The sequence below is a fragment of the Chlamydotis macqueenii genome, chromosome 5, assembly GCF_036417535.1.
Source record: "Chlamydotis macqueenii isolate bChlMac1 chromosome 5, bChlMac1.mat, whole genome shotgun sequence".
NCBI lineage: Eukaryota > Metazoa > Chordata > Aves > Otidiformes > Otididae > Chlamydotis > Chlamydotis macqueenii.
This window is the reverse complement of record NC_141560.1, coordinates 28,029,461-28,101,293: the sequence shown is the minus strand read 5'-3', so window position 1 is coordinate 28,101,293 and position 71,833 is coordinate 28,029,461. Positions and strand designations below refer to the sequence as shown.

At 40.2% G+C, this 71,833-nt stretch overlaps 1 protein-coding gene across 11 annotated transcripts; it reads right to left on the bottom strand.

The window, feature by feature from the left end:
• Positions 1-16,786: 16,786 nt before the first annotated feature.
• On the bottom strand, positions 16,787-53,008 carry MBIP (MAP3K12 binding inhibitory protein 1). Of its 11 annotated transcripts, none has more exons than XM_086748263.1 (9): positions 52,847-53,008; positions 48,432-48,551; positions 46,484-46,705; positions 46,282-46,378; positions 44,762-44,827; positions 42,909-43,061; positions 40,323-40,420; positions 38,961-38,999; positions 16,787-20,664 (listed from the first exon to the last, which is right to left on the bottom strand). In XM_086748263.1, exons 1-9 carry the CDS (start codon positions 52,967-52,969, stop codon positions 20,635-20,637), a joined length of 948 nt encoding a protein of 315 aa, XP_086604389.1. In that variant the 5' UTR covers positions 52,970-53,008; the 3' UTR covers positions 16,787-20,634. The 11 variants fall into 11 exon arrangements, with proteins under 11 accessions (XP_086604389.1, XP_086604398.1, XP_086604387.1 ...); XM_086748261.1 differs by lacking the exon at positions 16,787-20,664 and adding an exon at positions 36,848-37,821; XM_086748262.1 differs by lacking the exon at positions 16,787-20,664 and adding an exon at positions 36,848-37,818.
• Positions 53,009-71,833: the final 18,825 nt, after the last annotated feature.

The window sequence follows — 71,833 nt, the reverse complement described above, 5'->3', positions numbered from 1 at the left end:
CTAAAGCTGTATCTGAGAGTTTGCACTCTTACTATTAATAAGATGTACATGTTTTTCAGTCATCAACTTAAAAGAAAAAGGTCGATTTCTGCAGATAATTTTCCTGTGTTTTGCACCATTGTCCTTCTTTTCAGAGGGAATAAATACATTTCCAATGCAGCTGGATCATTTCTACAATAGCACCTAAGAAATGGCCTCTGCCACCAGACATTTGCAGCAAAACTGTGTTATTACATTTACATCTCCAGGATGCGGTAGCCAGCAAGTTACTAGAGTTCTATTATAGTTGTGATACATGAACTGCACATTGTTATGGTAATGACATTTTTTTCCTTCCCTTTGAAGTAGCAGTGTAAATACAAAGAATATCACATTGGTCTTGGAATGATATCTCCTTTGCTTCAACTCTGTGTACCGCGCGATAATCAGAATGACGTAAGAAAAAATTAAAACACAATACAGCTCATTCAGCATTCCTGCTAGCTTAACAAAGGTCAAAACTAAGCCAAAGCATCTGCAAGCATTAACTTCAAAATATATGAAGGGAAATATAAATGATATTTTACCTCACCATCAGCCATGATGCCCAGGAAGCTGCTCTTCAGGTTTAAGGATGGCCTTGGGACAGGATCCAGATGTACACAACTGTGCTCTGAAAGCATCATGGTGGTTTACACTGGCAGTAAAAAAACAACATTGTTTCTTCATATAGTCATCATAAAATATTACAGCTGACCAGATGGTGGAGCAATTACATTTCCATAGTTCTAAATGGCTATTTAGCTTATCTACTTGTGAACTGTTAATTAAAATTGTAAAAGATACCATTCACGTTCAAAGACCAGATATAACTATATGGGACATGCTTAAACAGAGACTCAAAAATTTTATTAAACCCAAGATCCATTTCCTTCCCATGCACCCTAGTAAGAAAGAAACAAACGAAAAGTCTTTGACATTAGGACTGTGGCGTAATCAGATGAAAGGGAGGAAACTCAGGGAGCCGAGGTGTGCGGAGAGGACATGTGTGCAACCCGTCACGTTGTTTGCCGCAAATGAGCTGAACCCCTCCAGCTGCATAGGTGAACACATCGTGCACTGAAGATCACTCACACAGAGGGATGAGTGACCATGTGAACGTAACCCCCTCCTCCAGATCCAGATAACATTGACACTAACATCACCCTGTGTCATTAGGTCACATTTGTGTGGGTATTCGACTTCATTCAGCTACAACACAGACAGTTTGTGGGTTCAGCTTTATGCAATAGTTAATCGGTGTGCTATTAAATTCTATTACGAAGTGAGGATTAATTTAGCCAAACAGATGCACAGTTCAAAATACTTATCTGTTAGGGTAATGATATATTCCTATGTTGTTATAAAGTGAATTTTTGCGCCGTTGCCTTGATATGGGTATACAAGAGCTAATTCATTAACAAACAAAGGAGTCTTAGGGCTGAAGTGAATAAGGCAGGGAAGGTTTTGAGGAAGAAGCAATATCTTTTATTGTTCAATCTAACTTAAATGGAAAAATAACGGACAATACTTCTTTACGACTGACACAGATGAGAGCAGAGAGAGGTTTAATGTAGCTTAACATATTCATGTTAAACCATTCCGTTTAGTTAATTCAACTTTCCTGAGTGCCTCCGTGTAGACCAGCCCTCAGGCTTATGAAGATGGAGGTAACATGCTTGCTGCTATGTTCTGGGTGTCCTCAGCTGCCACCCAGCCTCCAGACAAAGCCATTTGACTCTCAGCTCTTCTGCGGTTTCACCCCTTTGAAAGGATAAGGCACAGGTTTCCCATCACCGCAGTGTGCTCTGTGGTACCAGAGGGCCAGGAGGATGTTCGTGCCAGCTGGCATGGTCTGTGCTGCGTCCTGTCTCACTTTTCCCAGCTCCTGGTGAATCACAATCCTGATTCTGCTGGAGAGCTGCAGCCACCTCTAACCTGTACAGGCTTCTCACTGCCCTTGGAGAAGGAAAGCACAGTCTGCTCTTATTGTCTGTGAGGTTAAAAATAAGCAAAACAAGAAAACTTAAAGAAAAAAAGCAAGGAATCGTCCACCACACGATGACTTCAGGCACCGGCAGAGCTCTGTAGTTAACATGACCTTTGTAACCTGGGTTCATTGAGAAAAAAAAAAAAGCAGATTTCAGTAACTGAAGTGGTGTTTGATGCAATTTGAAAACAATTAACATACTATATGCTTTTGTAGTTTACCTGCTGGTGCACTCAACACACATTGCTGATCATTTCTGCCCGTTTGATTTGTCATTTTTAAGTCCTCCTCTTGTTAAATGTGAAATGTTTAAGGGAGCCATGGGAGAAGTGACCCAGACACCTATACCACGGCAGCTACACCATTGCTGTTTAGGAGGAAGCAGCCAAGTCTGTAATCCACCATTTTTCTTCTTCAAAGGATTTCTGAAGTGTTTCCTATCAAAGTACCTTCTGGCAGTACCTTAAAATATACAGAATTATATGGTAGAAACAATATTCCTATCCATTATGGCAGATCTTTAACTTAAAATGCTCTCTCATAGAGACCACCCTGTAAGACTTGTCCCCTCTTTCTGACGGGAAGCTCACAGCTTTGTGCCTGCCCTCGCTCCAGACCCCCAGGCTCTGCTGCAGTGTCCCTCTCGCCAGGGAGCCGTCCTGCGCCCGGCCGGGGAGGAAATGGCAGCTAGGCTCTTCTCAGTCCACTGAGCAAGAGTACTGCTCTTTTAGAGGATGGGTGTGATACTTGACTTCCCAGGCAGTCTCTGGGGGAGTAATTAGAGGTAGATAAAATGGCAAGCGCTGAGCTAAGGCAACCTCTTTCTTTCCTTGCTGTGGTGATTTCTGAATGCAGACTGGGAGCAAGAGCTCCTTCTCACAGCTCCTGGCTCCTTAGCTAGGACCTCAATAAGGTTATTTCCTGATGATTCCACAGACTTCCTTTGTCATTTCCTGGCTTCTGTATCTCTTCCTTTTAATGTGGCGTCTGTCCTATAAGAGTATCGCAGGTAGTTTAAACTCTGCCTTGGGTGGCACTACCAGCACGTAGCAAACCAGCACCCAAGTAGATATCCAAAGTCCTAGAAAGACTTGTATATCTTGCCCTCAAGCCTGTTTTTACCTCCACGGCTTCACTCTCACATCAGTGAAAGTGAGCACATGATGTAAATTGGAAGAAGTGGATTTCTTAAAAGCATTAAAAGCCATGGGCTTTCAATGAAAAATAAGGGACAAAAGTAGAACTAGCTGCTGCCTCTTTTTTGAGCCATGTCTGTAATACTCCATTAAAGGAAAAGAGAGTTTGAGCTTCAAGAGCAGAGCTGGCTCAAGCTTTCACACCAGGGAAGACCAAGTGGTTTGGTTTCTATTTTTAAAACTTTGTTTATAGTGAAAAGCAGGTGAGTTGAGTCTAATTGTATTTTACAGAAAATGCATCTTTAAGTGGGAATGATATAAAACATGCTAATACTCTAACATCCCAAATTTAAGAGAGCTGTAATTAGCGTTGGATGGAAAGGCTTAAATGATGCAAACTGCGAGTACTGTCCTCACTTTTCTTCATCCAGAGAATCCCGAGTTACTTCACAGTGAATTATTGTAGGAAGATTTTGGTAGCCATTTTTTTTTGTTCAGCAGTGTTTGCGCTCATTCTCTGTTTAGTGAAGTAGGGCATCTGCAGGACTATGTGTGCTTTGGAGAAAACAACTCAAACCCCTGTACCAAGGGAGTCTACGGGTATGACCTTTAGCAATATGTTAATAGTCACACTTGCAGACTATTTGCAGAAATCAGTTTTCCTTTCCTTCACTTCAAAGTTGAATGCTGAATTATATGACTCTCCAATTCTTTTGACTGGTCTTTCTGTTCCCTGAAGATTGACTCATTTCCTGTATTTGAATAAGATAGTAAAAGTGGATATAAAATATTATTTTGCAATTGTAATCAGAGTAGCTCTCAGTGCAGATATTAATAGTGAATTCTAAGACTCTGCCTGATCACAGCTGAGTTTATGGTTTCATGGGCTAGATTCTGCTCTCATTTATTTCATTGTAAACCCAGAGTAACTCTTAGAAGTCAACAGACTTGCTCCAGATTTCTGCAAAGATAGTGGAGGTCTGCCTCTTGCTCTGTGTTTATTCTGTAGTGGTGAGGGTGACATCATCAATCTGGGTATGTGATTCAGGGTGCAAATTAATCAATTCAAGCAAAATTAAAAGCAGCTCATTTTCTAAACTGAAATCTCTGGTTTTTTGATTTATTCGTGCAAAGAGATCCATTACTGGATCTTCACTGCTCCTCTTGCCCAGGTAGACCCTATTTAAACTCTGTCTTCTTTTTCAGCTCTGTTCCTGCCTCTGTTTCAGCTTTTACCTGTCATTTTTTCGCTGCAGTTCATACTATGTTCTCCAGAACACTGAAGCATGAAAACTTGCAGAATTCAAAACAGAGGTACAGAAACAACAGGCAGAAATGAGGTATCTTTTATCAGTGAGGCATGTGGCTCTCAGTACTTTTAAGAAGAGGCTGTTGAGCAAGAGCTCTTTTGGAATGCAGTTTGGCTGTTAATTCTCGATTTTGCCAGCTGCTGTGTTGCCTCAGACTTTGCAGAAGTATGTGCATACCCACATGTGCGTGTTGGAAGCAGTGTGGGAGGATCTCGCTCTGAGTCTTGTTTTGCTGGTTGGAGTTCAGAAGCTGAACTGCAGAGTGCGATTCTGAAATGTGCCTCTTATTAATTCAGATCAGAAGTGTTCCTTTGGCACACCTGCCCTAAGCATACAGAGGAAAAATATCAAAACCGGTAACGCATTGGAATTTCATTATCATCCCATGCCAATTGTTTCCTCTTCTGATGCGAACATCTCTTGTGACTTCTTTATTCAGCCTACAGAAGCAAGAGAAAATACAAATCTGTCTTTGCTCACACCAAGGCAAGAAGAGGAGAGCCTACTTTGCCTGCAAGCCGGGGCAACCACTGCAGTGCACATTCTGAGTTACTCTTTGGTCTCAGAGAAGTTAGATGTTAAATACAGAGCTTCACATTTCTACATCCCGTCTCAATTCTGCAGTAACTTTCCTTGGCTACAGTGTGTGAAGTACCTTGGTGGTCTGCCTGTTTCCTAGTGTGTATGCTTTCCGTGTTTCAAAGATTGCCACTTCACCTTATAAACTGAGTTTCTAGGAGAGCCAAGGGTGAAACAAACCACAGAAAACCAATTGCTCTCTTCTGACTAGATACTTTAAAGCAAACACTTAAGTAACTTTTCTGAGCTCAGTATCTTACCCAGAAGGATCATCCTAGATGTCTCCCCACCCAAGCTGTGGAAGGCACAGGCAGGGACTGCAAGGATGAAGAACCGCCCACAGTGCTCGAAGAGCAGGTTCGAGATCATTTAAGGAACTTGAAGGTGCACAAGTCCATGGGGCCTGATGAGATCCATCCACGCGTCCTGAGGGAACTGGCGGATGAAGGGAACTTGCCAAGCCACTGGCCATCATATTTGAGAAATCGTGGCGGTCTGGTGAGGTCCCCGATGACTGGAAGAGAGGAAACATAACCCCCATTTTTAAAAAGGGGAGTAAGGAAGACCCGGGCAACTACAGGCCGGTCAGCCTCACCTCCGTGCCTGGCAAGGTCATGGAGCAGATTCTCCTGGAAACCATGCTAAGGCACATGGTGAGCAAGGAGGTGGTTGGTGACAGCCAACATGGCTTCAGCAAGGGCAGATCGTGCCTGACCAATTTGGTGGCCTTTTATGACGGGGTAACAGCATCGGTGGACAAGGGACGGGCAACGGATATCATCTACCTGGACTTGTGCAAGGCATTTGACACCGTCCCGCACGACATCCTTCTCTCTAAACTAGGGAGGCATGGGTTCGATGGATGGACCACTCGGTGGATAAGGAGTTGGCTGGATGGCCGCACTCAGAGAGTGCTGGTCAACCGCTCAATGTCCAAGTGGAGACCGGTCACCAGTGGCGTCCCTCAGGGGTCCGTGTTGGGCCCGGCCCTGTTCAACATCTTTGTTGGCGACATGGACAGTGGGATAGAGTGCACCCTAAGCAAGTTCGCCGATGACACCAAGCTGTGTGGTGCCGTTGACTCGCTGGAAGGGAGGGAGGCCATCCAGAGGGACCTTGACAGGCTGGAGAGGTGGGCCCGTGCCAACCTCATGAAGTTCAACCAGGCCAAGTGCAAGGTCCTGCATCTGGGTCGTGGCAATCCCAAGCACAAATACAGGCTGGGCGGGGATTGGATCGAGAGCAGCCCTGAGGAGAAAGACCTGGGAGTGTTGGTAGACGAGAGGTTCAACATGAGTGGGCAATGCGCCCTTGCGGCCCAGAAGGCCAACCGCATCCTGGGCTGCATCAAGAGGAGTGGGGCCAGCAGGTCGAGGGAGGTGATTCTGCCCCTCTACTCTGCCCTGGTGAGACCCCACCTGGAGTACTGCGTCCAGTTCTGGAGTCCCCAACACAAGAAGGACATGGACCAGTTGGAAAGGGTCCAGAGGAGGGCCACAAAGATGATCAGAGGGCTGGAGCACCTTTCCTATGAGGACAGGCTGAGAGAGTTGGGGCTGTTCAGCCTGGAGAAGAGGAGGCTCTGGGGAGACCTGATAGCGGTCTTCCAATACCTCAAGGGGGCCTACAGGAAAGATGGGGAGAAGCTGTTCAGTAGGGCCTGTTGTGATAGAACAAGGGGTAATGGGTTTAAATTAGAAGGAGGTAGGTTTAGATTAGATATTAGAAAAAAAATTTTTACAATGAGAGTTGTAGAGCACTGGAACAGGTTGCCCAGAGAGGTGGTGGATGCCCCATCCCTGGAATCGTTCAAGGCCAGGCTGGATGAGGCTCTGAGCAACCTGATCTAGTCAGGGATGTCCCTGCTCCTTGCAGGGGGGTTGGACTAGATGACCGTTGAAGGTCCCTTCCAACTCTAACTATTCTATGATTCTATGATTCTATGATAATACTATTGGTCTTCTTCAAGGTTCATAGGGATGCAAGAGCATTCTCCAAGCTCCTGGTGAGTCTCAGTTGTCGAAAGGAACTACATGAGTTAGAGTTTAGCTGCAGTTCAAGTTTCCTGTTTATTCCTGGACATTGCAAAACACCAGATTTTGAAGCATGAGTACAGGCTGGTTGCTCAAGCTGGGTTTTCAAGCAATGCTGTGACAGGTCTGCATGTGTTTAAGCTGGTGCTGTGCCCAGTCCCAAATCATATCAGTCCTGTGATTAAACTGACAGGGCAGATCCAGTAATTTAGGTACCAGTTGGCTGCCTAAGGTTCCGTATATTCTGCCCCTGGTGTCTGCATGCCAAATGGAGATCAGGAATCTGCAGTTTCAGAGGGAACAAGTTTTGTGGAAAATGAGAAAAACTGCTGATCAGATGGGCCAAATTTGCAAACATTGCCTACAATTAAGTTTTGGGACAGACATAGATGTGAGGAAATGGTAGAAAAGAGGTTCGTTGGACTCTAAAGTTTGTAGAGGCTCCTAACGAGGTACCAGAGAGATGGGGCTGCCTGAGTACACATAGCAGAGCAATGCCATGCCACGATCCACTGACAACTTCTGAAGGAAGGGAGAGGAAAAGCAGTCTGGTGAGAGGTCCTGAGGGAGAGTTTGCAAAGGTCAGGGAAGTTCAACTTATCGCTTGACATACATCAATCTGCATGTGTGACGTACAATCTTCAATGCCATCTCGGCTTCTCACCTGGATGTTCTGGCTCCTGGGCCTTCAAGATGATCCTGACAGCATTACTGGCAAGCAAATGCCAATGTGACTGCCTCAAATCCTTAGTCCAATGCTTGCCTTTGCAGCCCTTACAGCCACCGTTCATCTGGCTGAAGGCCCTGGTCCTCTTTAGGAGGAATTCTCCCTCAAACAATGCATATGCACGACACATGCCAAATAATAATTAACTACTTGATTACCTAAATGGGACTGTGGGAGGTAGGCACGAATGGACCTAGCTGAATGCCAGATCATTATTAAAGCTTGGTTTTAAAATGGCACCATTTCACTGTGTCATCTCTTGGCAGACTCTGCTCATTCAGAGGACCCTTGTAAGGGATCTCACTGTAGAGTGGATTACTTCATGTGAGGAGGTCTACAGGCAGAAATGTTTTATTAATGGGGTGTTTGGCTCTTTTGCATGCTCTGGGAGAGCAAGAAGGTTTCACCAGTGCTGTTCTCACTCTATGTGAGGCAGGGCAACTGGAAATGGTCCAGAGGCTACAGGACCTTGTAATCATGGCAGAGAGCAGTTAGAATGATGCTTTGCAATGCAGGTCTGAGGGATGGGGAACCTTTCTTGTCCAAAAAGAAAAGAAGATTACGTATTTCTTGGATGTCATATATGTATATCAAATAAAAAATCCAGGAGAAAAAGATGTGTGCCAAGCTATGTTTGGCACATGCAACAAAATGCATTAATAGAAATAATCTGCAATGGAGTAAGTCAGGTGCAGCTATTTCTTAAGGATATCTGTCTCCTTTGGTTTTAACTGTGAATGTAGTTATATTTCCAAATATGTACTTGCTGATGTTTTCATTTCTTCAGCACTGATGACATAAAAGATCTTTGCACTGGGTATACTGTTTGCTGAGGAAAATTCCACTTGAACTCCGGAGCAATCTGAAGAATTCTGATAGAAAGTTTGAGGGGGCAGGATTTTACTTTGCACTTTCTTTTGACTTTGCTCCCTTTGAAAACAGCCGTAAAGCTAACATTGATTTAAATGGAAGGGTAAGTCAATCAACCCTGATTGCTTTTGGAAGCCCTGCCCTGAAAATTCTGACTTCGCAAAACTTCTGATTTTATCTTTATTGCTATGTTGTGCCTTACAGTTTAAAAGGAAAGATCTACCTACTTAGATTTTCATTAGTGGGAGTTAAACTCATTTATTATAATATTTTTTAATGAGCAGTGTTATTTCCATTATATTTGTAAAGTCTGGGAAAATTAATACTTTCAAGACATTGCACCTAGGGAAAATAAAGCAAACACTCTGCTAGTGTTGAAACAACTTGTTTTAACATTCTGGAACAGGTTTTGATGATTACTTTTTATGTGCATTTTAAGAAGCAATATGTAAATAGAAGCAATATTAATCTTAAAATAAAAATTTGAACGAAATGTTTAAATTATTTAAATAAATTATTTTTACTCAGCAATATTTTTCTGCCTGAAACTTCATTTGCTATCTAACTTTAAAAATATTTACCATCTATTTGAATTCTGTTTTCGAATTTCTTGGAAAATGGAAAATGCAGTTCCTGACAGTTGTAATATGTGGGAGATGTTTCGTTTCGCATTGCAGAATGAAAAGATTGTTATATTTGCAGAGCTGTACTCTTTCTAACAGTATTTGTTATAAGATGGTAGAATACAAGGTATTTTCATCTTCTGGAAGGAGGAATGTTGCTCTTATTTTTAAGGAAGGGACATGCATTTTGGAAAAAAATAATTTGGTCTGAAAATAATTTAGCTCTTTGTGTGGGAGTTGGCAGCTGAGAAGTTTTTGGACGGATCAATGGGGAAAAACTAAGTAGAAGCCAGAGCCCTGTTGTTAAGCATTAGTGAGATTGCTACTTGAAGAAGAGCTTGTGTTTGTCTGTCTGTCCTTGAAAAGGACCCTGACATAGAAAAGATTTACAAGAAAAAATCTGGGTAATCATCTACAGTAAGAAAGTCTGTCTACAGTAAGAAAATAAAGAAGTACCATATTTTTCAGTTTATCCAGAAGAAGATGAAAAGCAGGATTGACCATGGTCTATAATTTCTACAGAGAGATGATTTCTGATAGCCCAGGGCTCTTGAACTTTGCAGACCAAGACACAAGTAGGTAGAAAATATTCAGACTAAAAATAAGGGAGTTTTATGGTGATGCTAATTAACTTTCAGAACAACTTGCCAAGAGATTGAGTGGATTCTCTGTCATTTGAAATCTCTGAATCAGGATTTAAAAAAATTTTTTTTTCTTTGCTATATGTCTTCTTGCTCGTCCCTGGAATATAGAAAACGCACAGGTATTACCACCTGGAAACCTCTGTCTTCTGCCATGCAAGGGGTTAGGATAGTCCCTTCTGGCTGTAAATCTCTGCATATACATTTTAGACAGATGTGACAAATAAAAGAGTAGAAAGAACGGGATAGAAAGGTGCAGAGGCTGATGGAAGAATTGTCTGGTTAGCACAGATATTATGTTTTAATATTCAGTCTTTGATTCATTTATTTCGGGCTTAATCTTGAAAGGCTCAGGTCTTAAAAATTAAACTAAATAAGAAGAGAATGGAGCCAGAGGGATCTGCCACGGGATGGATTTTGTACATAAGGCACAGCCAGATAGGCTGGGGGTGGAGAGGGAAGGTGGAGAATTTGTGAATTAAGAGGAGGCAGCCAACTTGCTTATCTTTACTGTTATTTTTAATCTATGGATTCCAAAGGGAGTGGATTATATTTATATAGATGTATAGAAAGAGGATTTTGCTCTAAACAGTTCGTAATACAGGTGAAAATCATGTATTGATTACTTAAAGGAAGTTAAAATAAAAGCAATTTTCCCCCCATTTCCACACATTGCAGCTTTTGGCCTATCCACTCATAGCTAAAAAAGCATTCTTTCCTAATAATCAAGCTTCAGCTGTCTGAATTTCAGGCCGAGCCTCTCATCTTGAGCTCTGCTGAAGAGCTTCTTTAATTAACCATTATACCACAGATGTTATTGATTTTTTTTTTTTTCAAATCTGGTTGAAACATCATTGTGCTGGATCGTCGCCAAGACGAAGGCCTGAATTTTTTGTGCACTGCTTTTACTCCTTCTACATACCTTATTAGTCTCCATGTCTGTTAAGTGCAACCCTTAGTATTAACTCAGAAAATACAGCATTGATTTTTTAGCCTTGCAGCCGTGATCTAAGGGCTCCTAATTTGGAATGGGGAAACCAGAATTCTGCAAGAAGCTATATTACTGTACACTTCCTACAAGTAAGACCTTTCACTCTCTTTAACTTTTTGCCAGACTTTTGATGTGGTTTAAAGTTCTTGGAATTGTTTTTTTTTTTGCAAGAAGAACAGAGCAACATGTCTAAAACATGTCTGCTTACATGTGTGTAAATAAACGTATGTTTATATATATATTTTTTTAAAATTATTAAATAAAAAGTCTGATTTGCAAAGGTGCTGTTCACCACAGTTTCTAATGATTTCAGCCGGGTTGTGGCAGCTCAGTTTCTCTGCAAACCTGTTTGCTCACCTTTAGCTGCTCGAGTGTAATTTGGGGAGCTAAATTTTGCTGCCCAGTTTTCAATGTTTTGGAAGCGTAGTTTTAAATTTGCCTATATTTTTCTCTTTCAGTCTGTCATTGGGATACTCTGGTCAGTTATTAGCATGGTGTGACATCTCTTGTAGAATTAATTCTTGAATTTAAGGATTCGGTTAAATCAAGTCTGCATTGTAGGGGATGTGGGGGGGGGTTATGCTTTAGCTTGGGGGAGAAGCTGAGTCCAAGCCTTGAGCGAATCTCAGCCTTCCTAACAGCAGAACATTCCTTTCAAAATACGTCTCCCTCTGATGATGAATTCAAGAACTAAAACGACGACAATAGGTTCTTAAATTCTGATAAGATTTCCCCAAGTTTAGCGATACGTTATTTAAACATAATTTGAAGCTTTTAAAATACTGTAATGGCACCTCTTGACCTTTCCAAAATCACATGGAGCAAGAGATGGTGAAAAATGTTTATTTACTCTGCATTAGAAGCTAAATCCCTGTTCCTCCTCAGAACCGGTAGTTCTTTTATACTGGGGAGCTCATGCATGGCACTTCCATTCTTCAAACAAGAGCTAGACAGTCCTACTTGAACGGCAGAAACAATGACCTGCAGTCTATCCTATGCCTGAGTGATAAACAACAATGCAGACCTCTTGACAAGCTCTGGCATCAAGCGTGGAGTCTTGCAGCTCAACATGTCTGCTGAACAGAAGTTAGAAAAAGAAAAGATCATCTTGTAAACAATTAATTAATGTTTGTCATGAATTATCATTTTTACTTCCTTCTCAAGAGGCTCAAAGGGAATAAAAAGGCATTTTTGCAGGTGGTGGCATTCAAAGTAAGGGCAATCAAATGTTTGAGAGCAGTGGCACAGCACTTTGAGTCTCTAAGGGTGAATGGTGCTAGGATTAGAGCACAGCAGGGGGTTGAGGGTTTCAGGTGTGAAGCTTAATGTTTGTGATCAGCAAAAAAAAAGTCTTGAATTTATCTAAACTGCTCTTCTGCTAACAGTACTTCTAGCACATAAATGTTCTGAAAGTGACAAGTGTTCTCATTGCTCTTCTAATGCAAACATGATCTGCATTTGAAAGATGCATCCCTTTTGCCTAAATTAGAATGTGCATCACAAAGAGCGTAAGATGATGACCCAAAAACAGTTCTTTACACACACACTCTCTCTCTCTCTTTCACACACACACACACACGCTTCAATTCAAGATACAGCCGCAAAAATGCAAACTTCCACTCCTTTTTCCACCGCTGCCGGAGCTGCCGCTCTGTCCGTTGTTCTGCCGGCCCCGCGGGTTGGTAATTAGGATGCGTTACCACCGGTGCCTCGCTTCTCATCCAGCATCCTCCAGGCAATGCTGCGGGTCTCCGCCGCGCTCTGCGCGAGCCGCTGGGTTGCATTTTGGCCAAGCCGGTCTCAGGGATTTTGTGCCGGTGCCATCCTCATGCATGCACACTCCTTACCTCCTCCCCCTGCTTACAGCCCCGAGCACCACAGCGAAGATAGCGTGATAGGAGCCCTAACAATAAATTTAAGCTCTTCTGAGGAAATTAACGGGTTCAGGATTTGTGTAGAATGTTTGCTATCCGTGGGGAAAGAAAAAAATGTTTTGAGTAAATAAGACTAATAAACGGATCGTACAAATTAATTTCTCTCTCCCGGGACCATCTATTTCGCCTTTTTGGAAAATATTTTTAAACATTAAATAAAATCTTAGTAAGCAGCAGGAAGAATCTGTCCCTAAGAGGAAAAGCATTGTGCAACACAGGTTATAAACAAAAGCAGCAAGGAAAAAAGCCCCTCAGATGTATGTACAAGTGTAGGAAAACCTGCATGGATTCTCTGGTTTTGCTTTAAATGTTTTCATGATACAATATGCTGTTACAATTTGGCATTTGGAGGGAGCGTGTGGCATTCTAGAATTTGAGAACTATTAAGGCAGATAGATCAGGCTGCAGACAGTAACCATAAAGGAGATATATAGATATAGATATATAAAAATGTATATCTATATATATATAAAATATTCCTACATCTTAATTGAACAATCAGAAAAGGGAGGGTTGTCTAATGATTTACTTCACAGGCCTGAGCTGGCCGTGTAAGATTGAGTGAATTACTTCAGCTTTCAGTTAATAAGCTTCTCTATTTGTAAAACAAAAATTTTAATTGATATGGAAGCCAATTATCTGAGAATTTTGACATACATTAATTTCATATGATATTATTAGATAGAAGAGGAAGAGTAGTAAAGCAAAATAGCTTCATTTTTCCCAATCTCTCAGATAAACTGATATGAGCTGACAATAATTGATTAGTATATGTTTTCATCAGCTAACGTCTGAAGTTCAAGGACTAGATTTCTATTCACCCTAAGGTCCTTTCAACTCTCTTTGGCAGAGTGTCAGGGACTCCATGACGTAGCACTTTCTCATCAGAAAAAAATCTCTGTTTGTCAAAACAAATTAGTTTTAATCCGTGCTGTGGAAATATCTGTTTCTAGGCAGTGGTGGCAGGAGCAAGCGCCTTCGCTCTAGTTCAGCCCAGGGGGATGCTCTGCAGGAGTAACCAATCTCCAGCTCAGAGCTCTCACTCCACTTGATTTAGGCAAGGGTCTGGATGTGGCCTTTCCTACTCCAGTGAGTCTTTAAACCCCTCTTTCGAGTGCCCATCAGCTGGGCTGGAGGGAGTCTGTCTCAGTCTCTCTGCTTTGAAGTTGTTCCTTTTTGGGTCACCCCTGATCCTCACTCGAGCAGGGGGCTGATCTCCACGAGTCATCCACGTATTTTTTTTTCTTGTTTGCTTGCTTTTTGCAGAAATAACTAACTAAGACCTTCCTGAATCCCAGTAAGTAATGGGGAAAGGTTTGTAGCCCCGAAAAAGTTTTCTGCCCAGCTTAGTGCAAGTCCCATGCAAAGACAATTTTGAATAGAGAACCCATGACTTGTGCCCCCACTTTAAGGACCCTTTTACACCATCAAAGTGGCTCAAGGAGTCCCAGAAATGACAGGGATCTGGTCTAAAATGTTTCTGCCTGAATTCCTGTTGCTGGCTGCTCATTAAGGTGGAGGCAGGAAATAAAAAACACCAGAAAGTGCGGTGGGACTGTTTGCTTGTTTGCTTTTCCCCTCTTTCCCACTGCCCCTCCTTGCCTAATTTCAGACGTTTCCAAGATAACTCACTGCCCCGGAGGGACCCATGTTTAGGGGGGACTGAGGCAGGACCTTTCCTCTCCGCCGGTCAGGCCCCGTGTCAAAACACTCCTGACTCCTGGGAAGTCGGTTCCACTGAATCCCAACGCTTGCCAGTGCCAGTCAGCTGCTGTTTGAACTAAGTCCTGACCGCAAAATCAAAAGTGGGTCCAAAGAAAGCTGTAAACAGTGTGCAATGAGCCATTTGAAGGCAGCTGATGCCTCATTTGGGGTGACATGTTGTGGCTGATGAGTGTGGATGATGTGGGGTTTTCGATAAGTGCCTCATCAGTATCCTCATCATGATCGTGTTGCTCAGCCACGGCGTGTGCCCTGACTTGATTGTAATTGCCTGAATCTGCTCCTGCTGCTCAGGAGCGCACAGTAATATGCAATAAAACAGCAAGAAGTGAATGTTAACCATCTGAGTTCTGACATGGCTGCTCGCAGTTCAAGTTTTCCATTAAGGACAAAAAAATCTATATAGACACACAAATATGGATATATAATTGCATGTTTAGAATAATTATTGTTTGTATAAGCAATAAAGTCATTTAATAAATAATGCATGATGGCCATATACAGATATATAAATAGATGTTTCTGTATACATCTCTCCCCTAACACCTATATATACCATATAAAAATGAACATTACATGCTCATGGTGTGTAGGTAAATAGTAGAGGGATGAAGAGCTTCAGGACTGTACTTTGATTCCAAATTTTAGGGAGGTAAGGAGAACCTGTAGTTAAATCTATGCGTAGTCTTCATAAATCTTAATAACACGTGTGCATACAGATAAGTAATTGATTTTTAGATGCTGTTAATCTACTCACATAAATGTGTGTGTGTGTGTACTTGTGCAGGTGTGTGTGGGGGGGTAAGGTACACATGCATATGTGCTTCATACCGCTAAATTAGTCTTTGGAGAGAGCACAATTGTTTTTCACAAGTTAGCCAGTTTGGATTAATTCCGTAGCATCACCATCTGGGAAAAAAAAAACAAAAACAAAACCCAAACTTTCTGAACCCTGTGCCTGCAAGTCTGACAATACAAAGTAGAAAGAACTTGTGTCCAGGGGAAACTCTTCACATCAGACACTTTCTGTAAGGTGGCAACTATTGTTACCCTATTGGGGTCCCAAAGCACGAAAGCAGTGCCGAGACATCAGGTTCATGCCCATCGGTGGCAACAGAAAGAGCAAGTTTGTTGATAGCTTCTCAAAAACCAGAATGTACTCGGAAAGTGGGCTATGCTCCTTTTTAACAAACAAGTGGCACGGATGGTGTTCTTGACTTTAAAATTACGTTGAGCTTCGGTTATAGGTCAGAAATGTAATAAACAGATTACAGTTGTATAATCGCAATCTGCAGTGTCTCAGAGTCCAATACTAACACAGCAGCTTTGGGGTTTCTTTACACAACTGGTTTTTTGGCATAATTTGGGGGACATTTAAGTAATAGAATTTACACAAGAAAACTCTGTTTGGATTCAGTTAATGCTTGATGGAATGAACACGTGCGTTTTCTTAATCTCCACTGTTATTTAAACATTTCAGTAAAAGTACACAAAAATGTTTTGAACATGTTATTTACAGCTGCTGTTGCTGCTGTTCATCATCCTGCGTGCTCTGTGCCTGCGTATGGAGGTTGCTGCTGTAAGGTAGAGGTCCTGCTACACTGAGAAAGAAAGATCAGTGCTAAAGTGAAGGCAGAGAAGAGAGAGATTGTTGTTTGCAGACCAAAATCACCAGGGCATAAGATTTTCAAAACCCTTTGAAAACAATTCTCTTTTCCCAGTTCAAGCAAAATTTGCACTGCCTTGGATATGCCCGTAATATCTTCATTATAGAAAACAGATCTGTACAGATTAAACACTCTAAGTCTGACCATTTGAGAGGTAAGACAATCATTATCATTATAAATACTTCTGTTGTCGTGTCTGATCAAGTGGATTTGCTGTTGTAGCTTAAATATATTAACTGTAACCCTTTTTAATTATGGATTTAGCACAATGCAGACAGAGTCCCTCCTAGAATCCTGCATTCACCCTGGGCCTCTCTTTATGCTCAAAATATGTAGTCAAATAGAGAGGAATTCCAAGGAGGAGAGAAAACATGACTGCGAAGTTGGAAGGATTTGTTTATGAGGGAAGATTAGAAGAATGAAACAGGGAGCTTTAGTTAAACGGGATTAAAAGCAACTAATCTGCCTAGCGTTTATAGTTTCAGTGGATGGAACTCATTGTTTGTATTAAATTAACTATGCTTCATTCTCAAAACTTGTGTATCAGATAACTCTTTATTGCTTTACTTATTAAAAAATAATTTATACTATCAACAAGTCTGATTTTTCATCGTTTTAAGAAAAGAAATACATTTGTACAGCAGAGTAAAGTTAAAACAAAGGGATGGGTTATAGCTGGGTACAAGCATACAGAGTATTCAGACAAGCAATGGCATTTCTTGACTTGGCAAATATTGATTCTAACTATCAGCAGAGGGAATTTTTTTAAAGGGAACAATAGCTGGACAAAAGCCCAGATTTTCTCTCAGTAGCACCTGCAGGTAGAGAGACAGTTTTTCACAAGGAGTGCTAGGATCTCCATTGCAAGACACACAGACTACCAGTCTGGATTAAGAACTGGGACAAAATGTAGCATTGAGAGCAACCTGACAGCCCTGAGTTATGCAGTTTTGCTCTTGAATTAAATAATTCCTGCACTTGGTATTTTTTCTTTTTTTTTTTCTTATTTTTTAAATAAATTATGCATTGCATTCACGTGCACACAAACAACTGTTAGAAGTTATCACAAGAAAAAATTAATTCTGAGTTTTGCCAGGGACTTTCTAGACATTGAGAAAGAGGCAGTTTGTGTCTTTAAAAGTTTTTATACTTTTTAAAGTTAACTCAAAAGCTACAGCTTTACACAAGCATAAATCAAAATTAATACACTGATGAATCAGGCCCCACATCTTGGACCATTCTGAGATCTAAATAGCAACCCACAGAATCTTAAATACAAGGAAGATGCAGTCTAGCGTGAACAGGCTGATTTGTTAATTTTGCAGGATTAATGTATCTTCACAATAAAAGTTTTCTTGCAAGATAAACAGTTCTTTCAGATTGCAGTTTCTACTTAAAACCCACCACAAGAAAAGCTTTTTTCTGTCTTTGAAGGTATGTGTAGCACCAGGATTCCTTTACATAAAAGAAATAAGCTACAAAGGAGAGTACAAAAAAAAAAAAAGAAAAAGAAAAAAAAAAGAAAAAAAGAAACAGGATGAAAAACTAAGATTTGGCAAAAGTCAATTGTAAAAATTATTTTTCTAGCCCTTATGTTCATAAAAAAATGCACCAGCCCAGATTTTTTAATCTGTATTGTTTAAAACTCCTATCTAGTCCTGTCTGTGCCAGCTGGGATCACCTAATTCGTGGTGTTTGGATGCCACTTCTAATCCCAACCTGGTGCTCTGAGCCCGTCCAGTCTAGAAATGTCAATGCAGAATTTCTTGATCAAATGATCAAAGAAATCCTGCCAGATCCAAGGTACACTGCAAATTCCTACCCCTCCACCCCCCAACCCTCCCTTCCTGCAATACACATGATGTTAACCCCGATTTTCCTTTCCTCTGCCCAAGCAGTGTTCCCAAGAGGGTGGAAGAAACTGTCCCGTGGGCGAGATATGCCCACCAGAGTGCCATCCCTGAAGCAAAAGACATTTTCTGAGATCTCGATTTCGCTTGAGCAAGAATAGCAATGACCAAATAAGGAGTTAATTGTCAGTAATGGGGGATTTAGGGCTGGAAGGGTAGGAAGAATGACATCAGATAGAAATAATATTTCTCAATAGTAATGTTAGAAGTAATTCACATCTCCTGGCAAGTTGAAAAGGGCATTTGACTAAGAAAGATCTTTTTATTTCTCTAAAAAAGGTGTAAATTTAGAATTAAGCTTAGAATTAAAATCTTAGTTATTCAGAATGACACCTTTTGCATGGCACATTTGCAGGTTGCAAGGAAGGATCAGTCTCGTGCAGCACCTCAGGACACCATTTGCAGAGCTTTACTTCCACTCTGGAACAATTCTGCTAAAGCTAACACACGGGAGGGTGATTTGTGACCTATTTCCTCCAAAGGAGCTTCAAGCTCTCCCCTTTTCCAGATCTTTTCCTGTTCAGATCATAAGCACACCTGAATCGGTCTCCTTGCCACCACGACGCAAGGCAGCTCTCAGAGCACCAGTGGGGTGCCAGCCCCTGCCACGGTGCCCAGCAGCTGCACTCCAGGGGAATTTTTCTCTTGCTAAATGGCAGCGAGGAAAGGGATTCTTCTCGCCTTGCCACTGCAAATGTTCTGGCTTCAGCCTGAAAGTATGTCCCAAGTATTTCCACGTTCTCAAGACAACTTCAGAGATAAGGGGTTATTTAACTCCGCCAGATCGTGGTGTTTGTTCTGCGCGGCTTATATCTGCCAAATATTTATGCGATTAACATCTGAATTCAAGCATACTTTAGTAGTACAAAGATGTGATTAGTCTCACCAGAATATGATTTTTTTAATGGACGTGGCTCCCCCTTTCCAGCAAAGATTTAATAGCTGAGTCCTGCAGGGAAGTCTCCATTTACTGAACTTTTACAGCTTTAAAAATATCCTAGGGTACCTTTCCTAGCATGCAGCGTGGCACAACACAGAATTTAAATGAAATGCTGTGCTCAGAATGAACGAAGAAAGTGCATAGTGTCAATCACTGCCCTCATCCCTTCCTTTTTTTTTTTAGCCAAAATCATATAAACGACTGGTACTGACAATGTACATGGTTCCGGTGCTTGGGAGTAGCATTTTTCCTCTTCAGCCTGAAGATCTGGAGCAGGGGACTAAGAGGCTCTGAGCACACCTTGGTGTAACTCCTCAGCCTTCTGCACTCCCCTGGAGATCCACTGGCATCTCCAGCACACAGGGGAAAGGCCTGGAGGCAGACTGACTCCCACAGCTGATTTTGAGCCTCCTCAATCCCAACACTCATGGACAGACGGGGCAGTGGCAATGGCATGGGCCCTTTGCTTCTGCCCCGCTGCATGCACCTGCAGCACCTGCCAGGGTCCAGCTCAACACGGGCAGCTCTGACCGCTACCAGGTGTTCCAAGCGACCTGGGCTGCAGGAGCCAGCCATGGGGACTTCCCGTGAACTTCTCCCAGATTGTTTTTTAACCAAATGTACTTTTTCCCCCTTCACATCATTGTCCTGAAGATCAGAAAGTGGCTCCTGAGCCACCTAGCAGAGGGTAGAGGTAAATTTTCATGTGCATTTGCAGATGGAGAAAGGTAAAAAAGAAAACAGCAGAATCATCTTAAAATCCAAACCTCACCACTTTCTGCAATTTCTTTGCACAGTTAAGTAAACTACAAAAAAATGAACAAGTTGGTTGTTATTGTGGGAAGAAAATCCAAACCAACCAGAACATACCTAACATGTTTTGTCCCTAAGGGTGCGGAGGACAGTCGGTGGTCAGCGGAATTGCCTTCCACGTGCAACTGAGGGCTCAGACTATGAATCTGATCTAAGTAACTGGGTGTGCAATAACTGCAGAATCAGCATTTTGTTTTGAAAGGACTCCTGCAAATCCTGCAGGAACATTTCAGTACTAGATGGTGTTGCTATGGGCACCAGAAGGAAGCTTAATATAAGAGAAACTGTCTTAGGAATTCATGGGGGATGGGTGTAAACAGAATACATACGTAGGAACCAGAATGTCCCTGGCACTAAAAAGCATTTTGGGGTTTTTAATGTTCTGCTAATAACATTTTAGTGTAGATCTTTCCAGAGGGAAAATAGAAGCGGTTACCTTTTTTCAAGTTGCCTAAATTGAAAGATAAGTAAATAGATAATGAAGGTATATCTGCATCCCGTGTAGCATATGCATAAGGAAGTCTGGATGCTCCATATAGACATAATTTCTCTTTAAAAACAGACATGAAAAACAGGAATGGAAAATGAGGGAAATAGAAGTACTGTGGTTGCCTCTAATGCTCAGGAATAAGGATCCCACACTGCCTTTGGGTACACTTCAAACTTCAGGCAAAAATCACATTGGCAAGGGGCAGCCAGACAGTTTAATTCATGGCTAGATTTCTCCCATTCAGGCTGTCTCTCTGCTAGTGTAGACTACCTAAGTGGACGAAAAGAAAGAAAAAAGTCACCAGTGTAGAGTAACTGCAAGTATATCTCAAGACAGACAAAGAGAATGCAAAATTAAATTCTTGATGTGAAAAGGATGGGACAATGAGCCCCTCTCCCCAAGATACCTTCAGAGAGGATTCCATTTCAGAGCTTTCTTTCTTGCTTGCTTGCTTTATTTTTCATTGATGCGTCCCAAAGAAAGCCTGAAAGCCTTTTATTATTTCTTATTTTCTTTTTCTTTTTAGTACGTGGTATAAGTTCTTTTTTTTAATATATACTATTTTCCTGCCGATGTTAAAGCAGTTCCCCTTTTTCTAGTTTGTTTCTGACACCTAGCTGTGATCAACAATGCTTCCCACTGAATCACTTCTTTTATCTATTCAGCTTCTGTTATTTCCCTTATCTCCTCTTCCCCCTTCACCAGCTTACCTCTCATTAACCCTCAGGGTTCCAAACATATTGTATCTCTCCCAAAGATACATATTTTTATTCAGACATAAGTAATTTTTGCTCGCTAGCCTCAGTTTCCATAATTCCCTAATAGAATAGCTGTGTGTATTACATACTCTTTATGGCACGGTGAACAATAAACCCAGACATTAATTTATACTTGTGCATTGTACGCTGTTCCACTTCACCTTTTCCCCCCTCTGAACTGATAGTCACATAGAAACTCGGTTTTCTCTAGCATAGGAAATATAGTTCAAGCCACATCTGAAAATCTGCTCTGCTAGCGATTTTGTTTGATCAACGAAACTATTATTTTCTAAGAGTCACTTTAACTCTTTGCAATATATTTTAAATCATGCTTTAACTTCAAAAAATAGTGGCAATGATATGTTAAGCTGCATTTCTGCTAGTATAAAATATACAGGGGGTTTCTAGGAAATAAGCTCTCTTTTATGTATATAAATATATTTATGGCTTGTTTTCAGATGTACAACCACCTTTACTTTTCTGAGGATGAAAAATATGCAAAATCCAAGAGATTTAACTCATGGGCTTTAGCTATAACTTTTGTGATTGAAACTGGTGAAAGCAGCTGAAAATATATTCAGCTATTCATGTAGACTTTCTTCCCTTTTTGCTATCCCTCCAATTAATTGCATAACCCAGCTCCAATTGTGAAGTCCTTTCCCAGCTAAAATTAATATAAACTTTTTGGAAATGCGTGGTGTGTAGCATGAGGTGAGAGTGTCTGTTCAGATGCACACAGAAAAGGCTGGTGAATAACATGCCTGTGTCAATAAGCTTACATAGGCATCTATATTTAAGAAGAAATAAGGTAATATATGGAATATTACATAAATAACTTAATAACTAGTAGTGTGTGTAAAAAGAAAATATCCTTTGGAAAACATATTTCCAGCATTAATTTCAAGCATTATTAACATTGGCTGTAAACAAAGGTTATTTAACACTCATGAAAAGTATTTGCTTTGTTCATACATTAACAGGCATGTTTATTGGAATAAAGTTTTTATGTAGTATATTAAACATGCTAAACTGTGTGAATGGATTCTTCTGTCTCAACTTAAAAATGAAAAGTTGGATGATTTGATGTTTATAAAACACAAACGAGTTTTTCTTTTTTAATTTGGGCAACATTTCTCCTGATTTTATTATGTAAATAATCGTTATCACTTGGCTGTGTAAAGTATCTTTCACCAAAAAAAAAAAACCTTAGGAAAATGAATACAGATTTCATATTTTTGAATGAAATGTTTATACTGGTTTGCAGTAAGCTTTCTCAAAGTTTAGTAAGATTCTAGCACAATTCAATGCAGTCTTTTGAGCAAAAGCAAATTACGCTCAAGGACATTCTTACAGACATTAAAAATAATTGGCGCCACTAAAAAATTCAAGTTTGTGCCAGGAGCAAAATAAATATTTAAGTTACATTGTGTGCAAGTAGTTCTTGCTAACTTAATCCTCAGAGATGCTCAGCCCTTTATAACTTAATCTCTCCTTCATTTTGCATTTATTACTTCAAAAGGTTAGTTTTCTATCACATGGGAACTTACTGCTGCATCAAAAGTTTAATTGAGCTCATTTTAAAGTATCATGGTTGTCGCTAAAAAATCACACACCCTCAGTAGGCGCATTTATAGAGAACTTACAGCTTTAAATTTCACTTAGAAAAAAAAAAAGCCTTATACTTTCCTCCAGGTTTTGAATGCAGATTTACTATAAAATAAGTGAATAATAATACCAGGTTATTTTGGAAAGTGTTCTTTCATGCAATCACTGCATTTAGCACAATCCCAAAATGGCAGCCCAACAGGTGGTCCTTTCACAGCCTTCAGCCCAAACAATTGGAACAAAAAGGACACCAAGAATCGAATGTTCTTCAGGATTTAAAAAGCTGTTCACTTCCCTTTGTTCATTTTCAGATTTAGCCATGTTCATTATTGTTGAGCCACAAATGCAGGACATTCTTTTTTGACATTTTGCCATAAATAGACACTGACTGAGGCTGACTAGCCAGCTAGCTGCTTTGTCACATGCAAGCGGAAACTACTTCTTCACAAAGAAAATGCATTCCTAGTGCCTCAATGGCCCCGGCAAGCACCGGTTGTGACATGTTGCAAATCTGGCAAAGTCTAAGTTAACAAAAGTATGGGTGACAAAGGCTGGAGTTTCTCTTCCTATATTTTCCTCCACAGTAAGTATTTAATTCTGGCCTAATGAATTTGCCTGGAAGACTGGGTGTCATGTTGACAGGCTCTTGAATGTCTGAAAATATACTTCTGCATTGTTAGTTAACTAACTGTTAGTTAACTCGTAATGATGGACTTCAGGGGCAAAATCTATGATGAAATACTTGTTTCTTGGTATTTAAAAAGTTGTGAAAGTTCCTCGTTCTGGTGATCTCAGTCTCAACACACGTAACAAAAGATAGGCCCAGTCCTAGGAGTCTTTAATGATGCAAGAAGCTGTTAGAGCCGCCCTCACTGCGCTGTGAGGAATTACTCACACAAGTAATGGGCACAGATCAAGCTTTTTTCCCTCATGTGTATGAATAAATGCGTATAACACATGTTTTGTAGAAAAGACAGAGTTAACTGTTAAAAAATAGTAACTGAATTTATCTTCAAAAATTTTAATTTACCAAGTCAAACTCTCTTCTGCTACTGTATATTTTAAATGTAGAACCCACAGCTTTTTCTTTTTTTCCCCCCCTTTTTTTTTTTTTTTGACATCTTCAGCCAAATTCAAAACTTCCACTGCTATTACCTTGGGGATTTTCCAATGCCTATGCAAGCCCAGGGCTTCTGATGCCTGCCCGGATGTGGATGAGAGCTCTGTTTGTAGGTAGTCCTGGTGTGTAAGATGAGAGTTTGGAACTAGACCCTTGTTAATCTGTTAGGTTACAACTAGACCCTGGTAACCCCTTACTTACAGCATTAAATTTTTGGTGGAAAATATAACTTTCTTCAAACTGTCTTATAGAAAGACATATTGCAGATATAAATAAAAGATTAATGGTTTTCAATTTTAAAACATCTATGTTCAGAATTGCTTATAATAGTAAAAACCATATTTTGATCACTGCTGGTAACAATTCCAGCACATGCACAAGGAAACACGTGCCCTTCAAGTCCTACTGCTGCCAAAGACAACAGCATGGTCTTGGAGAAAACAGCCTTTGGGTACAGACAGGGTCTTGCCTATTAGTAAGGTAGCAGCTAGACTTAGCATTGAATTTTTCCTCTTCAGCTCAAAAATATGAAATCAGTAATGAAAAATGCAGTATTGAATAGGTTATTGAATGAAGCGGATGTTCGGTGTTTTTTGCCATCCTGATGTTTGTTTCGTGGTTTGCCTGAGCCATTGCATGTGGAGGAACCAGCTTATAAACGAACAAAAGGGCGAAAGCCAGGACCTGCAGTTGAGAGCCTGAAGACACTTGGGCAAACTCCTTCACTGCAGTCCTCCCCCTCCAGGCTCCTGAACCTGCTGGGGTATTTTCCTTGCAAACAAATCTTCACAGAGGGCTGTGGATCCTCATGGAATTCCTCTAATGGAAGCAGCTCCTGGTTTTTTTGTAGTAGTAGTAGCAAAGATAAAATTGTTCAACTTTTTAATACACGAATTTAAAATCCATAACACTCATAGATTTCAAGGGGAGTCAGTTAGCAAAATGTTTAGGCAACCACCAGCCAAAATGATTGTTGGGTGCTAAACAATGACTATGTAAGAGGACTTTGGCTCCTTTTAACCACAAAATACACACAGGCCAAAAAAGTCAGTTTGTAAAAAAAAAGACTACAATGACACTAAAGTTCTAATCTTATCCTTATTTTTATTTTTATTCTAGTCTTATTATGATTCCAAAATTCCCTAACTGTTTTAAATCAAGATACCTTTCCTAAAGAAAAGTACTTACAGAACATTACTTATATTTTTGTAAACTCAAGTCCAAGCTTCCAGTTTAAACTCTGGGAGGAAAAAAAAAATCTGTTTGTATAGCAGTGCTGGTTGAAGGGAAGAAAAGTAGGAGCCACAGTACACAGAAGAACTTCACCAGAATAAGCCAAGCAGCACTGAAAGTCAATTAATGCGGAGGTAGAAGCAGGGAAGCATCCAGCTTTACCTCTCTCCAGACAGCAATAAGTCTTTTGCAAATTTAGGTGTCAGAAATGATTGCTTTGTTTTCGACAAGTGGCATTACTTCCTCTTATACTGGAATTAAGATTGATTGAAATTGATTCATGACTTTTCAATATTTTCTGCACCCCTTCATTCCTTTCAATTTGAAAATGGTATTTCAGTGAAATAAACACAGATAGAAACAGCATATATATGGGGTTTTGTATTCTTTTTTTTTCCTTTGAAACATCTATGTATTAAGATGAGAGAATGGTATAACTAGTGTTTTTTGAGTGGGCCGTAATTCATTTTCCATGAAACAAATGCTTTCAGAAATTATGTCTTCCTAAGGGAATGAGGCTTTAAATTTTTTTTTTTCTTTACTGATTCTTCTGGGAATAAAGGGGGAAAAGGGAATAAAATAACTATAAATTCTTAAACAGCCACACACAGAAAGGTTCAAATTAGAACAAAAGTTTTGCTATGCTGTTTGGAAGGATTTCCCATTTGAAGTCTTGGTCCTGCTTTCACACCCACCGGGGTGAAGGGCAGCGAGCCGGCAGTGGTGCCAAGCGGTGGGGCTGGCCTGGGAGCGGGGCTGAGGAGGACAGGGAGCCTGGGCCAGGCGGGCACCCGCAGGGGAAAGCAGAGCCTGGCAACAGTGCACTGATGGTTCAAGGAGCTCACGATGACATTTCATAGTGAAACCACCTGCAGCACAGCTCTGCCTGAACTTCTTTGGCTTCAGCATCTGTAAAACTGTATTTGTTTGGATTCAGCTGCAGGACCAGTTTACCGAAAGTCTTGCAGCAGCAGAATACAGTATAATTCAGGCACTTTACTCTGTAGCATTATTAAAACAAGATCCTATTGGAAAGTCTGCTTATTCTTGTCCCAGATACAATATGTGATAGCACCATTTTAAGTGCAGGACCCAAACACATCCTGAACATTTCTTGATATATCATGACAGCCGCCTTGTAGACAGACAGTCTTTATGATGCCCATTTACCTACAGGGAACTAAGGGATAAAACATGGAAAGATCAAATGCTCTGTACAAAGCTTCACCAGTAAGTTGTGGATGTGGCAGGAGCTGGTCTAGTTCTTGCTGAATATCAACAGAGAGCTGTAGCCATGAGAACATCCTTTCCCCCAGAACATAGAAATTAGTATTTAATTGGGGTGGGTTTTTTGTTGTTTTTCAGTGTTTCTACCCCCTTGTATTTCAAACCTTTGCTGACTTCTAGTTGACTATAGAACCCCACATGAAACCAAAGTGCCTTACTGTAAAACAGAGACCAGCATGTCACCCTTGTATAGACCTACTGGCAGCAGTCCAAGGACTTCCCTTATCCCAGTGGGCTTTTCCATGTGTTCAGAGCAGAGAATAACGAGAAGATCACCAAAAGTATGGCAGAAAAGAGGAGGATGAGGGTAGTGATCTGAACGAGGGAGAGCAGATGGGAAAGGTAGCAGTGATAGCCTAGCTAAATTGTCAAGAATGGGAGTGACTGAAGTAAATGCAAAGCAGCTGCAGTTACAGGGAAGATGTTGGGATATGGTAAGGAGTATTGGATGGTGAAAGGATGGCGGAGTTTCCTTCTTCCCATGAAGGTAGTAATCTTGGTGATTACTACCTGGTAAACCTGTTTTTCAAACTCTTGCCGTAGTAAATCTATTCCCTCAGAAGGAAGCAAGCCAGCAAAACTTACTGTTCTCATGCAGCAAATTCTGGGTGACTGACAAATTGAAAAGATGTAACAAATGTTTTGTAATTAATCAAATCTGTGGAGTTACAAAAATGACCATAACAATCTCCTTAAAAACTAGATTGTGAAGCCAAGTGCTTGCTTAGTTAATTCTCCAAGAGCCCTGAACCCTGGTTATAAGACACAACACTGGTATTAGCTGAGAGAAAACCAGTTCCTGAAGCCTGTAGCCATTGCAGGCAGAATTGTGCGGCTCTGCATCGTTAGGAGTCAGAAACACCTTTTGCACTGAGGTGTTCTGAGGAACTAATAGTCTGGGTTTCTTCTGCATGAAAACAGCTCTTCTCTATGCAGTTAATGACCTGATACCCTCTAGACTTCTTGGTGTCTGTGTAACCTTCAGCAGCAGCAGCCGCCTGTCAGTCACATAACCAGAATTGGTTCCTTCCTCTCCTGTCAAACTCCTTTTTCTTTGTTTTCATCTCCTCTGTGCTAACAACCCTTCTGTGTAGCATCCTGCAAGGTCAATCTCTGACACTCTCCTTTGGCCCATCTTGTATCACCCTGGTCTCTTTTCTACCTTCACAGCTATCCGTGCTGGCTAAGTGTCTTCTCTTCTGCAGCTCCACCACCTGGAACAACCTTATTTTGCCTCTTGTTGACTCTCTGTCTTGTTTCAAATTGCATTTGAAATAGCTTTTCACCTTTGCTATACCTTTTTTTCTCATTCTCTGCTGCTTGCTTGCCTTGTAATTGCATTAGAGGCACTCAGTGAAACACTTCGGCACAGCTAAAAGACAAGCCCAGATACACAAATGTTATTGTACTGTATTAAAGTGGTATTCACAGGCCAGAACAGTTAGTTGTTTAACATGTGTTATTGTTGTAAAACCAAAGCAGAGATGAAACACTCCCAGGAAGCATGGGTTTTGAACTGATGCTTCCCTCAACCTGTGCTGGTGGGTGTTACCAGTACAGTTTCTCCATGGGTAGGAAGCAATTAGCCTCTGCAACTTTTAACATACTAATTTTTAAATACTCCAGAACATCTCCAACTTTGCAGTGTTTTTTCCCCCCTTTCCTGTCTGGGACATGCAATAATGAAGAATTGTGAGTGTCTCTCTGATCCCCACAAGGTAACAATCAAGCAAGCATGAGGCTTCTTGTTGCACCTGTGACTGAAGTTACAGGCAGTAGAATCTGCTTAGCTGCGTCATCTGAACAGGCTGCCTTCCCGCAACGGTAGTTTCATCTGATTAAATAGAAAGCTCTTTCCACTCTCCTCTGCCATTTTATGATGTTTGGTGACATCAAATTCTGAAGAAAAATAATGCATACATGAAGGCAACAATCCATACACACTCTTTCCTTCACAAGTTTTGTGCAAAGGCTGCAGTTCAGAATTTGAGTGTCTTTGATACTACACACCATCTTGGCCAGAGCAGCACCTGGTTAGTAAAACTCCTTGTTAGTTTTCTCGAGAGTTATTAGTGGTGGGGGTCATGATTGATGGCAAAATGAATTCCGTGTGCTGATCAAGCAAAGCAGCCGGCATGCTTAAGCCAACATCTACGACATCATATGTACAAAAGTACTGAAGTGAAGGTGTACCTCTCACTACTGCACTAACTCAACATACATCTTGCTTTCCTGCTATTATACGTATGGGTTATATGCATGAAGCTCCAACTACATATCGCAGAGGTGGGTCTACTGGGTAATCAAGGACACTTTCTTAATTCTTTGAATGATTTGGATGATTTGGGGTCTGGGGTTGATGTCAATTCTTCTGTCTAAAAACAACTGAAGTGCAGGTTATTCAAAATACTTCCCATATACCCAGAAGACTCAGAAATTAAGCAGAGCAAGAGACAGCATTACAGACTTGCTCATGCTATGTGTTTTCACAGCAAGAGAGGAGACTCTTTGGTGGAAAACATCTAGGCAGCTTCTGTTCATTTTGACAACTCAAAGGAAAGTGGCAAAGTCTCCATCAAATGCAAAAAACCTGTGTATAAAATAATGCAGCATATGTATGTACAGCTGCATGAGAGAGACTATGTATAGACTTACTAGAATGATCATAGAACAAGCTCCAGAGGCATAGCTTTTACTCTCCAACAAGTGTTAGTAGGGGTATAATTCTAGTTTTAAGCTGAATGAGTTTATGACAATTGATTTAGCCTGGCTGTTGCTACAAAACTTCATAATAACAGAGTATATTGTAGAATTGGTAAAATAGGTCATAATTAAGTAAGAACTCTTATTATATTTATGTATAAACAACTTATTTGTATTCATAGTGGATTGTCTCCACAAATCTATTCTTGTCGCAGTGCCAAATAGAAATCTAATGTCATTGTTATGTTTAGGTGAACATCACACTCTTATATTCCCCTCTGTTTGGCCTTGAATAAAAATCAGCACAACAATAATATAAATGGTATGAACGTAGTCATGAACAGTAGCCCATCTGTACTGGACAGAATTCTACAAATCAATTAGATGGTCATAAAAAGCTAAACAGATGTGGATGAATCAACTGTGGAAATAAAATGGATTGAACTCTTACATTTATTGTTCATGTATAACCCTTTTTAATAACCAAGATGGGTAAATTACACTAATTAACCTTTAAAAATTTAGATGATTTCTAAATAATAGCTTCAGACAATGCCTGTTCTTTTCATTGTTACTTCTGAGTGTTTTGTCCATGACAAGGCAGTTTCATTAGAAGATAAACAGAGGTAGTTTTCATAGAATCAGAGAATGGTTTGGATTGGAAGAGACCTTCAAAGGTCACCTAGTCCAACCCCCTTGCAAGGAGCAGGGACTGGATCAGGTTGCTCAGAGCCTCATACAACTTGGCTTTGAATGTTTCCAGGGATGGGGCGTCAACCACCTCTCTGGGCAACCTGTTCCAGTGTTCTACCATCCTCATTTTAATTTTTTTTTTCTAATATCTAATCTAAATCTACCTCCCTCTATTTTGAAACCATTACCCCTCATCCTATTGCAAAAGGTGTTACTAAAGACTCTCTCCTCACCTTTCCTGTAAGCCCCCTTTAGGTACTGGAAGACCACTATAAGGTCTCCCCAGAGCCTCCTCTTCTCCAGGCTGAACAGCCCCAACTTTCTCAGCCTGTCCTCATAGGAAAGGTGCTCCAGCCCTCTGATCATCTTTGTGGCCCTCCTCTGGACCCTCTCCAGCTGGTCAATGTCATTTTTATGTGGGGGCTCCAGAGCTGGACGCAGTAGTCCAGGTGGGGTCTCACCAGAGCAGAGTAGAGGGGGAGAATCACCTCCCTTGACCTGCTGGCCATGCTCCTCTTGATGCAGCCCAGGATGCGGTTAAGGCCAACCACATTGCCAAGGCTGCATTGCCTGCTCGTGTTGAGTTTCTCGTCCACCAGCACTCCCAAGTCCTTCTCCTCAGGGCTGGTCTGAATCCATTCTCTGTCCAGCCTGTATTTGTGCTTGGGATTGCCACAACCCAGGTGCAGGACCTTGCACTTGGCCTGGTTGAACTTCATGAGGTTTGCCTTGGCACACCTCTCCAGCCTGTCCCTCTAGATGGCATCCCTCCCCTCCAGCATGTCAACAGCACCACACAGCTTGGTGTCGTCGGCAAACTTGCTGAGGGTGCAGGCTATCGCACTGTCCATGTCGCTGACAAAGATGTTGAACAGGGCAAGGCCAAACACGGACCCCTGAGGAATGCTACTCGTTACCGGTCTCCACTTGGACATTGAGCTGTTGACCACCACTCTTTGAGTGTGACCATCCAGCCAATTCCTTATCCACAGAGTGGTCCATCTATCAAATCCATGCCTTTCCAGTTTAGAAACAAGTATGTCATGCAAGACATTGTCAAATGCTTTGCACAAGTTCAGGTAAATTATGTGTGTTGCTTGTCCCTTGTCCACCAGTGCTGTAGCCCCCTCATAGAAGGCCACCAAATTGGTCAGGCATGATCTGCCCTTCATGAAGCCATATTGGTTGTCACCAACCACCTCCTGTTCTCCACGTGCCTTAGCATGGTTTCCAGGAGAATCTGCTCCATGACCTTGCCAGGCACAGAGGTGAGACTGACTGGCCTGTAGTTCCACGGGTCTTCCTTGTTCCCCTTTTTGAAAAGGGGGGTTATGTTACCCCTTCTGCAGTCATCAGGAACCTCACCAGATTGCCATGACTTCTCAAATACAATGGCCAGCAGCTTGGTAACTTCATCCACCAATTCCCTCAGGACCCACGGATACACTTCATCAGGTCCCATGGACTTGTGCACCTTCAGGTTCCTCAGATGTTCCCAAACCTGCTCTTCCAGTACAGTGGGCAGTTCTTCATTCTCCCAGTTCTGTGAGAGGCAGAAAAGGTCTTCACTCTGTGTAAGCACTGCTCAGCAGTAACTAAAATATATCTGTGTTATCAACCCTGTTTTCAGCACAAATCCAAAACATAGCCACATACCATCTTCTATGAAGAAAATTACCATTTTCTCAGCCAAAACCAGCACAGTTGTTTAAATGTGCTTTTTCTTTTTGCTTATTTCTCTATCATTAGACTTTCTACAGTACATACTCCCACCTCTCCCCCCATCAGGTAGCCCTTGAAGTTAGGAGAAATCAAATTAATATATCCTAGGAAACAATGACAAGAAAACTCATCTTCTGGAGAACACTTGAGTTGGGTCTCTCTGCTCTCGGGTGGGATAGATTATGTGACAAGACAGCAAATCCTATTCCTATCCATAGGAGCGTGTTATGGGGGCTACAGCAATGCTGGCAGCGAAGGCAATGTGTAGCCCAACACTTTTGGACAGGTGGACTGGATCCTCAGCAACCTGCAGGGCTGTGGACAATTTTCATCCACTTTCCGCTATGCTTTGAAGTAGCAAGCAATTGTGAGAGGATTATACAGGTTCATGTTATAGCACAGCTGAAATCAAGGTAGAGAGATTCCTACGGCTACAGAAACTTGAAGTACTTGGCCAGTCTTCAACAGGAAGGGTTAGGGGAAACACATGCTTTTACAGGGGAAGGGAAAAGGTACCTGTAAGGGAATCTTTCTGGAGACTTCTTTTTTTTTCCTCTTCAAAGCCCCCTCTCTGTGTCTTCATTGAGGAGAGGACAGTTCAGCATCTCTTACCATAGAAAATGTTTTGTATGTTCTGACTGGTGCAAATGGTTTGTAAACTCATCAATCAAAAACATCTTTTTATTCAGTATTTTGACTACTTCTCCTTCAAATAATGTATCTTTGGCATTCTGGGGTTAAAATTTCTCAGTGGTGTTGTAAAGTCTTAATTAAAACAAAAGAGATTAATTATTATATATATTTTAAAAATAAATAAAAAATCCACCACTGATCACAATACATTGGATGGAACGGTGAATGGTTTGAGTTTCCTAAATTACTGATATTACCTGCTGATATGAGGACTGTTCAAAAGGGCACTTCACTTTTGGGTTTATTTATTAAAATCCTGCACTCAACTGTAAGAAATTAGCCTCCTAGAGATGAATCGCTTCCTACTCGGGGAAGCCTGAAGCAAAGAAACTGATCATGCACACATTGCAGAACTGCACCGTAACACAAGCTCCAGCGTTTTACTACATCTCTCACACAAGCTGCTAAATAGCAATGTGAAGCATTCCTAAGGGAGACAAATGTTCTTGGTGTAAAAGTTATGAGCTTAGACATCTTCCTCAAATAATTAATGCCAAATTAATTATCATCCAAGTTGCAGAAGGCAAAAGCAGGGACTAGAAGAACGAAGAACTGCCCACTGTAGTGGAAGAGCAGGTTCGGGAACATCTGAGGAACCTGAAGGTGCACAAGTCCATGGGACCTGATGAAATGTATCCGTGGGTCCTGAGGGAATTGGTGGATGAAGTTGCCAAGCTGCTGGCCATTGTATTTGAGAAGTCATGGCAATCTGGTGAGGTTCCCGATGACTGCAAAAGGGATAACATAACCCCCCTTTTCAAAAAGGGGAACAAGGAAGACCCGTGGAACTACAGGCCAGTCAGTCTCACCTCTGTGCCTGGCAAGGTCATGGAGCAGATTCTCCTGGAAACCATGCTAAGGCACGTGGAGAACAGGAGGTGGTTGGTGACAACCAATATGGCTTCATGAAGGGCAGATCATGCCTGACCAATTTGGTGGCCTTCTATGAGGGGGCCTGTGTGAGGGATTTCAGTGATGGTCCGTGTAGGGCCACTGTGGGAAATTACAAGCTGCACACAGCTGTGAGAACGTGACCTCGGAGAGGGGAGCTAGGAGGGTTGTTATCTCAGAGAAGGGAGCTAGGAGGGTTGTTATTGAGCAGGATGTTGCTGCTATCCAGGAACCGCTGTTAGCCAGCAGGGCACGTATTTGGCAGGCCTTGCTGCATGCGCTGGCCACACGTGCACCAACACCTGGTCAGTGCTCTGCCACTGAATCTGCTGAGGGGATAAACAGAGGCAGCTCATAGCGGAAGAGAGAGAAAGAACCCAGAGCACACTCTACGAACAACAGGGGACACCCTGAAGGTGCTGTGCCTACCTCCCTTCTCTGCTCTGACCCCGCTGATAATCACCCTCCTGCTCGGCGGTGTCTCCGGCTTAGTTGGGTTGGTAAGACTCTCACAAAGGGAAAACAATACGCTGGTAACTGCTCATGCTAGGAACTGTAACTGCTTACGCTAGTAACTGCTTGTGCAAGGCTATAATAGAACAATAAATACTGTTGTGCTTTTAAATATCATGTTGGGTGAACTTTGTGCATAGGAATCCTAAGAACTGGTTACAGGGCTACAGCACTGGTGGATACGGGACGAGTAACTGACATCATCTACCCGAACTTGTGCAAAGCATTTGACAATGCCTTGCACAACATACTTGTGTCCGAACTGGAAAGACATGGATTTGATGGATGAACCACTCGGTGGATAAGGAATTGGCTGGATGGTCACACTCAAAGAGTGGTGGTCAAAGGCTCGATGTCCAAGTGGAGACCGGTAACAAGTGGTGTTCCTCAGGGGTCACTATTGGGCCTGCTGCTGTTTACCATCTTTGTCAGTGACATGGACAGTGGAACATTACTGGGGTTACATATGCTGGAGGATGGTGAACTAGATCACATAAATGATCTACAAAAATGCCTGTGTAGTTTTGTCTACTCAGTAAATTATTCTCTGGAGTGAATTTGCACATCTAAACCACTCCTTTGTCCAGTTCAGATTCAAACCCATCCTTCAGCCAAGTGAGAAACATTGCTGTAGTAAGCAGCAGCCACAGCAGTGCTGCTCACTACACAGGCTTCTCTGGATGCCAGGAGCAGCCTGAGAGGAAAACATTGCATAAGGGAAGGTAGCCTCAGGGTTACATTCTACTGCTAGCTCTAACTGGAGTTGGAGAAGAAAAAGATCATGTTTAACAAAATATAAAGTTCTCAAGAACACTTTGGTGTGTCCTTTTGGAGGAAAGGGAGTGTAGATCAGCCCAACACCCGTAAAAAGCCCGTGGTCAAGGTGTTGAGACATGCCAGGAAGATAGTAAACTCTTCTGCTTTTGCTTCATTTGTGGTTACCTTTCAGGCTCCTTCAGCTACTGCAGCCCCACCTGTCAGCAAGCACTGTAGTGTTTTGGGTGCAGAGGAAAAGCAGCCCAACTGGGTAGTTATGGAAAACGGGATAGTGTAAGAAATCCAGCCTGCATCCCTTTTATTATGGTGGTATGGTGGATTGGGAAACTCATCTCTTTCTGCAGAAATAGTCCTTACAGTGTAGGTAGGTGAAGCCTACAGTGTAGAAGGTGAAGCCCAAAGACGCAAAAGGCAAGCAAGGATTAACTGGCAAGACAGTAGTGCTGTATACCAGAAAAATGTCCTGTTTCCTCATCCCTCTATGCATAAAAGTCATAGAGCAGAGGAAGGGAAACTTCCAACAGCTTGGGAGCCCTCTGAAATCTGCAACTCCTTTTAACGTGCAAGTCACAGCAGATAATATATTTCCAATTAATTTTTATAGGACAGGCACATCAGCATTAAGCATACAAGAAATTAACAACTTGAAACCAAAGCACAGCAAAGGTCTAATAACAAAGCAAGATGAATACACTTGAAAAATGTCAAGGTATCTGTAGCATTTATTTGATAAAGTATATAGGGCTAATAAATTACCATCCAGAGTACTTCTGTTGTCTCTTTAGCATCTCTTTATGCATTGTCTTGCTATAATGCACCTTCATTATGCTTTCAACCCTTAACTGCTATGTTGCTGCCATCTTGAGAAAGAAGAGAAAGAGAATCCCATGGCAAGAGATCTTTCAAGTAGCAGGCAATTCACTAGAGAAAAAGCCACTCTGAAACTGCTAATGCAGTATTTTTGTAACCAGTCTCCCTCGAGGAAATCACCGGTGTTTGCACTTTATTCCAAGAACTGAACCCAGATGAGGACTGAAGTATTTTTTCCTGCATATATATATATATGCACTTGTTTCAATGTAAACTAACAACAAATAATTTAATTAGACAAATCTTTCACACCTAGGTATCTGCCACAGCTTAATTGGTTCTAGGGCTTCACTCCAGAATTTTCCAGAGAAAACGGCATAATGCAAATGCAATAGACATAGCCACTATGTCCCACCAGTGCCTGAATTACGATGCACGTGATTAGAGGCTACTGCTTTACAAAAGCTAAACCCCTGGGGTCATCCTTCCATCCCCAGTTGTAACAGCTACCTCCCACCACTCTTTCAAACACTGCTGGCTCAAGCATGTGGTGCTAGGCGCAATTATATCCACATCGCACTCTTTTGAGCTATGGCTCTTGGAAGACAATACAAAAAAAAATGTTCTATAGACAGCAAGTAAAACTTACCTACTTGAGTTAGAATCATAGAATGGTTAGGGTTGGAAGGGACCTTCAAAGGTCATCCAGTCCAACCCCCCTGCAAGGAGCAGGGACCTCCCCAACTAGATCAGGTTGCTCAGAGCCTCATCCAGCCTGGCCTTGAATGTTTCCAGGGATGGGGCTTCCACCACCTCTCCGGGCAACCTGTTCCAGTGTTCTATAACTCGCATCGTAAAATCTAAATCTACCCCCCTCTATTTTAAAACCATTACCCCTCATCCTATTGCAACAGGCCCTACTAAACAGCCTTTCCCCATCTTTCTTGTAGGCCCCCTTGAGTACTGAAAGACCGCTGTAAGGTCTCCCCAGAGCCTCCTCTTCTCCAGGCTGAACAGCCCCAACTCTCTCAGCCTGTCACAGAAGTTGCAGTTCACTGTGTTGCTCCATCAAAATATCCCTCATAACATGAGCTGTTACGATTTTCAACAATGGCAACACTTTGCATAATAAAAGTAGTCTCTTTATGATCCTGTACTGATATGTAGCATGCAATCTGAGTAACGGTCCCGCACACAGGCAGGTCACAGTCTTCCACCTGCAAAAGTACCTCTTTGTACCTGATGTTGTATGTGAGGCACTCATGACCGCTTGGGTTCATCTCTTCCTGGGTGAACACTAAGCATCTGAACAGATAACTATCATACAGTCTTCCTTCCTGGAGTAAAGATCAGAGCTCAAGTAGCTTTGTCTCCCACCTCTGCTGGTTCACCTTCAGAGAAACATTAGGTGCAGCTGCTACCACAAATATTAGTCTAGATAAGAACACGGAATCACAGAAAATGCCTAGTATTCTTCAAAGTGCAAGACTGTGTCCAGTCTGTACTATTCATAACATCTGTCACAGTGATGATAAAGGGACATCAGTGCTACGACTGCTGTAAGCTGAGTAGTTAACACAAAGGACTGTAACAGCTACTTTTCTTCTAAATTGGAATAAAGACAGAGACAGTAAAGAAACTGAAGAACTGGTATAAATAGAAAATGGTTTATTTTAAAAAACAAACAAAGAAAATCACACTTCAGTGTGTGGCCAAAGGTCTGACTTCAATTTAAACTACGTACCCAGCATCCATGCTTCAGAAGTCATGCAAAGCATGCACATGGAAGTGAGGGAAACTGGCGCCTGCTGGCATGCTCCTCAGAACCTCCCCTGGAGTGGTCTTCAGAATATAAAGTTTGTTAGCAGGGTATGAAGTTTGAATTCCTACAGGGCACTGAGGAAGTGAGGAACACATGTCTCTATTTACACACATAGGATTTCCATAACCATCTTTCAGACAGAAATACAACTTGCTGCATTTCTAACAGCTGTGAAAACCATGACAAATATGGGAAAAAAATGCAGGTAAACATGCATACTGCAAGGTTGGTTTGTTTTCAGCTTTTTTTTTCTCCCCAAAGACAGTTTACTTACGAGGAAGTATTTCATTTTATTTCACAAGTCTATGCAAACTACTTACACTAAAAGCATTCAAAAGACAGCCCTTTTGAATACTCAATCAAGAATTACATGTGAAATGTAGCTTTTGTACGCAGGTTAAGACTTTCCACATATGAACAATACCACAATCCTCCTTTATAACAGAAGGGAACAGACTATTAGAATGCTATCCCTAAAACATTCTTCATTTTAAAGTAACTATTTCATTAATAAGATTGTTTTTAAATTAGCTCTTCTGAAAGCAAGCTTTTAAGATCATCCAAAAGAAGCTTATATGCATGCTTTGTTTTCATTGCTAAAGTCATCCTCTATAAACACTACTCAGGTCTACAGTTTAGGTACATGTAAAGCCTGAGGAGGATTCAGAAAAGACTGTTGTTTTTTTTTTTTATCGAAGAAGCCGCTCAGCCTCCTTGGACTTGCTTTCCTTTGTTTTCCTCAGTAACGCCTGTTTTATAGCATTGATCTTTTCATCAAGTTCAGCCAATGAATAGTTCTGCTAAAAGAACAGAATAAAAACCACAATCATTTACATCTTGTAATTGCTAGAGAAGTGGCCTAGCACTTGATACTTGAGGTCACTGCATATCGCACTAAATGATAGAAATACTTCTGCAGAATTGTCTGAAACTAGTCTACGGCTATTTAAACTTGAAAGAACAAGAATGTAAACTTAGAAGAAACTGACAGTCCTAATCATGGATCAATATATCCATGCTATTTCCATTAGATGCTTGTTTAACCCATTTATAAATAAAACACTGGACGAGACTATCTAGATCTTGTAGAACCAAGCTTTACAACTGAAGGGGTTTTTTCCTATTACCCAATATCAAATCTCCTCTGTGCCCACTTAACCTGACAATTTTTTTATCTCTTCTTACACAAAGAACTGGTCATTATCCTTTTTATAAAAATATTTCACCTTACGTAGGATTTTTTTTTTCTTCTGTAAACAAGCCTACCTCCTTAAGTCTCAGATGGCCCACATCCCATTCTAAGCATTCTACCCAGTCCATCTGTCTCCAAGGGTGATGGCTAGTAACAGACAGTGTTCCAGCCATGGTCTCACTTGCACTGAGGAGAAATTCTCTCTTGTAGCTTAAGATACATGATTAATGCATTCCCTTATGTGACGGCGTTGTGCAAGTCTTACTGACTTAGGTTAATATCTGCTATAATGTCAGGTCTTTCTGCAATACTTTTGCCAAGCCAGCCATTTCTACTCTTATTGTCTCTCCATAAACTGATAAAGTGAATTTAAAAAAAAAAATTAAATAAAATTGAAAAACCCCCAAAACTGCCAAGCCACAAAACAAGACCAGAAGACATTACTAGGAGGCTTATCAGAACTCACAAATTGCTTGTTACTCCCAACTTGATTAACATCATTACAGATTTTATTGTATCATCCTTCTAACTGGTAAAAACACTGTCTACCCTAGTATAGGCTCTTAGAAGACTCATTTCATTGTGACACCCATTAGCTTTCCTTCTCCTTCCCTCTCTTTGCTAGCAAGCTATCCAATACTGATGCAACTGTTTCTGAGAAGTTAGATACTTGTTTAGTAGAACTTCTGATTACTTTTCACTCAGAAAATCCTAAACTTAAGGTAAACAAAAGTTAACAGCACTTACGTGGGGAGGCTGAACCTTTCTCCTCTTGCCAGAACAGCTCTAAAGACAAGACATAAAACAGACTTAATGTTGCACTGACAGAAGACCACAAGTAATTCTGTAACAACACTGACAAGAGTCTTTAAAGTACACAAAGAACACTGACTACCATTCCACGGATTAAAGAAACCTTTTTTATAATTAAGTGTACTTGGAATCACGAGAAACACTACTGGAGAGCAGTCAGAAGCTGTTGAAGCTTCTCCATGCTTGGCAACCAACAACTATCAATTTAATTGAAGCTTCCTTCAGACAAAACCAACATCACTATTCAGCTTTTAAAATTGTCAATATTTTTCTCCCTAAAATTTTCCTGTACCCACACCAACACTTAAGCAAAACTTTGAACAAAAAAAATGTTAATTAGTGCACAACACTGCTGTTTCCACCACCACAAATTTTTCCCAGATCTCCATTCTAGAGAAGACCCTAAAGCACTTTCCATGGAAATTTCAGCTTATGAAAGTGTATGATTTAACTTCTGGTTTCCAACAACTTGAAGGAATAGTCTCACAAATAAAGGACTTTATTGGTCTTCAACACAAAAAAAAAAAAGAAACAAAAATTGATAATATTACTGCTGATTTTTAACTGCTGACTCTTCTTTGGCTGGTCTCAGGGAGAAGATAGAAATTAAATATGACCAACAGTAAAAGAGACATTCTTACTGTTACATAGGGAAAGAACAGCAAGATAAGAGAAGAACTTTCTGCAGCCAAGCAGAGTCTGATGTAGCAACAACTAATGTTCTCTTTGTCCTAATGTCCTTTGGTGAACAAAGGATAAGGTTTACTATTCAGAAAGAGACAGAACTCTGCCTAAAGATTGGCAACAAAGAAACCAAAGTCACAGACTCACACAAAATTACTTTTAAAGGGTTTACTTTCTCATCCTATTGGAAGTTATTTCACATAGCTGATCTTTAGTAATCAGATCATGTACAGAAGCCCAAAGGATTTCAGCTGATTTAAGCCACTAATAATTTGTATTGAGATCAAAACTTCAGTCAATTTTTTCGTCATTAGAAACACTTCAGATTTTAAGGCAGGGGCAGAGGAGAAATCCAATCTCCATTTCTTACAAATTAGTTAAGCTCAAGTGGCTGCAACTTTTTTCCCCCCAACAAATACTACTTTCTTTCAAATTAGAAATTAGGTAGAAATATGAACTTACATAGACTGTCCACATGAAATATAACCATTACATCAAATCAGAGTTGTCTGCCCTCTGACTCCTTAGGTTTTTGTCTGTACATCAAAGATTTAAGCACAAAAGTCCCAAATGCATTTAGGTATGCTAAAGGAAGTTGAGATAATTTCTTACTACAGATTGAAAGTATTCAGGAGATAGTCCTTCCAGCTCAAGGATTTTATCTTCAAGTTTCTTAATTCTCTGATAAATGTCTCTTGGTACAGGACCACCTAAACAGACCAGTACAAATACAAAGAAATCAGGAAAAGTGCTTGAATAACTTTTAAAGCTAAAGCTCATAAATTTTGCAGGCAAGTTCTTCAAGTTCAGCTATCAACCAGTAGCTGCAACAAAATGAGTGGATGGGATAATAAAAAGCAAGGGTAATTAATATGATTTAGGGTAAAATCTGATTGATAAGCCAGTGCAGTAAGTGCAGGCAATAGACAACTTTATGCAGGTCATTGAAAGAGGTCTGAAGGTCTGACAAGGTCCCTGGAACAACTAATGATCACTCTTACAATACCCTGGTCATACATCAAATATTACCACTTCAAAACTGACAGCAGCATCAGGAAGGAGCAGATGGGATGGCAGACTACACATTAATTCAGTGTTGATATCTCAGATTGTTCTGAAGGAACCTCTCTCCATTGAGCATTAGAGGTTAGAGGACAGGTATGAGTTGCGCTTGACAAAGAACAGCATTTGCCCTAGCTACAGATGGGAGAAGTAGAGGTGGGGGAAGTGTGTGTGGAATGGAATAACAGAGCTTTGGAAAAAACTAAACCAACCAAATAAAAAATCCCACCATCTCCCCACCCCAAAAAAAACTAAAACATCACAAACATCACAAAAACAACAACAAAAAACCCCACCTCAACCCCTTACTGTTTGTAGCTATACTACAGCAGCGTGGGCTTATTTCCCCATGTATTAACAGAATTGATCAAAACATCAGCCCCAGAAAGCATCTTATTTATGCTACGTAGTATTCTATAAACTGAAATGACTATTTATCACAAGTAACTAATGGCTAATTAAAATGACGGTCTGGCTCTGACCAGTAGTGACAATCAAGGCCTTAGCAAGCTTGTACGTCTTCTCTTGCCACTTGTTTCCATTCATTTCTAGGTTTGTTAGGTAAGACAATTCTATTCCACAAACTACTGAAATAAGCACTAATGAGTTTTTTTTTCCATTCATCTATTTCCTCACTTCAGACAGACAATTTTGCAGCTAGCTTCCCTCCTTCAGTTCTGCTCTCTACTCATCACTCAGCAGCTACTAATTAAATTGGCTAACCTCTCACTCTTCTTAATATTGCTGCCTCCTCATGTAACGGGAACAGAGCAGTACTAGCACTAGAAGAAGCTGTTCTGAAAAACAGCAGGTGAGTCAAGAACAACTCCTGCAGTCATCAGAAACAAAAACTGGCAAGCAGGTAGCCGAGGCAGGTTACCTGCTCATGCGAACACTTTTTGTACAGCTGCTGGGGTAAGTAAAAAATTATCTTGAGACCTTCCTCAGGAATGCTGATTTGGACAGGAGCTGAGCTGGAATTACACACTTGCATCCTCTTCCTCTATACTGTAGTTTAGGTGACCTGTTCCTTCAAGCAAAATTATGTCACTTATTACACGCACATCCTGGAAGGAAGGGCCCCTCCTTAGCTACTCCCCATCATTATTGCTGATATGCATAAATCCAAAGCTACTACATGTTGTAACCCTAATGCTGGTCAGCCACTTGCAAATTCTATTTTCATGCACAAAAAAACCATCTTATTTTTGAGACAACTATACAGCTAAGCATCAAGTTCTAACTGCTGCCTCAATAGCATCTAAGAGTATTCTACTCTTCTTGCCACCAGAGGACTTTGATCCAGGAATCTAGTACCCTAGTCAATGCTCACCATATTCTTACAGAATGGGTTGGCATCTATTCAGTATTCAGAAGACAAAAAGTCAGTGTGTGTCTGCAGTGTGATGTGTAAAACACTGACTGTATTAGATGAAGATCTGGGCTCCTCTTCTGTTTTGAAAACGTTTTTGAGAAAAAATACAGATTCCTCCTTGATAAGCACCTCATTGATTTAGAAAACTGTGGCTGGGGTGAGGAAAACAACTACTTAAAAAAAAAAAAAATCAGTAGCCTGGTGGCTGTGGCATTTTAGTGAAAGGTGTGGATTCACGTTTGCATGGCTGAAGGGAAGTATTGACAACGAGCTGCCCACGTGCTGGGAACTGAGCTTCTCACCTATTTCAAGAATAATCCATCTTTAGGAAAAGGTGACTTTCGGTTTTATCCTGTCCCCAGTCCACAAAGTGTTCATGGAGCAGGACTGAGTCCTAACCTCAGCTTTTGCTGTTCAGTGGGTCAAGGCAGAAGGGCTCCATTGGCTTTGTAGAACTTCTACCTCCAAATATTCCAGACTGTTTTAAATTCCATTCTGAAGTGCCCCTCTTGTTTGCCACCACATCAAGTGTGGATTTACTAACTTAGCATCCTAATTTGGGCAAAAATCTGTGTTCCATTTTGGGCATTGTTTTGAACCTAAACATTAGATTGTAGTACTTGGGTCCCACTAAACCCTTCAGTGGATCTATCCACTGTTTTTACAGTCACAGTTTTTATAGACTTGCCAGCTTTACTGCAGTGAAGATATCTGTAGTACAAACTGTCACACCTACATCAGAATTAAAACATGATACAAACCTGTTTGTAACCGTAAGTGTGCTTCAATGTTTTGCAATCTCTCCTCAACAGCTTGGTTTCCACAATCATGAATGGGCACATTGGCTTTGTGACTGGACCCATGTGCTCCTTCAGATCTAGTCTGAGGTCCATATGTATTTACTACTCTAGTAACTAGGTAAAGAGAACACAAATTTAACAAATATGCACATGAAACACAAAGTACATCTAACTAGAAAAATCAAAACATTAAAATATAAAAACCTGTATTAAATCAATTTCACACCCATCTCTCATGTGAAGGGTCCCACAGATATTAAGATCCAAGATTCAAGTAAAAGTATTTTCCTATTTTTGCATGAGCAACTAAACCAAACAAAAACCTAGGACTTTACATATGCAAAGTAAAAGAATTACTCATACATTCATGTAGAATGGCAGTATCAAGAATTTGTCATCAGCTGCTGATAAATAGCAGAAAACCCGATATCTATGTCAGCAGTTGCACATGTGAGCTGCTGTGAATGCGAAGAGGCCAGACCTAAGATTACAGGAAGTACCACAAATACTTGAAGATGAGGGGAGGTATATAACTAGAAGCACCACTATGAATTTCAGCAAGGAAGTTTTCATTTTTGTTATTTGGGTAACAGCTTTACTGACTCTTCAGCAGTTTCTGGGTCTATCTTTTCACCCTACTGAACCATGTCTTCATTAGAAGATTTTGGTCACTTCTCTTTAAATCACAGTCATTTCTCAAGTCCTTCCTGATGGGACTACTGCAGCATACTGCAGACTTAAAGACTATGTTAGCAACTCCAGACAAGGCAGCACACACCTTCTTACTCAGTACTCCACTAAGGCCACATGTTACATTCTTGCTTCAGTTTATGCTGGTTTCACTTCCAATTTCTTTCTAGGTGTTACTCATGTTTCAGTTATTAATTGTTTGGGTTTTAGTTACTTGAAGTGCAACCTTTTTTCCAGTAACACACTACCATTCAAGTTACAAACTAGCACTTAGCTTAAAAAAGTGACTATTGAAAGGGTTCTTGGTGAAATATTCTTTACTCAAATTCACTTCTCCATCTCCCTCTTAGATCACCAGACCTTTTACTTTTACACTTATCGTGCTTCACAGTATTATTCTGAATTCTAGAATAATGAATTGGTGTCTAGAACCAATATGAAGTGGGCTAACTGAATACTACCACTGTCAAAAATGGAAGAGAGGATTACTTTCATTCTCATTTTTGAGATTTTGTTTGTTTGTTTTTAAACACAGAGTAACTTGTCTACACCTAGAGAGCAGTAGCTGGACAAGCAATCTTTTATACATAACTTTTGTTGGACAATCATTTCTACACTATTGACTCCTTTCCAAAAGGTAGTAGAGTGGTAAGCTTGTTTCCCAGCTTGTCACTTCCCATAAATCTATGTCTTAGAATTTCCATTGTGTTCCAAAACTATTTCCTAATTCAATACTTACACCGACTAATAAAAAATAAAAGACAATTTTATTTAATCTCAACTCCTTAACTGGACTGCTGGCTTCAAATTAGCTTTTCTTCTAAGAATTGTTCAGCTTCTCTGTCCAGCTTTATCTTTTGCATCTTTCCTTTCAGACAATGAAAATAGGCTACTTTCTTTTGGTATTTAGTGCATAACCATCAGCTTCATGAAGCACTTATGAGATTGAAAACCTTGGAGAAGTAAGAGAAGATATAAAAGTATTCACTACAGTCAAAAGTCAAAAATAAATTTGTTAAGTTTGCATTTTTTGAGCATTCTATAAAAAGATTTTAAGCCAAAAATTCATGAGTGCTGTTCTATCTAGACAATCTTAATAAATGAGTATTAAAATAATTGCTTACCCTTTATATGGCTTTTAAATCCTGGATAGGGTGTGAAAATCGCATCTGTTCTGGCACAGCTATTTTCTAAATAAATAATATTAATATAAAAAGTGAAGTCCTAGCTATGTATTTAAAATTTAAAATATTCTAACCATCATCAACTTTGATGCTTTTAACAAATCTCATTAATTTTTTTCATACAATAAAAACATCAGAAACACTTCATTCATTCTATAAACACTTGCTCATTAATAGTTTCATACACTTGCATGGACCCACTGGTTTTAATTGGACAAGTCACTTATATAAATGTACACACATGTGTACATAAATGTTTATTGGATCAGAACCAAATTTGTTCCAATTTACATTTTATTTGGTTCTTACTTTTCACTGCCTTTCTCTGTAACTTATTTCTTTCTTCCTGTACAGAAGTCTTTTCCCTGCTTACCACTGTTATTATTTTTACATTCTTTTTTGAAACTGTTCTCCTCGTATTTTTAGACTAGTCTGGTTTACTCTTCAGCATTCTTTTCTCACCTTCTTGCATTTATTCTGATGCCTGGGAATTCTTTAATTTGTTTAACCATAAATACCTATAGTATAGATCATCTTAGTTTATTCTAATGCTTATACTTTAATCTCTGTTCATATACACCAAAGCTCTATATATATTTTATTATACCTGAACATACAAGGGAAGGTCTTATCATCATTTCTTCTGTACGTAATTAAGAATTTAGGAATCGGTATTTTACTACCTAACATATTCTACTAGACTTCAGATGTCATTTTCATTCCAACTAATATTCAAGGAGTTAAACTCTCTTCCTATAAAGCTTACGGAACAATAAGCTTTGATCTCTAAAAGCATAAGTACATCATAGAGACAATGCACATGTGGGTTCACAGGTACTTAGAAAATGTCTCCAGACTGCTTATGTATATAAAAGTGTCTTCACTTTTAAGACGCATTTGGTTATACAGTTACTGATCATGCTAATGGGATCCAGCCTAACAGATGGATTTAAGACTGTTTGGTTATAGACACAGCCAATTGTGCCAATTGGTGCATTAAAAACATCAACAGCATGAGTAATGTTGAAAGGAAAAAGTAATTTTAAGTAGCCAGTAATTCAAATTGATTGAAAAAAAAAAAAAACTTCTTTGTAATTTAACTAGCATTAATTTAACTTCAATTTGAATATGCCATTCACAAGACACTTCTGAATTGCAGTTCTGTTGACTTTGGAATGAACATCTAGCTAAACCATTGGGAACAACAGCTACAAAATCATCTGATTTAAGATTGCAGTTCTTAAAGTGAACACAGTAATAGCTATACGAGATGCATTAAACATTGTCATCCAGTTTTTTGTGTATCTGACAACATCTGCAGCACACATGCAAGTTCTTAACTTTAAAACAAAGATACTCTCAAAGTTCTGTTCTAAATATAGAATAGTGGTTTTGAAAAAAAAAAAAATTAAAAAGCAACTTAAATTGCTATGAAGATTAAAGTCTGGCTAGCCAGTTACCTTGATTACAATCAATAACATTGCAAAATTCCCTGACATTATTTTCATTGATCTCAGCTTGTTTCCTCTCGATGAAGGCTGATATCCGCCTGTCAATCTGCAGGTAATAAACATGATGGCATATATCTATTTCAGTCTTTAAATTTAAAACTTATAAAGGTCTTTTTCTTTTTTTTTTTTTAAATTTAGGTAAATCACTTACTTCTGCTTTCCCAGCTTTTATTTGGACCACCTCTGGATCAAAATTAATATGAGCATCCTTCAGATCTCCCAAGTCGTAACTTGCATACTTTTCTTCAGTCTGACAGTTAACATCATAAGCATCTAAACTTGTTTCACAAGTTTGGCCTTCTGTTTTACCTGTATGTTCCACATGGCCTATATTTTCCTCTTTAATCAATGACTGGAGTTTTTCTAAAAGAGGCTGAACAAAGAAAACACTATGTTAGGGCTAACACAAACAAAGCAAACAAACAAACAAAAGCCCAAAAATCCCCCAAACAAAAAGCCAAGTACTACCACAGGTTCTAAAACAGAACAACTGAAATAATTTTAGGAATTACAACATCTGTCTCTGATGGAACACAGAGACATAAAATTAAAAAAAAAAAAAAAAAAAAAGCTATAGCTCCAAATGCTGTGCACACCATGATTGTGGCCTTTCTGACCTGTGTCTTTTAGAGGTTTGTATAAGAACACTCCCAAATTTCTGTGAAAATCTGCCTGCTACTCCTCTGTTACTAGCTAAATCAAAGCTTCAATCATTGGCATCAATGCCACTTAATTAACACGTAATTCAAATGCCTACTCAGAACAGTAAGGCTTAGTATTTTTCCTCTTTAACATGAAAGCCAATGCTTTCACACTGTAAAGCCTTTACTTTATCACCACAGCACTACATTCTCCACTTGAACCTGCAGCTGCCCACGTGAATAAGAGAACACAGACATGAAATACATAGGCGTTATCCTGAACACATGCTTTTCTTGACACGGTTGATTATCTACTTAGGTCATGAAATTAAATGAGGGAATGCACTGACATTTGCAGCAGCCCAAATAAATGCTTATTATTCTACTGCAATAAGTGTTACACAAGATGTAATAACAAAACCTCAGTACATATATACATCACACCTTCTTTTTAAATCTTTAAGTTTCATCTAGGCTGAGTTCCACTCCTTGTTTTCCCTCTAGACATTTTCTTAAAGACAACACGATTTTTACCAGTTACATTTCCTGAAATTAAATCAAAGTCCTACTTGCAGTGTTCTTACAGTTGGATGTAATTTTTACTTGCTCTTATCTTGCACACTTTCTGTTTACCACACTAACGATTTGGTGGATGTCTGGAAAACAAAGGGTCTTTCTGCTACACCTACAGACAAGCAAATACAGGAACTTCCTTTTTCACCCTCCCAGTACTACACACTTGAAATAATTCATTGACTAGCTGAAGCAGAAAAACGGTATTCAAACCCCCAGCTTTTACAGATGAACTATCAAGGTCAAAACGCTGTTCAGTTACCAGCTGACAAAATGCTCACTCTCCCTGCCATGCCACTAAATCACACGTACTTTCAGCAGGGTTGGAAAGTTTCAAATAGTTAAAAGAAATGACAGTAATGGTGAATGGCTACTGAGCAAGATGAGACAGTAATGTCAAAGAAATTACTCTTAAAAAAAAAAAAAACCTACGCTGAAAATACATTTAATTGCAGTAAGACACTCCAGGATGTGTCGTGCTGGGATAATGCCACTTCTTGAACCACTGAAAGCACTCCATGAGCCTCAAAACTCACCCAACGCATGGAATCATTATCATAGCATGACACACACCTGCCGTGTCTTATTGCTTAATTATAACCCACCATAGATGGAAATGTATCACATTTACAATGCAGGTCTAGAAATCAATGAGGCTGCATTTATTCAGCCTGCTCACCTACAGTGGCTATTCCCACAACTAATCTGAAAAATCTGTAAGCGTGAGTGGAAGCATAGTGGAATTCCAAGCATATGATACTTTTGCATTCTTTTTTGTTGGACATAGCAATATAAGATCAAAACAACTAAACAGTTTAGATGATATAACTACATTCAGTTGTTGATTACTTTTGTCAAGTCAAATGTGTCCAACAAAATATTTACCTGCAAACATAAAATATGTTGCTGAAGTGCACTAAAGAGCAATGCTGGCTGAAGTGCTGATGTGCTTTGAAGCTTCCTCCAATCGATTACAACTTTCACGATATCGTCTCCAAGGTTAAGCTTCAAAAGGGCAAAACAAACACCACAAAAATTATGTTGTTATGTTGTATTAACATCACAAAAGTATGCAAGACTTCCACAGGACAACAATTATGCTCCATCTTATACAGACTCCATTTTTATATGAGGACATTGGAGAGGTTTGACATTAATTAGAATTCAAACAGCTGTCATTTTCAAAGCAAGCCAGTATTTGTGGAGTATATTCAAAAATTAAAAATGCCTTACTACCTCATGACACTTTCATTGTATTAATTTGATCTTTAACTTTAGTCAATTCTCAATTCAATTAACTATCATACGCAAACATACTGTTCATGTTAACTGCTTGAATCTTTTCTTTGAACAATGATAGAACGACCAGTAGGAAGCAACATGCACCCAGAAGAAACATACCCCACGGTACTCTCCTGTAGGTTAATGTATTTTATTCTGAGATTTGCAAGGCTATCTATGCCTGTATGACCAAGGTCTTGATACCGCACCATGCCACATTCTTGAAATTTTTACTTGCTGCTAATCTAAAGGAGGCTTCATACTAAAAATAAGTGTTAAAAAACCAAAATCTTTTAAAAATCTCCAGGTTAAACAAACTCTAGACTACACAGCACCACTATCAAACACTAACCAAATCACACTAATTTCCCTTTATGTGCATTCAGGTCAAAATAACAATTGCCATAGTCTATTCTCTTTGCCACAGAATCGCAATATTTAACTCTCAAAGCAATTAAGAGAAATATACAGAGTGAATCTGAAGTTTTATTTAAAGGAACTATGTATCTTCAATAAGCTAAAAATAAACTTTCACTTTCTAATACAAAACTGATTGTTAATAATCACTAATGAAACACACACTTTCACACCCACCTTCGGCATTTTTGTTACACTAAAGGTCTTCTCAAAAACTTGAAGTAATGAGCACTTTCATCTCTCAAAGCCAAGTTGTTCTCCAACCAAACAACCTGTAAGTGATCCCCTAAAATCTATATACACATAAAACTCTTGTTTAAGATCAAGAGGACCTACAGGTACTTTGAGACACAGAATTCCCAAGTCATATGCACATTTGTACATCTACATCTCACTCAAAGAAAAAGAGACCTCAGGCAGATAACAGAAGTGACCTTCAACATATAGTCTAAAGATATCTAACTTGTAACAGCATCAAATATTATGGACAAGAACAAAGAATGCATATGCAATTGTTTCCTGAAGCCACTGCACAGTGTATGAGGAAACTATGGGAACTAAACACAAGAACATCTCCATCACTGAAGGCAAAACAGTGGATACTAAATTGTCCTATGTTATTTTGAAATCCCATCATTATCACTGTTTTGTATGTAAAGAACTATAAGCCTGAGCCTTCCTTCTTTAGTCAAAGAACAGCCTTGTTAAATTCATTGTTAGATTCCAAACTACATAGCAAAGGAGACAGTCTGACTAGATATAGAATGTATTTTTGATGTTTTTCACACAAACAGTTATTCCTGTTCAGTACTTAAACTACAAAGGAAAAGCAATGTTTTAGGAAATACTAGTTTTGAACACCTTAAGAAATCAAGAATGTATTTAGAATTCACCAAGAATAAAACCGTAAGAATCAAGCCACTGTAGATATGTGCTCATTTGAAGCATATATTTCTTCTCAAAGTTTCTAGAGTAACATCTGTTATACACTACAACACAGTTCACTGACAAGGTAAAAAAGGCATAGATGTGAGTAATTGTAATGAAACAAAATAGGAGTGCTACTGCAATTTCTTAAGCCTCCTTTTTCAAAAAGAGTCAGCTGATGCATGCCTTCCTATCACAGCATGTGACTCCTGTCTAGGTGGTTCAATGTACAAAAACAGTAGAGCTTCTGACTTAGAATAATTTAGAAGCTAGTGATATTTAAAACTCATAGACACTGTTTTTTAATAAAAGTAAGTAATAACCCCCTCCTGCATCCAAACACGTCTCTAGTACAATAGAATCCGTTTTCTCAGCGTTTCACACCCTTCTACCTACAAGAACTGTGACAAGCAGCTTTATAAATTCTGTGATTTGGTAATTTCCAAGCCTTTGTATATTTACAAGTCCACAGCCTATTCTGTAGAAATTTACAGGATCATAAGTCATTTCAGCCCTTTGAAATTGTTTTATGAAAGACACTGACTGTCACTTGGGGCTTAAAGAACTTTTCACAATCAGTCATACCAGTTTTAAGAGTTGCTATCCCCAGATGTCCTCCTAGTCACTGTGTTGCAAAAGATTGCTCCAGTAAAAAAATTCCTGTGCCAGAAATATTCATTTACAGTCCAACTCGCTAGCATACATCCAACTTAAAACTACTACGACAGATCACAAACTGTGACAGCTAATGACCTGGCACATGTTCACTCATCTCTATAAAAGGGAAATGAGTAATCAGTAGCTTCAGTCAAAAATGCAAGATGGATTGCTAGAGTCAGTAAGCTGGTAAAACACCACAGTTAAATCTACCAGAACTCAAGTGCTGGCAGACAAGAGCATAACTCAACAACTGGAAACAATCATGACTGAGCAATTAAAAGGGCCTTCTCAGCGAAGACGGACCAACCCGACCCCTACTCACAGCTCAGTGCAGCGCACAAGTAAATAGGGTTTGTTGTCATGGAAACGACACTCTCCAAACACCAACGAAGACAACTTCACTGTGCACCATAACTACTGTAACTCCACTGAGGGGATGCAGCAACTCTAAACTGGTCTCCTATAAACCAAAATTTTCTGTGCAAACCCAAATATTGTTAAAAATCACTAAACTCTCTCAAGTGACATGCTAGACATAGAGCAAACCCTGGAGAACAAGTTACTGAAGAGAGAGAGAAACTAGAGTGTTTAATGTAGTTTTGAAAACAAACTTGTGATGAGTACCCTACTTAAGAGCTTAGGAAACTTTTCCTTTATTCTTCTTTGTGTTTTTCATAAACACAAGAGCTCAACATTTCACTCATGTTAACACTGTAAGAACAACAGTATGAACTACAGTATTGCATCTGGATAAAATGACAGTCATTAGTTCTTTAATTACATGTAGAATTTTCACCAGGAAGAATTATGGGATATTTTGTCCTCAATATATAGATAGCTCTCCTGTCTATCCATGTTTAGCACTGGACTCCTGCTAAAAAGCTAGGGTAGTTTTTAATCACTTTAGAGACAGGAAAAACTGAAACTTTTACTAGTCAGTGCCTGAATTTTCAGGCCCTTGTTTTTGAACCATTTTTATTTGAAAACCGAGACAATTACTAGCAGACTTTAAGGTGAGAAGCAAACATAATACACAATTCTATACAGATGAGAGGTGAAATGCTCTAAAAAATAATTTCAGATCAGTCAGTAGCTAAACTGCCTCTGTATCTAACAGATTCAATTTCTGAGTATTTTTGTGGCATAAACATACAATAAGTTATATTATCTCCCACAGATGTCGCTCATCATCTGGCCTCAAACCTTCAAACTGCTGTCTAATTTCAGAAACAAGAGTGTGCTTCTACTGCCTTCACAGAACTACATAAATGCTTTCAGAGTAAAAAAGGAATTAATCTGTAAGTTATTTATGGTAATAATTAACTTGTCACTAAAATCTTCTGACAAGGGTCTCCCACCACTAACATAACATCTGTTAAATAATTCACAGCCATCACTAAATCTAAAGTAGGTGTTTCAACTTAAGTACCACAGAGCAAAGCTGCTTTAAAAATTCTGACCCACTGAGATGCACTACGTGTTTCACAGTTTGTTATCCCCAAGGCGAGGCTAACTTCAAGCTCCTGATCATTTATTTCTATTTAATGCTTTTAGTAGCTTATCAATTCTTAATCATTAAGACACAGCAATCAGACAGACGGCACTTTCTCATGGGAGAGACCATCCGTCAAACTCCAAAGTGCCATGCGATGGCCCGTCAGTAAGAGGCGAAGGCACTGCCAGGACCACGCGATACAGCGGCGGGCTCGGCACCCCGGCGCTGCCATCGCCAGGAGGGATGCGGCCGGTACCGCCAGCCCCCAGCCCCGACGGGGGCTTCACCGCTCCCACAGGCGGGCGTGAACAACCGGCCTGCGAGAAGGGAGGCCGCTCCCTTGTTTGCGGCAGGCTTCTCTTCTCCCCGGCGCCGTACGTTATCCCTGGAACCCAGAAGGGCCCCGCAGGCCGGGGAGAAGCAGGAGCACGTCCTGCCCGGGCCCCCAAGGCGGGGCGAGCCCGGCGCGGGGCCCGCAGCACCAGGGCCGGGCCGGCAGCTCCCCCCGCCCCACACTCACCTGCCCCGCCAGCCCGGCCACGGAGCGCAGGGCGCTGCTCACCACCTCCGCGGCCACCGGGTCGACGCCGATCTCCGGAGCGTGGCCGCTGGGCTGGAGCGGGCTGGTCGCCGCCGACGCCATGACACCGAGCCCAGCTGCGGCCGTCGCTCCGCGATGACGAATCCCGCGACGGCCGTGCCCGCCGGCCCCGCCCCCAAAGGTTGATGGACAGGCACGAGGGCCAATCGAGGGCTGAGCTCTCGAGGCCGGCGCAGGGAGTGGCTACGGGCAGCGGTGGCAGGAGTGCGCTCCTGCTGGGCCTGGCTGCTCTGGTTGTTACTTGGGGGCTGCGCTGCCCCAAGGCAGCCTCGGCTGTAGCAGCAGGGCCCGTGGTGGGGAGGCAGCCTGAGGCCTGGCTGTTCTGGCCAAGCTCTGCCCCTCCTCCTTCTCTGGCCCCCCGGGTTTCCGTGCTGTGGTGTGGGGCGGACCCTCTCCTGCAGCCATTGTCTCGCCAGCCTGTTTCCCAGGCCTGAGGAGACATCTTAGCTTCTGCTCCTTTCTCAGGCCTCTCTGCCACCCTGAAGCTTTTCTCAGCTCCAGTCCATTGCAGCTCTCAGGTGAAAGATCACCTCAGCGGTCGCAGAGTCCCAGCGCGTTGGCCGAGGGGTGTTGGCCCACCTCCGTGTGCTGCTTTGCCACCTTTGGTACCACCAGGCTTTGAACCCTGGGCTGCATTAACTCCCGAGGGGCATCCTCTCCTTGCAAGGTCACCTTGCCACCTCACCTTTTTTCTTTGCCTCCTGGCTCTTTCCCATCCTTCAGCAGCCTCCATGGAGCTGTCAACGTGGGCACATGGCAGGCACGCTTACAGGAGAGCCCCCACTGAGTCATGGAGGGAAGGAAGATGTGTATTAATATTTAAGTATACAGATTACTGGACTTGTTTCAGATGTGCTTCCTTGTTACACCTTCACTTCTTTACATACATATGTGCTTCTCTTCAAAGCCTTGACTCTTCTGGTTACAGTAAGGTTCTTTCATCAGACCACAAAGAGCAAGTTTATCAGAGTATTCTGATTATGGGGCTTCTAAGACTGTATTTCCTCTAAGACAGTCTACTTGATTTCTTTCCTAGCACAGTAGGAATGCTGACAAAGATTTTCTACCTGATGTTTCCTTTGATACCCTAATTTTGATCTTTTAACCTTTATACCTCTTCCTGTTCCCTCCCCTCCAGTATCTTTCATTCCATTGGGAAACTATGAGTGCTGTTGTATGTACAAATGTACAAGCATTCTTAAATAAAAATGTTAGAAAGGCAGATTAATTTATTTGACTGCTATTTGGGGAGGTGTTTTAAAGGCATTCCTCTCTGAAGTATCCAGACAAAACTTACCTTAATTTACTGAAAATAAATCCCACTAATCTGAAGATTTAGTACCCTGTGTCTCCATTCAGCAACCAACTTAAATATTTGAGAAGATTCAAGTGGAGAAAGTCCTGCTCAGTTACAGAGGAAAATTAGTTCCAAAAAGGACTTCAGTGCTAATGATGACAAATATATTTCATGGAGAGCTGTGTTTTGCAAGAATATCTTATCTAAGGTGCACTAGATGGCACTTGGCTGGATTTAGATGATGAGAATTACTCTTTAGATTCATAAATGGTTACTGCCAATGTCTTCCTGATTTGGAAACTCTGAAATGTAGAAAAATTTACTTAATTCCTGCAAAGATATTGGTTTTGTCAAATTACAACATCTTGAAAAAGCACACAGACACACACATACAGAACATGGTAGTCAATTATGAATGGTAAGACAGATTGCGAAGTTTTATTTTGCAGTTCTGTCCAACAATGCTGATTCCAGCTCATGATCAAGGACTTGCTGCTTCAGCCTGCCCTGCCTCTTGCAGTTTTACCTCTGGACAGGCAACTGAAGCAACTCTGCAAAAAGTAGTCATCTCGTTTGGATCAAACCATGAATCTTTCAAGAATATAGGAAAACACAGTCTCCCTTCCCCCACCAGCACTGTAACACTGAATAAATATGGAAGTATTTTTCTGGCCAGAACCGAGTACGGAGCACAGATCCAACAGCCTGGCATTGATTGTTGCTTCTCAGTGTCAGAGGAGGTAATTTGCCCCGACTGAGTCTCCAGTGCCCTGCAAAGACAGATCAAGTCCAGACATTTGAACCAAGTTTTAACTTCTAGTGATGAAAGCTCAGCTACCTGATAAATTCCAGTTCTTAAAAATGCAGCCTTCCTGGAATGACGGAGCAGGTTTATGCCTGCTGTAGCAATGACTAGACCTAGCTTTATTAGTTGAGAGACCTGAGATCTTTCCTTTGGTTTTGGGCATCTTATCTTTACCTCCAGCAAGAGGTTGTTTTGGAGTACAAAACATTTCAAATGAAAAATAAAGATGTAAGCACTAAATGTCAGGAAGATACTGGAGGTTACACTGTCGTATATGTGAAAATATCGGACAATGAATGAATGTGGAGGATATTAAGAGAGCATGGATGTGATGTGCCATTATTTATTCAATGATCGTTACAAGAAGAGTACACAAATGACCATGAAGTAGTCTGTACAGTTGTTGATGTCCGTCTGTTATTTACTAAGCAGAGGCTGGATCTTGGCCTTCCTCGTGCTGATGGCAAATGTCTTCTCTTACAGAAACAGTAATGACTTCTATTGGTAAAGAGGGCACAGATTTTCTTCCTAGTTTTCACTGTCTCAGAAGGCCTCGATCCGTGTTGCAGCTGTTATAAAAAAAAAAACCAAAACTTATATAATCTGAAATTTCACAGATTAAATTATGTAATACATTATGCAAACATGACCAGACCAGAAATAATCCAAAGTGATTTAAGAGATTAGAAAAATGAGAGTGTGTGAGAAAATGGGAAAAAATATGAGCAAATAAAGCTAAGACAAACTGTGTTAAACATTCATATCTAATGGAAGATAAACACCAGAGCAGAATGGTTCCAAAAGATGATTATATGCTCACTGTGTGTAGTGCACAGTACAAATGAATACACTTGCAATCACCTCTGGCAGTAAAGCTGGCCACACAGTAAATCCAGCCCTCCCATAAAGACAGAGGAAATTATATGGCATGCTCACTAAAGCTGGTGAAACAATAAAATGTTGGAAGCTCTCATTGCTGGAAAGCCACTGGTAATTTGGAGGGAATTTGTAGAAAACTGGCAAGAAGCAGATTGCCAGAGATAAAGCCACTAGTTCAGAAAGAGGGATCAGAAGATGTAAATATGTGTAAACTTGGCAGTAACGGCTGTTTTCAGATATTTTAATAATGTCACTACCAAGGGAGGGAATAATCTGGAATGGCTTTCAACATTCAGGGATAGAGTTATCATGATAAGATTAAATCCTCTGCAGCTTTTATTCTTGAAATGGATCTCTGATGCTTATAAAAGTCTCTCCCACCAAAACCACCTTGAAAAATATAAACACAAACCCACTAAGTTCTTCAGTAGTAAATATTGTTGTTTGAGTTAAAATTATTTTGAAATGGAAAAGAATTTTCTTTTGGTTTTGGACTATTGCTCTTTTTTATTTGATTCGTAAAATGAGAAAGATATACAGCTCTTTCCAACTCTAGGTGCCTTTAAGCACGTTAAAATCACAGTGAACTCTAATAAATCAACACAAGTTCTATTTGCTGGTCACCACTGTCACAATTACTAGCACTATTTCTTGTGCTGAGTATAATGTTAACATGATTTCTGAACTCGCACTTTAATTTTGTCCCTAACTAACACCCAAAGAGAGATGGGTGCTTTGCAGAATGTACCAGTGGTGGAGGTTTGTTGTGCTAAAGAGTGAAGTGCTGAGCTAAGGAGCCTGTGTAATGTACAAGCAGATTTTCCTCCTGAATGGAAAAGCTCATGCTGTGTACTTCTGCTTATGTCAGCTGTAGCACATAGAAAGGCAAAAGAGATAACACTTCAGAAAAAAAATAAAACTGAAATCATTTGGAGCTTCAAAGATAAAAACAATACCCTGACTTCTGCCCAGAGCTCCAGACAGGTGGTGCAGCTTAGCACTGACTGCTGTAAATATCGTTTTCCTTAATATTCAAATTATTAGTGCTGCTCTAAATTATCTCAGTTTATAAATAGAAAATTTATATTATCCTGCCCGTTGGATTAAAATAGAATAGGACATAACAAAGTCTCCCCCAGAATAGAAGTTTGTATTTACTTTTCCAAGCATTAATTTCAGGAGAAGAGCACTTCTGTTACTGCCTGGCTACCCAGGAAAAGGTATTGCTCCATCCAAGGTCATCGGTCCTGGTTCAACAAGATGCTTAGGCTGGTGCCTAAGTTTAAGCACTAGCTCAGCTGAAAAAACTCAGCCTGCTTCCCTGCAGCCATGTGCTTAATAACTGCATCAAATAAAGGCTCTGAATTGCAAATCTAATTCTCCAATAGGAGCTGCATTCCTTCAAAGCAAATGTCTTTGCTGACCTTTTGGTGTTTCTCTCACTCTATCAAAATTTAAAAAGCCCTGTTCAGACAGGTTTGGAATGGGATTTGTATGAAATGTCCTGTGGGAAATACAGCTGTGATGTATTTGCATTTAAAGAAAAAAAAAACTATAAATCTCTTATATTTATGACTTGCAGTAATTTTATAATTCCTAATAAAATGCGCATAGACCCATGGCCCTTCCTGTCTGATTTTTTTTATTCTTGAGCTATTCTAATATTGCTCCATGCTTTGCTTTACTTTGGTCATCATTTTTCATGTCTTTGTTTAGAAATTTTACACTGTATTTAAGTTTTATCTACCTGCCTGCTCCCTCTTTCTTGCTGCTGTCTGCAAATAAGATTAGCATCCTCTGCACAATATTCTTGGGTTCAGTTATTTAATTTGGGATCAAGAACTGACCTCTGCAAGGCCCAGCTCAACAGCTCTTTTTAGAAGTCAGTGAACTATTATTATAATTATTTTCTGTTCACAAATTTTAGACTTCTATAGTTACTTTGAAGGGTTTGATTATAAACCTCCTTTCTGTATTTCCTTTTGAGACTATCACATGAAAATATAGAAGGTGTGGAGTAGGTGTGCTCACAGTGGTTCCCTTGTCTGTAAATTGTCGGTAAATTGACACAAGCATTGTGAAATTAAGCACTCATACCTGAAGATAGTCTAAAAATTAATAATTTTCCACTGCATTAATGTGTACACGTTGCACATATTATATCAGTAACTCGGGTTTAATAGGATACTTGAAAATCTATATTTAACAGGGAAACAGGAATATAGCACATTTACTTCAGAGAAACTTTAACTTTTGGGATTCCTTGATTGCTGAGTGCTTGATTTTAAAAGCTACAGCTTGCATCTTTATTAGTATACTTTGACTATTATTTTAAAAGAAATAATAGTGATGGATGCTTAGGAATACTTAAAGCAGAGTTCTTCAGCTGCGCTATGTACACACAGCTTAGCTGGGAGCCAAGTCCTTTTCTAAACATACAGACTTTCTAGCCTCCTTTTCTGTGGAACTGTTATGTTGCTGAAATTTAAATTCAGCTCCTGCTTTAGCAGTTTAGCTTATACGTTTATGCCCAGTAGCTGGACAGGTATCATCTAATAGACCACATCTGTCATTATTGGTCTGATCAATCATTCCGTGTCCTACCAGGCTTCTCCGTTGACTTCAGAGAACAGATCCAGGTCTGCTTTAGATGTGAGATTCATGGACTGATAGTTGAAATTAGAGATCTACATTGTGTTGAGCCTCTCAAAATAGCATTAAGGGATTAATATATCCATATTACAATGTAAGAGAGGCACCTAAATCCTTTAAGCTCCTCTGGATATATCACTCATATCACCTGCAGTATTCTTCAGTTTCTACATCTGTGCAAGTAAATACATAATACCCTTTTTCGATATAAAGTTACTATGAAGTTATTTGAATGATCCCCATTGTGTTATAGTAAGTGGACAAAACAAAAGATCACACTCATCTTTACACTGTCAGTATTTTTCTAATGCAGAAGAGGCATTTGTCAATAGGGAATATGGAGTCTTTGACATTTTGGGTCCCAATCCTTCAGTGAAGCTAGTCATGCACCTGCTTACTTTGTGCACAAATCATTCTAATGAATTCTAAAGGACTATTCATGTGCATAAAGCTAAGCCTGTGTGTAAAAGCCTTTGCAAGACTGGGCCTAGGTTGTAAGTTTGATAATGACCTGAGGCTGATTCAACAGAGAACAAGCAGTCCTTTTTAAATATTGAGAAGTGTAACTCCAGCTCAGCTGCACAGGTATGGGCAGTGCTAAGAAACCTCGTAGGACATGGAACTCTCAAAACTGACCAGGAAAAATTACAACGGAGATCATAGATATTTTTTCATTTACATTTTATGATACTGCATTTTACCTAAATATTTTTTCGATTCTTGGCTTCAGCTTAATTTCATTTTGGCTATGAATTCCATTTGAATAACTTTATTGTGGAAGCTCAGAAGCTTTCCTGTTTTAAATTCACACACATATATATACATATAGCACCTATATTAAAGAGTAGATTTGGCTAGAGAATTATAATTGTGAGAAATCGCAACGGTACTCTTCGGAGTGTTTTTGCTTGAGGAGAAGGCAAGACATCAGGACTGTTTCATAAGAAGCGCACAGAAGAGGTTTCCATACTTACTTGTTCTTACCATGATCTATTCTGGCTTCTGCTGCAAGCGCTTTGCGCTGCACTGCAGCAGTTTATGTTCTCAGAAACAGCACACCACCTCCAGGAGCTTCCCAACAACAGCAGGGCCATTCCAGTGCTTGTGATACATCTCCTGAAACCTTGTTCTCGATATTGCTTCCATCAGGAACTTCCATAGAATTTTATAAAGTTTTTTTCATATGTTTAACATTAAACATGTAGGCAGTGCTACTAAAATCACCATGAAAAATCAATTAGATTACTTAAATGTAAACTGATTTCCTGCTTGGGGCTATAGATTTTGGCATTTAATATGCTGAGTGTATGAAATAGGCATGTTTGTGCACCAGTACAAAAGAGAAGTGTTTTCTTGTGCATAAAGCTAACTGTTGCCTTATCACGATTTATTCATTGCTAAAATGATTGCTCTACTTAGTGGCCTAAAGGTAGCATTGACTACGAAATGTCAGTTTGTTAGGCTCTCTAAGATAAGGTTGGTAAAAAAGAGGGAAAGAGTCTTTGTCCTGTACCTTAATCAACTTTTAGTCGTACTAGACTGGTCCATCAGAAAATTCCAGTTTCCTCAGTTAAAGGATGAATTTCATCTCAGCTGGGTGAAGAAGTGAGCAGGCCAGACATGGAAAAAACCGTACCAAAGATGCAGTGGGTGAAGTTGATAGTTCTGGGACCACCACTGCTGGCTTTGTTCTAGTTGTTGGCTGGGGGGAGGTGACAGATCTTTTTACTCGGTTTGATGCAGGAAAAAGAATGAACACGGTACCTTTTATAAGGCATGGTGCTCCTTTGCCACTCTTCTAAAATTATTATTTAAACGAAGATTAAAGTTATGGAGTTGGAGGGTATTTTGCTGGTTTATAATTTGGCAGTTCAGGCTGAAGTTTCCTTTATGTTCTTTCTGTTCTTATGCAGGCAGCCTAGAAGATGGACGTTTGACAGGCCACAATAGACTGCTCCTTTCCCAGGTATCTCCTGCTTGTTTCCTTTATCTGTGAATAGGAAATGGCTTAAAGGCACCTGTGTTATGAAGGTCCCAGGGGCAGCTGCCTGACTAGTGAATGCCTGATTATGTGTTAACATGCTTTGTCAGATATTGGCAGAATCTGTTCTCTTCTTTTGCCTTTTCAGCAAGGGTACCATTGACAGACTGGCTACCCATTTATAGGAATGTTGTCCATCAAACTGTGAGGAAGGACAATGGTGTTTTTCTGTGGCCAGTGACTGTGGGAAACTTTTCTTTGGCTATTCAGGCAATTTTTGTAGCTTGCTCTGAAGAGGAGAGACTGATGAGTGCAAAAAGTACAATTAAGCAAAGCCAGACTTCAATTGAAGGCTGTAGTGTAGTCTGCTGTTCTCATTTTTTTATTTGGAAAAAAATCTATGGGTTTTCACGTTGCTGTGTGGCATTCAGCGGGGGGCTATTACAATCCTAAATTTTTTTTCTAGACCACCTAATTCTAAGTAAAAATTAAATGTAATGAGAGCCACTTGGAGTTCTGAATATTTTAAAGCATAATTCCCACAGAAGGGATTCGACCTAAACTGCGGAGAGCATCAGTTGGCTAATTATAGCTGCATTTTACATTACAGCAGGTGTCAGATGCAGTCATCTCAATAAAGTCCACATAATACTCTGAAAAATAACAAAAGCTTTTCTTTGAATGTGGGTACTAATTTCTGCTAGGTGTCATATGAGCTCTGATACTTCTTGTTGGCGTTAACGAGTGCTGCAGCACTCAAACATGCTTTTTGCTTAGGATGAATTGATACTGTAAAGCACTTACTAGTCAGCCTTGGCAGATGTCAGTAGTTAATACTAGTGTTGCAGAGGTTGGTATATAATGCAAAGAGTCTTATGTAAATACTTTTAGATGATGGGCTGGTTTTGAGAATGAGTGTGAGCTGTGCACCAACTTACTTAATGAAAGCTAAATAGACAACAGCAGGATAACGGCATTTCCTTCATCTTCTATCTTATTTTAAGACCTCTGCAACTAAAGGGCAGATGGGAAGGCAGTAAACTAGGTGAATGAAAACATTAAACTTAATAAGCACTTCATGCTTTCATACCATTTTCCCAATTCAATGGAAGAAACAAGTTTGAGTTACTGAAGTGATGGGTGAGAAAGGTCTTTCCTAAGCCTTGAAACTGAGATTCCCTAAAGATTGTGTCTTCAGAACAGCCTGTGTCTGATCTAACTACAATCTAGGTCTTTGATGGTCACCTGACTTTTTAATTAAAACATGAGATTCTGTGATTCCAAGAGGAATGTATTTTAAAATATTGATGAATCATTACAATAAATACTGAAGTGGGTAGTTTGCACAGAAGCCCTTGAATACAAGGACAAGGAATTGTGACGACATAGAAGTGGAATTGCAGGCACAATGGGCAGGGTGAAAAGCACAGGCACCAACGCCTGCCCAGATGATTGTGCTTGGCCTAATGTGCAATAGAAGCACTCCTGAAGCTTGCCATGTACCCTGAGCAGCAGTAAGATAGGAGGGGCCTCAGTACAGAACAGGAGGGTCAGGTCATGGGAGGCTTGCTGCTTCTCCTGAAGGGGAGCACAGATGAGGAGAAGGGCTTCAACAAAGAACAATGCCAAATGTTAGGCTACTCATGGAGGAGGAACAAGCATCTACCATGTACTAGCAGAACAAAGAAAAATTTGACAGATGATGAAAATTCCCCCACATCTGAGTCTTCTGTAAGAGCAACAAGCCACTTAATGATCCACTATCTAGTGCTATATATCTCTCCCCCACATTGTCTGTCCTGAGAAAAGGTACTCCCAAACACCAGGCTGCCTTTGTCTCTGGCAGAAAAGCCCATGGAGAACTGCAGAGGTTATAGAAATAATAAAGACAACTTCATATAATAAATATTTTCTTTTTAAAGTGTAATAAACAGTCAGCTGAACGAAACTGAACCACAAGTTCCAGCATGTTACCTTAGCAACTCTGTAAGAAAAAAAAATCACAGGTTATGAAATATAATTTAATATTTTGTAGAACTACAGAATAGTTTAAATTATAATCTTACCGCATTACATGCTGAATATACTAGCATGTAGGAAGAGCCTGGTTTTGGCTTGAAGACTAGGTGCAATAAGTAATTTGTGAAAAACTAGTGAAAGTAAATTAGATTAATATATTTGTATTAAGAATACATGTATTTCTGAACTAACATGCACATATTGTTCAAAAAAGTTTCTAAATACAATAATCAACATGTATAATCCATATAGCCTAAACTTGGCCGAAACCAGATACAGAATCCATATACAGAGGTACAGAGAAGAAAATGAAGGAGAAATAATTCCTTAGCTAAGCTGTGCCTGGCATCTGGGGAGTAGAGGACTGTCTATGAGAGAACTGCTTAGCTCTCACATACGAGGTGACCTCTAAGGAAGAGACATATGAAAAGGCTTGAGAACAAAAGCCCAATTATAGAAGCTGAAGGCATGATGGCCATTGTACAAACGAATTTACTGATTTACCGCATTTATTCCTTATAGCCCCTTTCTGAAATCTTTTAATATTGAGAGCAGCCCAGCTTAACTTGGAAAGCTGTGAGGATTTCTGTGAAACATTGGGAAGGTAAACAAGAGGTAGAGTTAACTGCAAAGGCTGTCAAGCTAGTCATCCTTTGGTTATCTCCCTTTTAGCCCAAAAGGCATGAGGAGACCACCATTGTACTACGTTGCTTTTGCACTATTGCTTTCACCTGTCTTAAATTTCTGGGATGTGCTTTTGTGTGTGTGATACAGAGCTGGGTATTAAATAATAAAACCTCTTCCTGCTGGTGGACATCCTAGTTTTTCTTTTCATTCCAGGAGGAGAAGGTAAGGGGTAGTTATCAGCAAGTAGAGATGCTGTTGTAAAAAGTAACTACCAATAGTGTGTCACTCAGAATTTATTACCCTCTGCAGATTACAGAAAACTAATGGCTTCTCCTTGTGGTGTCTCTGAAGTATTCTTTGGAAGCAAGCATGTGACAGACAGTTCCTATGGTAATGACTGTTACTGCCCTATATATAACATGAGTTTTATGTGTGTGTAATTCTCCTCGATTATTCTAAAAAACTGAATGAGTCTAGGATAATTTTGTGTATCACCTACTGTGAAAATTGCTTTGGTGGCAAGCAAAATCAACTACTCCATGACCTACACTTCTTGATATTAGAGGCAATATGAAACTTACTGCACTCTCCGTTCTCCACAGCTATTGCTACTTCTTCCCCTCCATTTTTACTCTGAGATTACAGGGATGTGATTGCACAATACGGGCAGCACAGATGGCAGCTGAAGGTCTGTATCTGCCAGGTGTCTGCGTAACAGCTGAGTCAGTGTATGCAGCTGAGCACAGCTCACTTTCTGACATATATGTTCAGCACCATTTCTCTGAATCATGGCCTTGCATAACCTTTGGAAGTACCACTGGCAAATTTTAGACTATATGCAAATGCACAGTACTTTGGCAAGCAGAAGTCAGAGGAAGTCTTGCTCTGAATTCATTCTGAGTGCTCAGAAGACGGAAATACTTCCTGTGTTTGCTACTGTGGATGCAAAGGATGGACTTGATGTAAAACACTGGGAAGTGTAGGGCCTATATAAATATATCACCTATAAATATAAACAGTATATAAATAATCACCTATACTCAAAGAAAGGTTGCAGGAGATGTGCTCAGGTTTGCTGACAGACTCCAGTAGAGAGAGGAAGATGAATCTTTAGAGCCAAGGAGGAAGTCATGTAGTCCTATGATAGCTAGGAGAGAAGAACTGGTTCTTGTAGTTTGGGAGGGCAGGATGATGTCATTCTGAGCTCTGTGGAATTGCCTTCCTCTTGGTAGGGCTCAGATACATCCAACAGCTCCTCTCTGATAGTTGAGGTTCACAAATCAGGTGTCATGGGGAGAAAAGTGGTGTGATGCAATATGTGCACTGTCCTCTGACAGTGCCACGGTGACATACCCTTTTCTGTATCTATGCTAGTAGAGAATGCAGATATAAGCTCTTCCAGCCTAACGCTCCTGGTCCCCATGTGCAAACAGAGGCAAGAGGTGGGAGACTGGGAACCTTGACTGAGGGGAGGAAAGAAATCTGAGGAAGAATGAAACCAGATGATGTCTTATGTAAGAAGCGGTTTGGGAAAGAATAGAAGGTTTGCACTATAGGTCTGAGAACTTCAAATAGCTTAGGGAACAAAGGAAGGTAGGAAAGGGAGTCGGAGAGGGAGTTCTGGGCATGGTGCCTACTGTGACTGAGACACTAAGGGACCAGAAATGGAACCAAAGTCTTATGTTTGAGAAGGCTTTGTGCTTCTCCATACTTTGATAGGCAATATTATTTCATTGTCTGCATGAAACCTTAGAGCTGATTACAATGCTGTAGCTCCAAACAAACTGGGAAGATTTGGGGAGGAATGTTGTTCCCTTGAGTAGCTTCACAAGATGAGCTTACAGAAGGGGGTAAGTACTGGGAAGTGGGAGGAGAAAAAAACAGATGGGAAAGAACTGAAATTTCCCGGAGAGTTCCACCCATCATCGTAGCTGTCAGGAAGGTGGTTTATACATAAAACAGTGGCAAGGTCCCAAGGGTGCCAGCAGTGGTGTACACTATATGTAATGATTTTGTAGTGAAATATAGGGATGAGTTCATCCGTTACCAGGCCTGTGAAGAACTGAACTATGGAGTCTAGTGGTGGACAACTTTAATCCTAGATCCAAGCCTCTGAGAGTGAAACAATGGTGCTTAGTGCTCCATGTGAAAGATGTCTTCTCTTCTTTGGGAGCTCACTTCTTTTCTTTCATTAAAGAAGAAAATAAAAAGATTTTCATAAAAATGAAGAGTAAAATAAACACTTTATGTCTATGGACATAGTTTCAGTTTACTTCAGCTGTGGCATGAAAGACCAAGAAATATCTTCGTCTAGCCTTTCATTAAACCACCCAATCTTTAAACGTATTTCAAGGAAAGTAAAGAGTTTGGAGTATTAAAAACATATACAAAGATTTTGCAGGTAATGTGTATGTGAAGGTTCAAGCAATTATCTGAGGCCAGAGTACCTGAAGAAGTGAGGAATTGTTAAATTACTATGATCTTAAAAATAATTACTGAAATACTTTGGAGAATACATTTGCCATAACAAATATATAACATATTTTCTAATTTCTATTATGGTTATCAAGGCCATTCAGTGACAGAATGCAAAGTCTTTTATTTTTCTCATTCAGATACTGTCAGGTGCATAAATTCTATAGCTAGTGTGGAAAGGCATTTGAAAATTGGAATTCATTAATGAAGAAATTATGTCTTTGCCCCATATCACACAATAATTTTTATCTTGTGAACAGAGTTTAACAATACACAGGCTCAGACTGGCTTTATTCCACTAATACATGTCATTTCCAGAAGTGTGTTGCCTATATATTAATCACAGTGCACACACAAGTACCCTAGCATTCCTTGAAAATGAATTTCAAATCCACATTTATTGTAAGTGCTTTGGGGCAAGAACCATCTTTTGTTATTAAACAATGCAAATGGGATCTTGGCCCATAATTGGGGCTCCTAAGCACTGTGAATTCTTTCACCAATGTCTCACATTCTCTTTCTCACTCTCTTTGTCCCTCTGCAGATTATGCCAGTGTTTACAAAGGTTGGGATCCCTTGCATCCTCATCAGTTTTTACATTTGCCCAGGAATCAGATTCAGTTAGCCTAGCATTCTTCACAAAGATAAAAGGGTGACAGATCCTGACACATTTGTGCTTTTGAAAAGTAGAAAAGCTGATTTCATGCATAAGCCCTATCCTAAAGCTGTCTCCAAGGTGAAATTGTAACGGTCTTGGTATAAAAAGTGGAAGGAGCCAGATATTTAAATTACACACAGTGAAGTGCTTGAGCTCTCTTTCTTATACTATAATGAGAAAATGCTGTAATAGCCTTATTTACCAGTTTTTAACTACTGAAACTTTGCTTTAAATCTCATTTCTTTGTGATCATAGCACACCTAGGACGCCTCATTTATGTCTTAGGTGACAGCCAATCTTCTTCATGTATATAGGCTAATATATACTGTAATACTGGGCAAGAAGATATATTATTGAATGCTTATTTTAAAGTTGGATTTCCTGGACAGAGATATACATGTGGGTCATGCATTAATCACTGAATTACTAGACTTTAATGGTCAATTTATACATGGCAGATCAGTGTGTTCTATCGTAAATACATGAGTGAATTTACTAAAGTATTGATAATTCTTTGTTATTTTATTCAGTAACAGTTATTTAGTAAAACTAGAAAGAAACGTGAAATCATTAAATGCAAAGAGCCAGAAGGGGTGATACTGCCAAATTAGAAGTCTGATACTAGGGTCCGATACTTTAGCCTGTAGTTAAAATCAGCTTTGCCACTGAAAGAGCGTTGTGATCATAATGCTTTTTCCCCAAACAGGAGTGGTGTAGCAACAACTATTCAGTCACAGGTTCTTAGGTTGTTTGTATAGTATAAAGCCAGTAGAAACCATTGCAATTCTCTAGCTGGACCTCCCACGTAACATAGAGCTAAGAATTTCCTGGAATTAATTCCTTCTGGAATTAGAGTGTATGGTTGATAAAACAAGTTATTCTTGATTCTGTCATTTCCAGAGATAAAAAAATCTACCAAAACTCTGAGTATGATGTTTCAATGATTATCATAATAGTGAAAAAAATGGGACCTTTAGTCTAAAGTTACGTAGCCTTTAATTTCAGCTGTTGAGTCTTGTTAAACATTGATTTGCCCAGACTGAACACATTGATCAAACGCCATCTTTCTTTAGTAAAAACCTTATAGAATTTGAACAAATCACTCTTTAACTTTCTTTCTAGGCTTCTCTACAGGCAGAACTTACTGTGCAGAAAGCATTTGAATTCACAGTGCCTGAGCTAGTCAGCTCTAGTTTGCCAGGCGCACCCATCTGATGAATGCTAAGTAGCTAAGACACAAACTACCTTACCTTAAAGACAATTTTAATGTAATAGACATGAGATTTTTTTATTTCACTTTAAAATGAAACAAACTGCCTCTAAAGAAGGTTGAGCCAGTGTCAAGGGAAAAAAGTGAATGTACACACCCTTTCCCTTTACTGAATACTCTTGTACTTGTGCGTGCAGATCACATGAGGCCTCAGTTACCATAGAATCATAGAATCATAGAATGGTTAGGGTTGGAAGGGACCTTCAAAGGTCATCCAGTCCAACCCCCCTGCAAGGAGCAGGGACATCTCCAACTGGATCAGGTTGCTCAGAGTCTCATCCAACCTGGCCTTGAACGTTTCCAGGGATGGGGCATCCACCACCTCTCTGGGCAACCTGTGCCAGTGTTCTACCACTCTCAGTGTAAAAAAAAATTTCCTAATATCTAATCTCAATTTCCCTCCCTCTATTTTAAAACCGTGACCCCTCATCCTATCACAACAGGCCCTACTGAACAGCCTCTCCCCATCTTTCTTGTAGGCCCCCTTGAGGTACTGGAAGACCACAATAAGGTCTCCCCAGAGCCTTCTCTTCTCCAGGCTGAACAGCCCCAACTTTTTTAGCCTGTCCTGATAGGAGAGGTGCTCCAGCCCTCTTATCACCTTATCATCACCATTGGCATATATGCATCAAGCCAGGCTGAACCTAATATTCTCAGAAATGTTCAGTATGTTTATACTTCCATCTGGTCTGCTCAGGGAGCAGAACTGTATCATTTGAGTTACAGTCTGCATTGTACATAGGCTATAGCTGTAGTTAGGATTGCTCCTAAAGCTCATGTATTGGCTTTAAATTAATTAAGAGGGGATAAAAAAGTTGTCAGGAAAGGAAAACAGTTGATGCCACAATCTTTTCCAAAAAGAACTTCATTATTTATAGCAAGACATCAGTGGAAGCCTCACCTTCAAGGAAATGAAGATTAGAGGCTGGAAAAGGGTTAAAGAGATATAGGTACAGCAGAATGTCAAGGGAATCTTGGTATTATTTTACCTTGTGGGACATGTTACACAGTATTAGTATCCTGGATATGGATTTGGACAGTAGAACGACTGACAGGCATGTGAATCCATGGAATTGCAAGATGATGAGCACAGCTCATGGTCCCACATTGGAACCCAGCACTCTGCTGCTAAAGAGCAGACAGAGATGATAAGGACCCCCCCACAAAGAAGCAGACCTCTAGAAAGATCCAGCAAGTCAATTTTTTAAAATATTGATTTGGATAGCTGGTGTTACCAGCATGATTGTGGTTTTTCAGAAGTCTATCCGATGCAACACTGTAATGGGCCAGATGTGGGCGGTGTGTCATTGAGTCCCTGCTGAGCTAGATACGCAGCTCCTGAGAATGACATTCTTGAGGGAGAAAATACGTGGCTGTGATTTTGAAGCAGGTAGTTACAAATGTCGATTATGTCAGTAGCTTGATGTAAGTGCCTGATCTGAATTCAAGGCACCCTTCTTAGAAAAGACCTGAAATTGAGAGCCCAAAGAGCTGTTAGTACAACAGGTTGAGCTTGAGCACAGTGTTGCAGGGAGAAATCTCCTCTGAATTTCTGCCATATCCTCTAAGTTATTAACAACATCACGAATTTCTGATTCAGGGCCTCCCATTGAGAGAATTCCTGTCAGCTTCCTTACTCCTATGACGAAACCAGGCCATATAAAACCATGTGGGTTTTGCTTGAACCCCATCACCAAACAATGCAGTTGACTTGGTATCTGGTTTCTCCTCAGGCGCTTCTGCCTGAGATACCTTCAGGATGGCCCAGCCGCAGCACTATACTTGCAGTTGTAGGGCAGTTCTGAGCAGAAATGTCCTCCCCTTCTGGAGAAGCAGGGTCAGTGTGCATACTGGTGTGCAAGGAGCATGGGTCGGAGATGTAAATGTGAACGCACGTATGGGGAAGCAGGGTCAAGAAACCCAAACTCATCCTCCCATCTGGGTCCTCTAGTTAGGTTAGCTGAAGTCAGACTTGGTCATGCTTTGTCTCTACCTGAGCCTATGACATTTATATTCCTCGTTGCTTTAACAAGAGATGGAAGAGGTCTCCCACACAGCAAAGCCAAGGCCTTATGATGAGCTCTGGTCATACTGGGCCCTTGTAGTTATGCCCCTTGTTTGGGAGGCAGGACTTTTGAGTGAAGATGCCTAAGACAAAATTTTCATAGTTACTCTTGGTATTAATATCACCGCTAGATGATAGTATGAATATATCATCTTTATTTTCCAAATATAGAATCTAAATATTGATATAGAGCTTCTGTGCAATTATAACTACTTTTAATATTTCAATCTGATAAAGTCCCAATATCTGTCTTTGGATTTCTTTTGTTCCTACTATTTTCAAATGTATTTTTAAAATTTAACTCTGTGTAGTTTTAATTCTTGTTAGTTTGCTCTAATTTCTCTGATCTGTATCCATTACCCTTAACTTTCTTGTTCCTCCATTTGTTTTATATGAAGAGTGAATTCACTTACCAATTATTTTTACAGCTGCTTTCACTTGGCTATAGGCTAGGTTTGTTTCATAATTAGTCTGCCCTTCTTCCCTTGTTATGCTAATGTTTTGGGAGATATCTATTAAAATGTTCTTAAGCAGCTTGCAATTACTAGTCACATTTTTTCATTCATGTTCTACTCACATTTGATCTGATTGATTTGTTTCCAGATTGGATTTTATTCTGTTCAGCCATCAAATTTCCTCACAATCCCTTGCGCCCAGGCAACCACTAATGCTTCATTCTGCAAATAATTCCCCTTTACCTCCTCACCGTGAAGTCCAAGATGGAAACTTACATGGTAGAGGCAACATTCTGAATAAAGACATCATCACCTAGGATTTCTAGGCAATCCACTGACATTTTGATATTGGAAATATGAGAGGTCTTGTAGGGGAAGCAGAGGTCAGCCAGTTCCAGCCTTATGCCAGAGTACCGCTTCTCCTCCAGTCTTTAAATAAGTGATAACCGTTGATTTTAACATCCCAGTCATGTGAGTTTCCTTTCAGGTCTCAGTAATACCAATCAGATTGATTTTAGGCTCATAATTGACCTATTACGATTCCCTCCCCACCCCCCGCCCCTTTTTTTTTTCAGCTGGGCTTCTAGCAGTGGTGCCTTGCCAATTCCATAATCTCTTCTCTTTATTCTCTTCAATGTCTTGATTAAGTCTTTTCTCAACATCTCGATTTTTTGTACTGTGGAAGTGCTCATTTGTTTCCTCTTCCACTCTGTCCTGTAAGTGCAAAACCTCCTCTGACTCCTGTAGTTGGTCCATCTGCTAAAAGAGTGGCTCCTCCACCACATCAGAAGCCTGCAAAACTTTGCGGCCTCCTTCCACCCACAAAATATACTGGTACACTGTCCACCTTGCATCATTTATCTAATAAATCACTTTTTGTTGCATATTTCTATTGGCTTAGAGTAGGCTTGCAGTATTCTATAAAATGTAGTATTGCATCAGGCTCATTACAATCTTGTGAGCACTGTGTTGTACTAGTACTCACAGAATACATTTCCTTTAACTTCATAATCTCAGGACATATTTAAAATGGGGACATAAATAAGCAGGGCTTAGAAAAGTGAGTAGTTATATGATTTATCCTGCATATAACTTTTAGCTTCACTTTCCTCTATTTAACCATCTTCTGTTAGTCTACCCTGCCTTTGGCTGGAAATAGTGGTGCTGTTGTAGCAGTGGTGATCTAAGAATAGGCAGAGCTACAGGGCATGGAGAAAGAGGTAGATCAGATCAGGTGGTCTAGTTGTAAAAGAGAGGGAAGCTTTTTGGAGCAGTCTCCTCACCAAACTGTTACCCCTGCAAAGCTGTGATCAGAGACTGCCTGAAAGGTTGTCCCCCTTTCCCTCCTCCACTGGCTTGTCTTATAGAAGATATTATCTCTCTGTACAAACTGTGTGTATCTGAAATTGCAATGAGATGATGTAGCTCACTTTAATTTATTGATGAGTTTTGTCTTGGCTTCTTTATTCAGAACCCGAATGAACAATTTTGGATGTTCAAGATCTCTTCTTTGTGAGAGAGGTCTATCTTGTATTCTGCTTGTGCTTCATTTTTGGAGCACTGTGTTTAGCAAATTATTTGGAGAATGTTTGAATTCCCAGATTAAGGCTATATCAAGGGTAATTGTTAAAAATCTTCCTACATATTGTCATTCTTTTAATCTTGTCAATCTCCCCTGTGTTTTTCCTGGTGAGGATTTCCCTTATCAGACATTCAAAAAAAG

Coding starts and splice junctions, on each gene's coding strand:
- MBIP (XM_086748261.1), bottom strand. CDS start 52,969: ATGGCGTCGGCGGCGACCAGCCCGCTCCAGCCCAGCGGCCACGCTCCG. Junction 48,552..52,846: donor TGGCCGGGCTGGCGGGGCAG/GTGAGTGTGGGG, acceptor GCCCTTTTGAAG/CTTAACCTTGGAGACGATAT. Junction 46,379..46,483: donor TAAAAGCTGGGAAAGCAGAA/GTAAGTGATTTA, acceptor TATTACCTGCAG/ATTGACAGGCGGATATCAGC.